A 72,089-nucleotide genomic window follows, 5' to 3' on the forward strand; every position below is an offset into this window, starting at 1 on the left:
TTATATATAAACTTAACATATATCATAGATCATACATACATATAAAGGTGCTACCATATATATCATGAGTTAGCGTACAACCATATCTTACTACTATATACATAATTAATGCTCCACACCCTGATTCATATAGAAAGCCCCTAAATTGGTGCCCGAAACTAGGCTAGCCAGTATTTACAGCTCCTAATCTCCCAGTGGATCTATCCAAAAATGTGAGACTAAACCAAAATTCCTACGCTACACTGTAGGCGCCACCCAAAACACGCTACCAACTCTTACTATCTCTGATCGATCATTGCAGCCAAAAGACGAGATCTCTATCACTTTCATATCCTTCGCTGGGTCCTCGTATGTATAGGGGTAATCTTAACTAGAGATCCTCTTTCCATCTGAAGGAGAAAGAGTAGGGATAAGAATTGGGGAGTTCTTAGTAGGGTCGGGGTGGTTAGTTAAGTCCGTTTTAATACTATACCCAATCAGCAGCAACAACCGAATCACGCATCAAGCACAATAACTAAAGAATATGCTCAAACAATCATGATGCATGTCTATCCCTAGTGCAGGTAATGAGCTCATTTGTCAGTTTCGACTCGCTCCCGACGCAACTCAGCAACCTTTGTCTGAGTTCGGTTTTCAGTACCATAATCTCTGTAAGCAACCTCTGTCTTACATGTGCGACTCTCTTGAGCAGATGTATGCAAACATAACCTCTGTAAGCAACCTCGGTCTTACGGGTGAGGCTCTCTCTAGCCAATGTATGTATTGATATCCTCTGTAAGCAACCTCTGTTTTACAGGTGCGACCATCTCCTAAATTGGCCGATGTATTTCTGGAAGCAAATCTCAGTGGACTCACCACCATATCTCTGCTCATTTTCAGCAGGTACATAATCATCTCAGCTCGTTCTCAAGGCCAAACAATACTTCTACTTATTTCTCTTTTCGTTTCGTTCTTTCTTTCGTTTCTTTTATTCCTACTCTCTGCTCTTCTGTGGCAGAAGTTCTTTAGATTCTTTTAATCTTTGTTCTCTGCTCTTCTGTGGCAAAGATTTCTTTAATATTTTCTTTCCTTTTCTTTTCTTTCTTCTTCTTCTTTTCTTTCTTATTATTGCATAATAAAATTATTTTCGCATTAATCATAATAATAATTTATTTTAATATAAATGAGTAATTTCAAAGAAGTATTTAAAATAATATTTATAATCTTTTAAAACTTAGTTTATAAAATCTTATTTTTAAAACTTTTATTAATTACTTTTTAAATCACGAACTTTTTAATATTTTATTTTCAATCTCAATATTTTATAAAATTATATTTGAACCCTTACTTATTTTTATATTTATAAATATAACCTGAACTTTTATAAAATATCCATTTTATCCCTGAACTTTACTTACTACCCAAAATACTCGAAAGCTTATATAATTATAAGTTGTACCTCGATTTTTATATATAAATACAATATTACCCTTCAAAAATAAAATGTAATTACTAATATTTCTTTTATACCAAGACTGAAACCCTTAATCCTTTTCTTTCAAAATATTACTTATATTTTAATCCGTTTTCGAGTTTTTCGATTACCGATTTTTCACAGCTTTTAGTTTAATCTCTCGGCCATCAAACCTTATCACTTTTAATCAATAATTTTCATTCACAATAGCTCTAAAATCATCAAAATAACCCCAGTTGGGCTGTTCTGCATGGCCGAACCGCAATTCATAAACAACGACAATAACTTCACAGGATTTCAACGTAAACTTAATCAAACTCAAACAGTAATCAATCAAATCAACATTCACTTATCAAATTCATATTTAATTATTATAAAGTTACCAAACCTTACCTCCGTACGAATTTAAAATCAACAAAAACTCTAGAAAAACTTTTTGATCGAGTTTCTGAAGAGGAAAACGTTAAAAATCGTCTGTGCCTCCTAGAACTCCAATTGGTCGAGCTTGAGAGAAAGAGAAGCTACATCACCGTTAACTTCTACCAGATAAAAGTAACGCTAACATGTAGAGAAGGAAGACACAAACACTTTTATCGGATTATATTTTTTATTAGAATTACGAATCGCAAAAAACCAAAGTCAGAAAATTAAAGGTTTTTACGATTCTCTCATGCAAGCCTCGGTCTCTCTCTCTTTTCTTTTCTCCTAATGCTCAGTGAATGAAATGAAAAGTGAAGTAAAGATGGTATTGGTGGTGATTAAGGTTCATGAGGTTTCAAGATTATATCATACATATACACATTAAAGCCACATTATACATATACATACATGAATCCAAGCAATTAGCTTTCTTTCTTTACTTCCTAAGGCATTCGGCCACCTTCCCCCTCCCCTTTTTTTTCTTTTTCTTTTAAATAATAATAATAAATATATAAGATTAAATATATATGTAATATAAATAACATTAGTAATTTAAGAATATAAAGTTATTTGATGGAATTTTAGTAACTCTAAGTTTATCGAAAAATACTAATAATTAATTTTATTGGTAAAAGTCAGACCTGATAATAATATTAATATTATTATTTAGACTCCATTATAATTAGAGCAAGTAAAAAAGATAAATAAGATAATAATAAAATTATATTACCATCTATTTTACTTTGGGGTTCGAAATCGACTTGTCAAAATAAAATTAATCGCTTTAAAATATTGTTTTTAAAAAAGCTCGCGTTAGTGCAAAAATTAGAGTTGTTACATCCTACCCTCTAAAAAAAATATTTTTCCCTCAAAATTTCCTTTACCTATAAACAGGTGCGAGTAATCGGTCCTTATCTTATCTTCTAGTTCTCAAGTGTGTTCTGTTTCCTCATTTCGTCCCAATTCACGTATAACAGTTAAAGAAATAAAAAAAATGCAATGCACCAGAATTGTAAAGTGTAGTTAGGAAGCGAATCTTGACACAATACTGACCTTGGGGCAAGGAGTTCGAGTACGAGCATCTTCAGAAATAATTGTAAATACTCTTTATGGTTGTTGCAGTCTAGCTGGCTCTTGAATAAACTTCTTCGGGCAATTTCTCACTATATGCCCCAGTTCACCGCAGTTGTAGTAGATATTTGATCCAAACCAACAAGGTCGATTATTATTAGTCTGAGTTATCTTACGAAATATTAGGACTCAATTGAACAAAGTGACTATTTGTAATTTTTCTTTTGCTTGTTGAATTTGATGAAGTAGTAATGAATTTGGAAGAGATTAATCTCAAATTACTATATATCTAACATTAGATTTATTTAAATTTTGCGTGCATAAGTTTATTTTTTATTTTATTTTTTATCTTATTTTATTTTTTATCTCAGTATTTTTTTTTCATTTTGAAATTTACCAGTGATCAAATTTTAGACCTCTTAGATATAAAATTTCGATATCATGTCATAAAATTATTCTTTCCAAAATTTTAAACTTGTAGAAAAAGACAACAGAATAATTATATCGTTAACATTATATTTTTTAATTTTGATAAACGTTTTGATTGAATCAATATAAACAACGGTATGTCTGCCTCCTTCATCTCACTGAATAAACAAAAATAAAATAATAATAATAATATATGAAGTAGAGAAAATTAAAATATTAAAGGAGCACAGAGTTTGGCAAATAATGTATGTAAATTTTATATTTTTTTAAGGTAAGATAGTGATTTGCAGTTTATTTTAGAGTAAATTTTTTATCCTTTTGAGTGTATATCATAGGAATTTTATAGTAAAATGATTGAGTTATGCATGTAGCTTTATTAAGACAAGTGTATCCTGTAGCTAGGAAACAAGAGATTGAGTTCTACAATTCCATTCTTTTTTCTTTCTTTCGAGTTTGGTTCAAGTTATATTTCAAACTAATTCCACCTATATTAATAATTAATAACTTTAAATAAAATAATATTTAAATTGGTACCTAATAATATTTATATGTATAAATTAGTCTTGAATAAAATCTTTTTTGACAAATTACTCTCTTTTTAAAATGTTAGATAAATTAATTTTGAATAAAATAAAAAACTAAAATAGTCTCAAATACTTTTTAAAAATTAATATATACTTAACAAAATAATATGGGACGGTAAGTTTATGTTTTTTGTAATTTTTAGTTTTAATAACCTATAATATTTTTAAAAACATTACCAAAAATAATATTCAACATAGATGTACGAAAACGTATTTTCATTCAACTATTTTTATATTTTATATAAAAATATTATTTATATACTTAAATCAGTTAATAAAATTAACATAAATATTTGTTTATAAATATATACATAACAAACTAATATATTCGTTAAGTATATATTTTTTATTGTAATTTTTCTTTCGATACCTACTAATACTTTTAAAAAAATTACAAAAAACCAAAAAACACAAACTTAAATTTTAAATTAGATAAGCCACCGCCCCTTACATCCTTATTTTTCCCCTAATACCAATAATCCTTATTGTAGCTTGCTTCGTCCAGGTTCATATCCTTCATGTCCATCTCTGTGATTTGCCAGCGTCCGTCACTGCCCGATCCCCCGGTGGTTCCTCTCTCACCCTCACTCCAGTCATCCCGCTGTAGGTAAGCACGATTAATCCTAGTTTCTCCCTTCAATATTCACAGTATCCAACTTAGGCAATGCTATTAACGACAATATGTTTAGTTTGCGTTTAGTATCTAAGGGTCCTAAAAATTCATTAGACTGAATGGAACCCCTTAGCAATCTTATCAAATTTTTGATTAAATTGATTGTCCATATAAATTCATGTTTAATTATCCAAATTTAAAGTAGGCCTACAAATGTTCCAAGCTCCAACATCAATTTTCAACTCATTGATTGCAACTTTTATGAAACTCTGTTCTATTATAACTAAGTATGATATTTTTTCAATTTGTTAAATATGCTACTCATAAGTCCCAAGCTTAAAATTAACGTCCAATAGTGCAAAATATTATTATGGTTCTAGACATTATAGAGAAATTGTGAGTACGTCAATATTTTTTTTATGCCTAACATATTTAATTTCCTTGTTAATATACTCTCTTAACTTAACTGATGTACTCATGTACTCTCGTATTTTTCAAATGCAGTTGAAAAAGATGATAATTTATATTATGATAATTATTATTACTGCACTATTTCTGGCTTACTAATTTTTTTATCTAAGCTATATTCGAGTTAATAAAAATGATACATGAATAATTATATTTAATATAAATAATTGAATAATTATATTTAACATGAAATAATTATATTTAACATGAATAATTACATTTAACATAAATTAATAATTTGATTCTAGGCATTATAGAGAAATTGTGCCTACATCAATATTTTTTTTGTCCCACATATTTGATTTCTTTGTTAACATGGTATCTTAACTCATGTACCCATGTACTCATGTACTCATGTAACTGGGATATGCCGGTATCTTTGTATCTTTTTTGCATGTTAATTTATATTATTATGTACATATTAATTATTATTACTTCGTTTTAATCCGAATGCAGTTGGAAAAGATGCCTCGGGTAGGTCGTTTCACAAAGAAAGCCCGTGAAGACACAGCATGTCAGCAGCCTCAAGTGGGAGGTCATGCGGCTTCAACTTCGCAGAGAGCGGACTGCCCAATTCTGCCGCCCAATGGCAGCAATACCCCCACATCCTCGTCTTTACGCCCCTTTCGTCCGTCCCGAACCGAACCACTGCCTGCTCCACAGGCTTCCATGAATGATGTTCAAAATTCGGAGCCGGACGCCGAAGAGGTAGACCCACAGGCAGATGAGGTAGATTCTTTTGACCAACATGTGGATAACTTTTTTGCTGCACAAGATGCTCAGAAGCACAAGGGACACAAGACCACAGAATTTTGAAATGTTAAAATAATTGGTATAAGAGAACTTATTTAATTCTACTTTTCATTGCCCTATTTTTCTATGATGTATTCGCAACTTGACTCCAATGGTAGCTAACTAAGAATTAATATGTTTTACAGAATCTGATGGCACAATCAAACAGGTCAAACTGAGTGTGAAGGAAGCTATGAAGCCACCTAACGGAAGAAAGGCCGTACTCAGGTTTAACAGTGCACTGCAACCAGTTGGGGATGAAGCAGGTCTACTGAGTGGCGTTATGGGACTGCTAGGATCTGACTACACCAAATTCCCAATCTGCGAGAGGGACTGGAGAAAGGTTCGCACCAGGGACAAGGTCTATAATGAAATAGTAAAGGTAAAATGTTATTTTTATTTCTTCGTACCATTCCAAACTCATACTTTGAACACTACTCACAGCTTAATTTTAATGTTGCAGGAAATGTTCCATTTTGAAGAAGATAGTAGAGGAATTATAAAGCGTAGAATATTCAAAATGCTAGGAAGGGCTTGGAAGGAAACGAGGAACAGATTATACCATCACTGCTATGACCCCGAACTTTCACTTGCAGCAAATATTGAAAACCGCCCAGATGGAATTACTGCAGACCATTGGAGAAAGTTTCTCGATTATCGCAATAGCGAAGAGACACAGGTAATATAGTTTTGTTTCATAACAGACAAAGTTTATTTATGCTTCATTTAGTTCGTCAGAACTAGTGTCTAGTAACTCTTAATTTGATGGCATGACAGGAGAAGTGTAAGAAAAATACCGAGAATCGATCAAAGCAACTTTACACCCACACCGGCGGATCGAAAAGCTTGGCAAGGCTCGGAGAAGAAGAGGTAATCTAATTTTGGGAATGTTTTTGAACTATCTGTTCCTCTACCTTATTCACTTTGTCATTATTATTGGTACAGTCGGAACGACAAGGGAGGATAGTTAGTAGAGGAGAGTTGTATCTCTTAACGCACAAAAGAACTAATGGCTCTTATATCCATGATGCAGCTCGCGCTATTGGAGTAAGTAATGCGTTCAATCCTATGTTTTAGTTTTTAAAATTTTATTGGAAGTCTGTGCGGTTAGCGACTAGCTAATAAATGCTCTTAATTGCTTATCTATGTGTGTAGGAAAGAATTGAGGCTATTGAGCAATGCGATGAATCTTCTAGACTGTCATCCCAGAATGATTCGCTTGCTCAAGCTCTCGGAAAAGAGCGCCTGGGTAGGGTGCGTGGCATGCGGTTGGAGCCGACTTCTAGTCAAGTCTTTGGTATGAATTCCCATCAGCCGATGGTTTTGAAAGGGAGGAGATCCAAAGGGTGCTGCTTGAACTACAAGCAGAGTTGGCAGCAGAGAAATTGAAAAGGAAGGCAGTGGAAGATGAAGTAGCAGCCGAGAAGACCAAAAGAGATGAAGTAGCAGCTGAGAAGACCAAAAGACAAGCAGTGGAGGATGAAGTAGCAGCTGGGAAGGTCAGGATGCAGGCAATGGAGAGTGCTTTGTTATGTCTACTTCAAGGGCAAGGTAGGAAGCTGCCATCAGACGTTGCCACATGGATGAGTGCGTTGGAGGGACAGAATAGAAAGTAGGTCTTAGGATTGTGGAACCTTTTCTTCTTTCAGATATACACTTTTATTTTGTTGATTATGCAACTCTTAGTAAGGAGTACACTTTGTTAATATTCGGATAATTATATTAATTAAATTAATGGTTTTGCTATTGTCGTTTACCCTACAATTTATTTTTCGGGATTTTAAATAATTTAACTTACTAATATTAAGAACGATTAAAAAAAAACGAAAAAAAATGTACATTGAAATAAAAAACAGCGTGGATTGCCAGTGTACAAAACAGTATTTTTGCAGCCATTAAACCGGAAAATAGTGGCGGTTGCGAACTAGCCGTTAGAAATTTGAAAATTCAGATAAGGAGATAGCGGCGGTTTAAAACCGCCGCCAGTTACATTTCAAAAAATATTGGCCGTTAAACCGCGACGTTTTCAAACCGCCGGTAAATGCATTAGTCTTTAAACCGTGGCCATTAAACAGTGGCGGTTTTAAACCGCCGAACATTTCGTGTTGATCACAGATTTCCAGATCGCGGCGGTTTTAAACCGCCGCTATACATTGCGACGCTAATCTTGGGTTTTGCGGCGGTTGTGCCAGCGGTTCTTGAGAACTGCCGCAAAATCATATAACCACCCCCTAATAGGCGACGCTTAACAAACCGCTGGAATCCCATTTCGCGGCGGTTTGAAACCGCTGCAAATCACTCCAAACCAACAAGGTCGGTTACCATGGTCCTTCCCACACTGACTACACACCGTATCCGTTTGGATCTGTAGAGGTCGCTTGCCAGTATTCTGCCTTGGTTTATTTCTATTTTCAACAGTAGAGCGTGCAATATTATTTCTAACTTGTTGATCCCTACGCAAGGGTACTCCAGGTGCCTTAAAATTCACCATCTGCCAAGCCGCATACCGACTAGAATTGTTAGAACTTCTCGGAGGTAAATCCTGATGATTCATTCTCTTTGCTGCCATCTTTTTCTCACATCCTCCATCAGTTGACTCTTATTGGTGAGCTCCGCAAAATTTCGTATTTTCAGTAGTACTAATGAGTGCATCAGCTCATCACGAAGTCCTCATTCAAACTTCAAACACTTCCATTCTTTGAAATTATCTGGATTTTCCTGACAGATCTTAGAGAATCGACACAAATCTTCAAATTTTTGAGTATATTCTACCACTGACATATTTCCCTGTTTCAACTGCATCAATTTCATTTCTTTATCAATACGAATAGATCTAGGAAAATATTTTTGTAAAATTCTTCCTTAAAAGCATCCCTGACAATCTCTCCCACCTCCTGTCTCAACAAGCGTTGCACTCCATGCCACCAATGTTCAGCTTCTCCCTCCAGCATATAGTTTGCAAATTTCACGTATTGTGTCCTTCTGGTATATGTTGCGCTCGCAATGACTTCTCGATACCACGGAACCGATTGTCAGCTTCAGTTGCAACAAGCGTCCCCTTAAACTTAGGCAAATTCACTTTCAGAAAAGTTGCCAGTGTCATAGGGTTATCGCTGTTTCCAGCGCCTTCATTATCATCGCGGCCTCCGTTGTGCTCATCATTACGTCCTCTCTCCTAACCAGTCAGTTGCTCGCGTTGTAGCAGTTGTCGTTTCATGCACAGCCTCAGCCATTGTGTTCATCGCAGCTATAAAAGTATCCGCACCCCTCGTCGGTTCCTCTACAGGGTTGGCACCATGCCTACCACGTCCTCGTCCCCGTGCAGCCATCAAGATCCTTTTCACACCCAACATGCAATATTAAGGTGATCAGTCTTAACATTTCAGGCAAATTTTGAATAGTCTCTAAAATGAAAACACAGCAACAGTCATGCAATCCATATCAGAAGGATATCTTGTATGCATGAAACACAACTCAGAGAATGCAATGATGCATGATTCAGTTCATTTTCCCAGGCTTTAAAGGAACGAATTGCTCTGATACCAAATTGTAACGATCCAATTCCCAGTATGTCATGATCATACTGGAAACCGAGTGTCACCAACTTGCTTACCCAAAACTTTAACTATTTACTATTAAGCCTGTAATCGAATTAGCGCACTATCAAATTTTCGGGAAAACTTTTACTTTATAAAAAGATTTGTGTGGACAGTTAATTAAACATACACAAGCCATAGTAAGGAATCAAATACAGCATACACAAGGCCAACATTATATATAAACTTAACATATATCATAGATCATATATACATATAAAGGTACTACCATATATATCATGAGTTAGCGTACAATCCTTCATATCTTGCTACTATATACATAATTAACGCTCCAGGCCCTGGTCCATATAGGAAGCTCCTAAGCTAGCGCCTGAAACTAGGCTAGCCAGTATTTACAGCTCGCAATCTCTCGGTAGATCTATCCAAAAGTGAGAGACTAAACCAAAATTTCTACGCTACACTGTAGGCACCACCCAAAACACGCTACCAACTCTTATTGTCTCTGATAGATCATTGCAGCCAAAAGACGAGATCTCTATCACCTTCATATCCTTCGCTGGGTTTTCGTATTTATAGAGGTAATCTTAACTAGAGTTCCTGTTTCCATCTATAGGGGAAAGAGAAGGGGTAAGAATTGGGGAGTTCTTAGTAGGGTCAAGGTGGTTAGTTAAGTCCGTTTTAATACTATACCAAGTCAGTAGCAACCACCGAATCACGCATCAAACACAATAACTAAAGAATATAAAGAGAAAACAAACACAACACATACACAATCACAGAAAACAGAATTTATAGAAGATATGCTCAAACAATCATGATGCATGTCTATCCCTAGTGCAGGTAATGAGCTCATCTATCAATTTTGACCTGCTCCCGACGCAACTCAGCAACCTTTGTCTGAGTTTGGTTTCTAGTACCACAACCTCTGTAAGCAACCTCTGTCTTACAGGTGCGACCATCCCCTGGATTGGCCGATGCATCTCTAGAAGCAAATCTCAGTGGACCCACCACCATATCTCTGCTCATTTTCAGTAGGTACATAATCATCTCAGCTCGTTCTCAAGGCCAAACAATACTTCTACTTATTCCCCTTTTTCGTTTCATTCTTTCTTTCGTTTCTTTTATTCCTACTCTCTACTCTCCTGTGGTAGAGGTTCTTTAGATTCTTTTAATCTTTGCTCTCTGCTCTTCTGTGGTAGAGGTGTCTTTAATATTTTTCTTTCGTTTTCTTTTCATTCTTCTTCTTCTTTTCTTTCTTATTATTCCATAATAAAATTATTTTCGTATTATTCCCTCGCCTCTCCCTAAGTGTCTTATAGAAAAGAATTATAAAGTTCTTTAATTAAGTCTGCGTTCTCTAAAGCTTTTAGGATTACTTTGCTTGCTTGCTTACTCATTAATATTACACATTATAATATTCTTATAAAATAATATATTTGATAAATATTAATTATAATAATGATTTATTTTAATATAAATGAGTAATTTTAAAGAAGTATTTAAAAGGGTTAAGTATTCTTTTTGTCCTTAACGTCTTGGGTCAAAATCAAAAATCGTCCCCGACCTTTTTTTGTTATTAAAATCATCCCCAACGTTATAAAACGTTATAAATAATCATTTTTACAAAAAATAATAATACTTTGACAATTTTACCCTTAAAATAAAAATAAAAATAATATTAAAAAAAACCCCATCCCACCCCACTCCCAGCCTCTTCGATCTCTCTCCCCCCTGCACTCCCAAAATTTTACCTTCCTCCTACTTTCAGATCTAACCAAACTCTCAGGCCCCTGACTCTCCTTTCCAAGTTTCAAATTCCTTCTTCCTCATTCTTTCGGATCGTCAGTGAGGGGGTCTTCCATGAGGGGATCGTCGGTGGTGGGAGATCCAGTGACGCCGCCGCCTCCGATGGCAGGGAAGAAGGCGACGCCGGTAACGGAGGAGGATGACGGAAGGAGCAAGTATGGGGAGATGATAGAGATGAAGATGGTGGTGCGGCATAAGGACTTGAAGGAGATCGTGAAAGCCATTAAAGAGAGATTTGACAAAGTTGCGGTGGCCAGAGATCAGGTCTCTGAGATGCTCCAGATCAGTCAGGCACAACTCGATCGCAGTTTCAAGCAATTGAGGAGTTTGTTCTCTTCTTCTTGTTTGTTTGTTTTGATAATTAGTTGATAATCAATTTTAGCTTTTTTATTTGTTTCGTTTGTATGGTTACTGAATTTTTGGGCAATTAAGGGGTTAAGTTCATTGGTTCTCCTTAACCATCACTTCTTCTCTGGACCCATTCCTCCTTTGATGAATCATTACTACTGCTACTCATCAACCTGTTTTCGTTGTTCACGTTGTTGTTAAGATGCGCTTGTTGCCTCAGTCCCACTTGGGTGGCAACAAAAACAGCATGATGATGTTGATGAGAAGGGTAGTTTGGAGGTGGTACTTGCTGCAGCATGTTCTGGAAGCTGAGAACACCTAAAGAAGACGAAGAAGAAGAGACGGGTTGTTGGAAGTTAATGGCAGTAGTTGGAGAGAAGAAAGGAAAGAGATAAGGAAGTGGGGGTGTAAGTGGAGGGGAGAGGGGTTTTTTTTATTTTTTAATATTATTTTTATTAATTGATAAGGGTAATTTGGTAAAATAAAATAAAAAAGGACGATTTTATAACGTTTTGTAACGTTGAGAATGATTTTAATAACAAAAAAGGTCGGGGACGATTTTGATTTTCACCCCAGACCTTAGGGACGATTTCATTACTTAACCCTATTTAAAATAATATTTATAATCTCCTTTTAAAACTTAGTTTATAAAACCTTATTTTTAAAATTTTTAATAATTACTTTCTAAATTACGAACTTTTTAATATTCTATTTTCAATCTCAATATTTTATAAAATTATATTTGAACCCTCACTTATTTTTATATTTATAAATATAACCTGATCTTTTATAAAATACCCATTTTATCTCTGAACTTTACTTATTACTCAAAATACCCGAAAGCTTATACAATTATAAGTTATACCTCGATAGTTATATACAAATACGATATTACCCTTCAAAAATAAAATGTAATTACTAATCTTTCTTTTATACCAAGACCGAAACCCTTAATCATTTCCTTTCAAAATATTACTTATATTTTAATTCGTTTTCGAGTTTTTCGGTTACCAATTTTTCACAAGTTTTAGTTTAATCTCTCGGCCATCAAACCTTATCACTTTTAATCAATAATTTTTATTCACAACAGTCCCAAAATCATCAAAATAACTCCAGTTGGGCTGTTCTGCGTGGCCTAACCGCAATTCATAAACAACGACAATAACTTCACAGGATTTCAACGTAAACTCAAACAGTAATCAATCAAATCAACATTCACTTATCAAAATCAACGAAAACTCTGAAAAAGCTTTTTGATCGAGCTGATGAAGAGAAAAACGTCAAAAATTATCTATGTCTCTTTGAACTCTAATTGGCCGAGCTCGAGAAAAAGAGGAGCTACGCCACCGTCAATTTCTACTGAACAAAAATAATGCTAACGTGTAGAAGAGAAAGACACAAATACTTTTATCGAATTAGATTTTCTATTAGAATTACGAATCGCAAAAAATTGAAGCCAGAAGGTTAAAAGTTTTTACAGTTCTCTCATGCAAGCCTCGGTCTCACTCTCTTTTCTTTTCTCCTAATGCTCAGTGAATGAAATGAAAAGTAAAGTAAAGATGGTATTGGTGGTGATTAAGTTTCATGAGGTGTCAAGATTATATCATACTTATACACATTAAAGCCACGTTATACATATACATACATGAATCCAAGCCATTAGCTTTCTTTCTTTACTTCCTAAGGCATTCGGCCACCTCCCCCCTCCCCTTTTCTTTTTCTTTTAAATAATAATAATAATAATAATAATATAAAGTTAAATATATACAAGTTACTAACATAAAGTAACTTAAGAATATAAATAACATTAGTAATTTAAGAATATAAAGATATTTAATAGAGTTTTAGCAACTCTAAGCTCATAAAAAAATACCAATAATTAATTTTATTGGTAAAAGTTAGACTTAATAATAATATTAATATTATTATCTAGATTCTATTATAATGAGAGCAAGTAAAATAGATAAATAAGAAAATAATAAAATTATATTACTATCTATTTTATTTCGGGATTCGAAATCGACTCGTCAAAATAAAACTAATCGTTTTAAAATATTATTTTAAAAAAATTTGCGTTAGTGCAAAAATTAGAATTGTTACAAGTAGGATGAACACTAAAGAGAGACTGAGTTGACTAAAAATTATTGGTGTAAGGGACAATACCTGTGTCTTACATAAAAAAAGAATGTTGAGTTTATTCTCACTTGTTTTTTGACTATGAATTTTTTTTGACAAGTGTAGTGAACTTAATTGATTAATTTTGGTAGGTTACGATCTGTTCCAAGTACAATATAACAACATTTTGAGAGCTAGTTGTTAGAATTTTTTGCGATCATTTGAAATATTTGTTTGAAAAAAAATAAACGGATATTAAAAAATAAAGTAGTAGGTGTTGCGATAATTGTTGATAGATTATTTTTGAACTTTAAAAAATAAAATTATGTAGATTCTTTTGTTATTGATAAAAATACCAAAGATGACAAAAGAATAATTTTATGTATTTTTTGTTTTTTTTTTATTATTTTACTTGTTTCTATTTATGCTCTTTTTTATTGTGTTAAATTTTTTATTATAAAAAAAAATAAATTCTACTTATTTTACTTCGGATATACTATATCAACTTAAATGTGTATGATATTAAGAAAAAAATAACATGTTAAACTTCCAAATATTTTTTATAAATTATGTGTGGTAAATATGTGTGGTCCTTAACTTTTTTTAATAAGTTAGTATATGAGACAGAATAATACTATTAAAAAATTAAACTCACTTTTATATTTTAAATTGGTACAAATTAAATAATTATTGCTTATTATTCATTAAACTAAATTCCTAATAATAATTATGTTAAACTTAGTGTTATAGAACATTAATTAATCAATAAATACTACAAAGAATATTAGTAATAAGCCGAAAAGACAGTATTATAATTAGGTTGTTGACCTAATTTAACATATGAGATAAAGGCTTTCTTTTAAGTTGAGTGCATAAAATAATAATAAAATATCAGAAAATCAGAAAGTAAGAACAAATGAAATAAGCGTCAATATAAAACTAAATATGTAAGTAAAATAGAATAAAAAAAGATTGATGATAAGAAGGAAAAAAGGTACTTATTGACAAGATAAAAAAATTTGACAAATATTAATTGTATATAATTAGAAGAATAATTAAGTTTATTATTTAATTTTTTCAATTTTTTTAATTATCACTAGAATAATCCAATAATAGTATATGCAATAAATATGTAATTATGAATATAATATACATAAAATTATAAATATTAAATTAAATGATATAATTTGATATTATTATCACCTTAGTATTATTGAATATTATCCAAATTTTAAACTTTTACATTGCATAATTTAATTACAAGAATTCACGGATAAGATTAATTTACTTCGTAACTTTGTTAAGAGTGAATTAAATCGATATTTATGTCATCAATTTAGTTAAGAATATTGTTTTTATGGAGTTACTTATTGGGTGTTTCACGTGTCGAATTGATTTGGGTTTGGAGTGAAATTAGAATCAAACCAACTAAATTGTAATTAGTTTGAATTTATGTTTTTTTTGTATGTATCCGAATCAAACCAAACTGATTAAGAACGAATTGATTCGGTTTGGATATTTAGATACCCGATAAAACATAAATTCATAAAAAAATTAAAAAAAACAAAATTTTATTTTAAAAATCCTATAAATATATTAACTGATAAACATGTAAAATAAAAAAAAAGTCAATAATATGTTAACAATAATAAAATATTCATAATAATTCATAAGTATAGCTAAATATTTAAAAATGGTCATAAATAATCAGTAAAAGTTATATATATATATATATATATATATATATATATATATATATATATATATATATATATATATTTTAATTTAATTAATAAAAAATTCGGGTCTATGGATTGGTTCGAGTTCCGCGCCTCCAGAACCCTTACCCGAACTAATTAATAGAGATTATCATCGGTTTGGTTCGGGTTGTACCCAGTTATCCATTAATTTCAGAACCAATATAATTAGTTTGGTTCGAGTTCGGATGAGTAATCGAGTACCGGATACACATAAACACCCTTATTACCTATTATTATTGTAAGCAGTTCTACTACATATTCAAGTTTTTTTTGCTACAGAGAACCATCATGCATCAGTAACTGAAATAACTAATTCCTAATTCTTGTGATGATTCTTGATGTACTAGTAGTTGAGGTGTTAGTTGACCATTTCTACTATTTTGGTTCTCTGTTATAGTTAGTATATATATACAATTGAAAGAAACATTACTGATATACTAAGAATTCAAAATCTTTCTTGTTGCACAAACTCATTGTTCTCTGCTTCGTCTGCATAATTCATTGCAGAATTAACTTTTCACATGGTATCAAGAGCTTGAATCTTGAATCTATAGTGCTCATTGTTCCTGCTTCTACAACCAACAACAAATATACACTCAATCCCATTATAGACAAATTGGATGACACCAATTTTATGACATGAAAACAACAAACTTCACAATTAAGGGCCAGAATTTGAAAGATCACATTGTTGAAAGAAAAGAACCTGCAAAGCATGCTTCTGATGCTGAAAAAGCTACTGGTACCATCTCAAGTACGTACACTGAATGGATGCAAAATGATTCTAATCTTTGTTCTTGATTTTTTGCATTTGTTGATGGTTTGTTCAAGAACCAAATTATACATTGCAAATCTGCTATTCAAATTTGGCACAAACTTCATCAAATATTTGCTGAATACACCAAATCAAAGATCAAGCAATTAAAAACTCAGCTCAAGAATGTCAAGAAGAACTCTCTCACCATCTTGTTGATTCTCTCACTGCTCTTGGGTATGATGTCCTGAATGAAACACATATAGAAGCCATATGTGATGGTCTTCCTGAAGATTATTCACATTGCATTACATTTGTTCAAACCAAACCTGAACTCTTTACCATTTGAGAGGTTGAAACACTCCTTATTTCTCATGAAGAAACGCTCGAAAAGTTCAAACAACTTTCCATTGGATTAGCACAAGCTCAATTAGCACAATCAAATTTTTCCAATCCAAGATTTGCTGGAAGAATCTCTGGAGGATGAAGAGGTGCTTATGGTGGAAGATTTGCATGTGGTGGAAGAAATTCATGACTAGCAACAAATCGTTTTTACTGTCAAGTGTGTAATCGTCTAGGCCTTTCTGCTTTACACTACTTCTATCGATTTGATCAAACATACAATGGATACTCTTCAAATTCAGGCAATGCTGGTTCACTGATGGTACCCTGACACTTTCAATTCAGTTCTGCCTCACTTTCACCTCTTCCGTTACTAACACTGCATGGTACCCTGACACTGGTGCAAGCCACCATCTCACACATGATTCTGCCAACCTTATTTCTTCAACTGTACTAGGCCTGATAAACTATATATAGCAAATGGATCTGGTATCTCTATCAAACACATTGCTTCTTCTTCCTTGCTTAATCCTCATAATAATAATCTTTTTGCTCTTAAAAATATTTTACAGATTCCTGAAATTGCAAAGAATCTAACCAGTGTATCAAACTTTTGTTTAGATAATAATATTTTCTTTGAATTTCACCCTTTTCATTATTTTGTCAAATCTTAGGTCAACAAGCAAACACTTTTTCAAGGAATTCTTAGACATGGACTATATTCCTTTAATAATTTGTGTGTGCCAACATCATTATATGATCATAATTCTGTTCATGCACTTTTAGCTTCTTGTAATCTCAATCCTGCTTTGTGGCATAGAAAGTTTGGACATCCTTCTAACTCTATTATAAAAAGTGTCCTCAAACAATGTAATATTCCTATTAATCAAAATTCACCCATTGATTCCTTTGTTTGTGATCATTGTTGTATGGGAAAAATGCACACTCTCCCATTTCCCGTTTCTCAAACTGAATACACTTCTCCTTTTCAACTTGTGTTTATTGACATTTGGGGTCCTGCTCCATCAGTTTCTAGATCTGTGTTTTATTATTATGTGAGCTTTGCTGATACTTTTACACACTATACTTGCTTAGATTTGATGCATTCCAAATCTCAAGTTTTCTCTATTTTCCAGTAGTATAAAGTACTGATGGAAAGGCAAAATGACCACTCTCTCATAGGCATTCAAACAGATAATGGCAAAGAATTCCTTTCTAGCATATTAAAGACATTTTTACAAGATCAGGGTATTGTTTATTGCCTCTCTTGTCCTTACACGCATTAACAATAAGGAGTTGTTGAACACAAATACAGACATAAGACTGAGATGGATATTGGAAAGATGTTTTTCTTACAATTGCTTTCCACATAAATCGGCTACCAGCCAAAGTCTTAGATTTTAAATCACCATTTGAGAAGCTTCACAACATTAAACCCAAGTATGACATGCTCAAGATTTTTGGTTATGCTTGCTACCCCAACACCAGACTTTTCAACCATCATAAACTAGATTTTGATCTCAACAATTCATCTTCCTTGGCTATGCTTCTCAATCCAAAGTCTTCAAATGTCTTACTCGTGAAGGAAAAATTCTAATTGTAAGAAATGTTATATTTGATTAAAAACTAATTCCATCTTTATTTTTCTTTTCATTTAATTCTTTTGCTACACCTGATTTTTCTTCTTTGTGTAATACCCTAATATATAGATCCTTATGCTCGAGTCATAAGTTAACGATATTACGGTGGTACGACTTAAGGTGAAATATTAGTAAGTGTATATATATATATATATATATATATATATATATATATATATATCTGTGTGTGTGTGTGTGTGTGTGTGTGTGTGTGTGTGTGTGTGTGTGTGTGTGTTTAAATGAAAGAATTAGTAAACGAGAAGCCTGAAAATGAATCAAATAAAATCACGAACGAAAGTAATGATGTGCGGAAAACGATCCGACACAAAACTCACCGGCAAGTGCACCGGGTCGCATCAAGTAATAATAACTCACGGGAGTGAGGTCGATCCCACAGGGATTGAAGGATTGAGCAATTTTAGTTTAGTGGTTGATTTAGTCAAGCGAATCAAGATTTGGTTGAGAGATTTGTGATTTGCAGAATTTAAATTGCATGGAAAATAAAGGGAATGGGAAATTTGCATGTAATCAAAGAGAACTGAAATTTAAAGTGCTGAATCTTAAAGAGCAAGAAATTAAATAGCAGAAACTTAGAACGCAAGAAATGTAAATTGCAGAATCTTAAAGTGCAAGAAATGTAAATGGCTTGAATTGTAAAGGGAATTGGGAATTGGATTTGCAGAAATTAAACAAGGAAAAGAAAAATTCAACAAACAGGAATGTAAAAGATGGATTCAATTAAACCGGATCTTAAATGAAAATGAGAATAAGCTTGGTGTGACAACGAAACAAGGAAATCGAAATTGAAAGCTATAGATCTCAGGACTCAAGAGACTAGATAGCCAAGTCTAGATCTCACTGCCTTCCTAGATCCAACAAAAGCAATTGCAAAGGAAATGAAGAAATGTAAATTGCAGAGAAAGTAGAAGAAGAAGCAATTAACAAAAACTAAAATTCAATGATGTGGAAAATTAAACAAGATCCCAAGGTGAGATTGAAACAGAATTTCTTCAATTCTCCACCCAAGATCCGAAGCAAGAAAAGTAAAGAGTATTCAAGCAAGAACAAGGAAGAAGAGAGATCAATTCTCCTCCCCAAATTCTCTTGAATTAAAACAACAATGCCAAAATGTAAAGGTGAGCTCTCTACAAAACTAACTAATCAAAACCGAAAAGAAAGCTCTCTCAAAAACTTAAATCTTAAGCTATTTATACACTTTCTTCAAATGGTCTTCAAGCCTTGAATTGGGCCTTTGCTCTTGATGGAATTGGGTTGATAGAGGCCTTGGTTGATTGCTCTTGGAGTTGGAGAGAGAACCGAAGTGAACTGGGTTGGGAATTATAAAAGCTTGAGTAAAAGTTTGAGGCAAACTTTTACTCAAACTTTTTACATCAGCAACCCCATTCTTGCTGCTACCAACGTTTGAGCTAAAGTTTGGGGTCAAACTTTTGCTCAAACGTTGGCCCCCTTATGCACACTCATGGCGCCAACGTTTGCCAAAAAGTTTGAAGCAAACGTTGGCGCAAACTTTTTGTCTCCAGGGTGTGTTGTTGATGGCGCCAACGTTTGCCAAAAAGTTTGAGGCAAACGTTGGCGCAAACTTTTGTCCTCCAGGGTGTTGATTTGTGATGCCAACGTTTGCCAAAAAGTTTGAGGCAAACGTTGGCTCAAGCTTTTCTCCCAAAAGTTTGAGCTAAAGTTTGAGGCAAACTTTTGCTCAAGCTTTTTGTTCCCTGGTGTGTTTTCACTTATTCCGAAAGTTTGAGCTAAAGTTTGAGGCAAACTTTTGCTCAAACTTTTTGTTCTCTCTTGCTCCTAGCCATTCCTTCTTACTTCAACCTTTCTCCAAACTTTCTTCACCTATCATTAATCAACCAAACATATCAAAGCTATGCTTAAAATCATGAGATTGTCATTCTTTCATAATACGTGGCAATTATAGCATAAATCCTCATGAAATTGCATTAATTCATCTATGGTTGATTAAATCAAAGGAAACATGGAAATCTACCCAATTGGCTTGCTTATGGCTCAAGAAAGTGCATAAATCAATTGAAAACAAAAGAAAAAAGCTAGTGAAACTAGGCTAAGATGACTTGTCATCAAGTAACACTCTCGTATGTAGATAACATACGATAAAGCACGTTCGAAAAGCGTTAAGAAATTAAGTCATTAAGAAAGAATAAGTAAGGACAATATATTTATATATGTATAGATATAATCATAAGTAAACTAGCCTAGTCGTGACCTGCGAAGTTTAGGCCGGCTAGGGTACAGAAAACTTAATACTAGATTGACAACAGTAATTCCTATCTCTCCCAAAGATACATCATCGCCTCTATAGGTAGGTTGCAAATTAAACATTTACATAATTCATATTGAAGGTTTTCAAAAATAAAACGGAGAGATTCTAAAAGTACAAAACAGATCCAAATAAACTTTGCTTCCTTCCAGATGAATTCAACTCACTGCTAAGTACCAGGACCTGCATCTGAAAAATAGAAAATATATACGAAATGAGAACCCCGACCCATAGGTTCTCAGTACGGTAAAGGTGCCAAATAAATATAATGCACTATAACATAAATTCACTAAGCATCTCAAACTTCTTATATGGTCATATCCATCCTAAGTTTTCACTAATCCATAACTTGGCAAACATCATAGGGGATTCTAATTCGAACCCAATATCCTTCGTACCTTCACTATCTTCCAACCAAATAATCCAAGGCTCGAACCATCCCTCAAGTAACTCAACTTTATTTAAACATAAACAATACATACAAGTAATGCACAAGTAAGGCAAGTAAGACAATTAGCACATAATCATGAAACATGTACAATTAGGCAAATGAAGGCAATTAGGCAAACCCAAACAAACCAAGCATATGCAAGATGATGTATGTCTATCCTATTAGCGGATGAGTCTCATCTATCGGTTATCAAGCTAATCCGACGTGTTTGGTAGCTAAACCGAGCACAGTCTTTCTGTTGCGCCTTAATACCATTAGAGGAGAACCGTGCCCTGTCACCATTAGAGGGTATATGTGCCCTATCACCATTAGAGGGTAACTGTGCCCTGTCACCATTAGAGGGTATCTGTACCCTGTCACCCTTACAACCATAGAGAAAATACAAGCATAATCACATCTAACATTTTTAATCAAGATTCATTTACCACATTCATTAACTTTCATATGCATCTCCTGCCATACTCGCAACATATCATACTTCCTTAGTTAATCATAAAAATTAATTTACCAATCTCACTTCAATAATAATACTTCATTCATGTCTTTCTTCACCAACAAGTTACCTTAATTACCTAACTTCATCTCACTACTAGGCCCACAACTAAGATCTAAGTTTAAAAGAGTGAAAATAGAGGTTTAGAGGTTCAAAATTATGTTGAAAACACAAAAATCACTTTTGCTGAAAAATAGGGGTATGCGTACGCAAGGTGCCAATCAGAATCGACCCTTCGCGTATGAAGGGTATGCATACGCATGCAAGGGGTTTTATCAAAAAAAATTAGCTAAGTCTGAAAACCAGCAGAATTTTAGTTTTAAACCCCAAACTTCCGACGTGCATAACCTTTTTGTTTCAAAACATTTTCCATCCGTTCTTCAAATGGCATAAACTTCACGGACTCAATTTTCATATGAAACAAGTTTGAAACTATTTGAGGGTCCGAAAGCCAAGTTATGGGCTGACCGAAATTCGGCCAAAAATCATATTTCCACCAAAGTCTCCAAACCTCTATTTTCATCAAATCTCAACTCAAAACCAACTCTCTACACTTATAAACAATACCAAAACATACCATATCACATCAACACAGCCCTACATCCTACCACAACTAATCATACCTCAATTTCTAAACAATCTCATACAAATCCATCAAGCTCAACTTCAATAATCAACAAGACCTCATGTTCAAACATTTACATACTACTATCATTCATTCAATTCATCATCTCATCAAATCTCATCACTTACCGTTCTTACCTCTTTCCGGCCCCCGGTCCAAATTCATGGCCTCTGGCCCAATATTTCATCAAATAAACTCATAACCACATAATTCACTATCTAATACCAACATCAATCTTTATCCATACATCCATTACACATATAATACTAATCAATCGTACCATTCAACCTTAATCATAGGGGCACCTAACCTAGGAATTCACATCATATCACACGGTACTTAAATGAAACTTAAACCGTACCTTAGCCAATTCCTCGTAAAACCCAAAGTCACCTTAAGGGGAATGTTCCTCAAGAGTCCACAGCCCCAAAGCCTCCCCGAACCGAATCTCAGTCACCAAGGTCCAACAATCAAGCTCCCAACATCATCAATGTACTCCGAATCAACAATATTCAATCTAATCCCATAACATAACATTATAATCAACATTCAAGCTTTCTAATTTATTAATCAATAAGAGATTTGAAATTTTTACCTTACTCATGCCTCAATTGAACAATATCCGTTAATTTCTGCAAGCTAATTCATACCTAAGACACCAAAATAATATAAATTCTCAATTCTAACACCCCTTAAATTCGAAACTGAGAAGGGAAGATTTGAGTAAGAAAAAGTGAATTTCTTACCAAATCAGTTTATGGGCTTTGTAGAGAATTCCGAGATGAACGCGTGGCCGCTGACAGCTCGTTAATCGGAGCTCTGGATTAAAAGTTATGATCATTGGAAGTATGAGAGGAATAGTAACATGAGGGTTTTGTTTCTCCTCCCCCAAATCAGCGTGGAACTCTAATGAATGGGGTTAGAGTAACTGAGTTCATGTTATATATGGTGGGCCTTGGGTGCATTTTGGGCCCGGTTTGTTTGGTCTGGCCCATTCGACCCAATCTTAGGTCAAATTCTTTGAAATTAGTGTCAAAATTCATATTTGAATTAGCTCTATTTTATTAAACTATAAACTTCTATTTTCTAATTTCTTTAAATAATAATTAATTTATTAGTTAATTATTTACTAATTTTGTGAATTTTATATCCTACCCACCTAATTAAAAATTTTGCCTTCAAAATTTGTTCTCAAGTCTTCATATACGCCCTCTCAATACCAACCAACCTCATCATTCATTCTACTATTCTGCATACTCACATTACCTAATCGTTCAAAACCTATAATATCAGTTGCCTAGCAATTAATCATTCTCCAATTCCTACACAAGTGTTTAATTCCACCAATTTTCATTCCAATTCAAATCCAAACTATACCAATGCCAATTACAAGTCCCCCTCTACTCTAAATCATCAGGTCCCAATCAATTCAAGCCTGATTAAAAAAATCATCTAATCAACTTTTCACCTCCAAGTATTTCACTCAACAATTCAAAACCAACTCACTGATCTCACATATACCATTGTCAAGATTCCTATCTCGACATTCTCTCATCGTTTCGTTTCAGGGAATTCCTCCCTGAGAACCCCGCTCATGTCCATGAGACGCTATTTGGGTCCTGTCCACACCAAACAAGCGATATCAAGGTGATCAGACCCAATATCTCAAGTTAAGTGCTTCAAATTACCAAAGGTACACTCATGAACTTCATACTAGACGTATCAACTAGATACCCTAACTAGCGCAGGCACAGACTCAAAGTACACATTGAAGCATAAGCAGTCCATCCCTCAGGCTCACGAGGATGAACTGCTCTGATACCATAATGTAACACCCTAATATACAGATCCTTATACTTGAGTCATAAGTCAACGATATTACGATGGTACGACTTAAGGTGGAATATTAGTAAACAAGAATCCTGAATATTTGTATTACATAATGAAGTGCCATATGATTACTTGCATCCTACATATGTTGTGTTTCGATAGGTACGGCCACAAGTGAAAAAGGTAAATGTTACAACCTTAGAGCTGATCTTCCACGTCGGAGTGCGAATCGGTATACACCATCCGCTTTTAACAGGATTGCCAAGAAGTGTAAAAAGTTATACAAAGATATGAAGTGGGCAGCGAGAAAATAAAGTGTTTGATGTTGTCATTTAAGTTGCATGGATTGTTTGTGTTAACTAAGTTCTTGTAACTCTTTTGTAATGGACTATGTTAATTAAGTTGTTATTACTATTTAATAATTAAGTTGTAAATATTTTGTTAACTAGGTTGTTATTACTATTTAATTATTGAGTATGTTAATTAGGTTTGAAATGAATACAAGTACGAAAAGGTAAATTCAAATGTCAATGTCGTACATTAATGTAAATTCAAATAAAATGTAACAAAAGTAACTACTACTCTTTGGCTGGACCTGCACTTGGACCAGCTCTTTGACGACATCTACTACGACTATGGTCCTCGGCACCGCATTGCTTGCATCGCCTAGGACGACGCAACATACGAGTGTCCATCTCATTCAAGAAGCGGGTCATCTTAGGCCGACCTTTGGCTACCCGTCTGAGGAACGGGTTGCCAACGAATCGAGGTCCATAATAAGTAGGCTACGTTGCAGGATTTTCCAGTGGTCTAAACCTAGCCCTGTATACTCATTAAACTTCGTCCATCTTGTATACATCATGAACGTACACTTGCCAATCCAACCGCTGATTTGCACAACAAGCAAACACTTGTCGACACGAAATTCGGTCAACCTGGAATTTACCACAGTCGCACCGATATTGGCGTAGGTTAACTGCATACTCAACCCCACTAGGCATCTCATGTACTTCAAAGACTTCATTTTCTCTATCAAAACAGCTAATTTGTATGTTTTTCGATGCTCGTTGATTTGCATGCAGCTTGGAGGTCACCATCTCAGAAAACACAAGTCCAGCATTAATTCGAGCCTCAGCCTCAACTCTTTTCCTAGTGAACAACTCATTCAGTCTGTAAAAAATGTAGCCTTAACAAGCGCAATGACCGGGAGATTGCATGCACCCTTTAAGACAGAGTTGATGCACTCCACAAGATTGGTGGTCATATGACCCCATAGGTATCCACCATCAAATGCCAAAGCATACTGCTCACGTGGGATCCGATCAAGCCAGTTGGTGTAAGCTTCACCCCGTTCTTTTAATCGTTCATAGCGCATCTGGTACTCCCTAATCGTCCTCGAATATCCTATGAAAAAGAAACAATCAACTATGAACACCATTCTATTCAATCGTACTTACAATAAATTCAAAGTTCATTGTATTCAAACTTACCAATATTGACAATAAGCTTCTGCAAGTAAGGTGCCTCGAACTTCCTCAAGAAGTTCGACTCAATATGCCGGATACAAAACATATGGAAAGCTCTAGGAGGAGACCAAGTCCCATTACTCCAATCAATAGCTGACCTAATAGAATCGTGTCGATCAGAGATAAATCCCACACCATCACGTGTCACCACATGTTGACGCAAGTTACTTAGAAAAAAGTACCATGCATCAGAAGTCTCTCCCTCCACTATAGCAAATGCAATAGGCACGATGTTGTTATTACCATCTTGTGAGACTGCAACCAATAAACAACCCTTGTATTTTTCATACAAATGAGTCCCGTCCACCTGCACCACTGGCTTGCAGTGTCTGAAGGCCCTTATACAAAGGTAATAACTCCAGAAGACTCTATGTAGTACACGTATATCAGGAACCAAATCATCCCCCTTGTACGCAGGCATTGTTTCAAAGTGAACCACTGGTGATGGCTCCTTGTGACACATGGCCTCAAACCATATGGGCAAAGCTTCATATGATGCTTTCCAACCTCCGAAAATTGATTCCACCGCCTTCTGCTTTGCTAACCAAGTCTTACGATAACTGATGGTGTAGTTAAATTCTGACTGGACTTCAGCAATGACTGATTTCACCTTTATAGACGGGTCAACCTCTACGAACGGCTTAATTGCTTCTGCAACTGTCTTGGAATCCAACTTCGAATGGTCTTGAGAAATAGTAGACCTGGTACAAGTGTGATTACCATTGTACCTCCTTATCTCCCAACAATACTTCTTCTGCATTTTGGTAACCCTGATCAGCCAACATTTAGCATAGAATGTCGTCGGTTCTGACTCATATACCCGATAGTCTACACCTCTATGGATGGTATAATCTTTCATTGCCTTGATTACTGCCTCCCTTGAACTGAATTCCATCCCCACCGTGAACTCACCATCCGCCACAACAGGAAGCGTTGCATACATCATAAATAATAAATCATTTATTATGTAATCATTAATAAATCATTTATTACAACTCACAATTGATAAACACATTTTACCATGTATGATCATAATAGTCTTTTTTTTTCGCTATTCTATTTATGTAAAAAACAACTAAATATAATTCATATTAAAGAATTATTAACTAATAAAGTAATCAAATGCTATGGTCACAAATTACTATCCACATAACACATATATTACTCATCTGACCTTATTAATCTCCTACTTCAGAGTATCACAAAACTATATTTCTTTACATACCTGCATTCATATATTAAGAAAATTCTGGTGCATGCATAGCCTCCAAATCCAACGACTGCATGAAAGAAGACTCCTGAAACGGATGCGGGTTTACTGGTGCATTTGTAACTTCTGCCACATCTGCGTTCATGGCGCCATCAGCTTCATCTTCGTCTTCACCTGAACCAACGATCTCATAGTTACTTTCAAATTCCTCCTCGCTTTCACTGTTATAATCTTCCAATTCAATATTACGGTCCGCTTCAGATTGCTCGAACTCAATATACAACTCAATGCACGATATTCGGTGGCGATTTTCCATATACATTGAAAACATTTCATGCATACTCGTTTCATCCGTCACGTATTTGGTCTGAAATTGAACGAACCCACCAAACACAGATAAAGGATACCTGTACAAAATAAACGATATTCTCCTAGATATTTGAGAATCTACCTTCTCACAAATCGCACATTTCAATTCCTCAAATGACAATGTGAACGGAATAATAACATATAATAGATTTTCACACACAAATTGAACTCCCTCATATGTTTGTAATAAAATCTGCCCGTAACAATAAATTTTCAACACAACTCTATCATCCATAACACTATACGTACTTAACTACTCTCAATCTCACTAAAATTTATTCTGCAAGAATGAAGGAGAAGAATGAGAGAAGAGGAAGAACATGAGTTGAGACACACGATGAAGAAATGGGGTTTCTGTGATTTTTTTTGGGTTTATGTATGCACTTACAAACAAATCGGATGGACTGATCGCGTCCTATCATTTCAAATTTTTTGCGCATCACAAATCGTTGGGTCCAATTGGTGCACTCCTGGATTAAAAAAAAATTTTCCCCAGAAATCAATATGTCCGATTAGTGCACTCTTGGATTTAAAAAATTGGACAACCAAAAATCGGTGGATCCAATTTCATGCAAATCAAATATCTGCCTCACACAAATCGGACCGTCCGATTTGTGAACCGTCCGATTTGTGTTTCTTTTCCTCTGCATGAAATCGGACGGTCCAATCCCCTCCCCCCCCCCAAAGATTCCTGAAAATAACGCCATCATAACAGTGTAATTCACCCCTAATCATCATAACCCAGGATAACTCACAATACTAAATTATATAAAAAAAATCAACCACCTAGCATAACCCAAAAAAAAAAAAAATAGGCTTATATAGTCGGAAATTATTATTCTTATGGAAAAGGTGTTGGTGTATTGGGAGAATATTGGGGGATGGGGGGATTTACCCGATGGTGGAAGTGGTGGTCAACACGCAGGGGCGTGGTGACCAAGCCAGGATTCAACGTGTCTCACCACGCAGGGGCGAGATGACGGGGCCGGAATCCGTCGTGGCACACCACGCGGGGGCGTGCTGAGGTGGCCGACATGCAGCGACTGGCACCACGCAGGGGCGTGGTGGAGCTGGCGTGGCAGAGTCCCGATGCACCACGGGGGGGCGTGCTGAAGCTGCTGGCATGCAGGGGACATGTATCACCCCGGTAAACAGCATGCAGCAGAGGTTGGAGAGCTTGAAGCTCTATATAAACGAAGAAGGAAGCTAGCCTTATGCATTTTATGGAGAGTGGGCAGGAGAGCTTAATGTTTCTCCATATAAGCAGCTGAGAAGTGTTCTTCCAAGGAGGGCTGTGTTGTTGTTGCTCACCGTTCCCAGCTGGAAAAAAAGGGAAAAGGGAAGAAAAAAAAATATTATTTTATTTTTATTTTAAAGAATGGTTCGTGATTATAAAGCTCCAGAGGAACATATTGTAAATTATTTGGATCATCCAATCTATGTAAGTTGCTAAATTATAAGCTCGGAAGGGTTGTGTATTTTTATTTTTATTTCTGTTTTTTATGTTATTTATTTAGTTTGTTTTTGTTAATTTTAAATTATTCTGCTGTTATAAAAATAAAAAAAAAAATTAATTTGCTGTTATTTAATTTAATTTTAAATATAATCTTTTTTTGTGTATAATTAGTTAATTGTTATACAATATTTTTTTATAATACGACAAATTTAAAATTTTTAAAAAAAAAAATTTTTTTTACGGCAAAAATATAAAAATAATACCATATATAGTAAAATAAATAAATAATATAAATGTTGACCAAATTCAAAAGTTTAATACATTGTTAAAGTAATAAATAAATAAATATCAGAAAAAAAAATATATAGCTTGTTTGTAATGAAGTAAATAAATATGTAAATATTATTATTAATATTTGTTTATTAATAATACATGCATATTTATAGGTAATATAACAAATATAATTTTATTGATGCAGCCGAACAGAAATTTGTTGGTGCGTAAATTGGATCCGCCACAGAGTTGGAACCCGAGGGTTGAAAACTACTTACGTGTCACCGGATTCTACCACGTATCTAGGATTGGGATGATAAGAGGATCTCACCCGTTGTTAGCTGCTCTGGTTGAAAGGTGGAGGCCGGAGACTCACACTTTTGTGTTGCCGGTGGGTGAGGTTATGGTGACATTGGAGGATGTCGCACATATATTTGGCTTACCAATTGATGGAGAGCCCGTGAGTGGATGGACTGACAGTAGTAGTGATTTCGTTCAGAGTCACAGCATGGAAATATTCGGTCGTCAACCGGTTCTCAGTCGTAATTCAAAATCCTATATAAAGCTCGGTTGGGTTCGAAGTGTCAGAGATGCGGAGCTGTTGGACACTGAAGAGTCCATAAGGAGATACGTGAGATGTCAGATTTTCTGTCTGTTAGGGTCGACTCTATTCACAGATAAGTCGACCGCATATGCCCATGCGAAGTATCTACCATTGCTTCGCGATTTCGAGCGGATCCATACTTATAGTTGGGGTTCAGCATGTCTGGCTCATCTTTACCGAGCACTATGCCGTGCATCACGATATGATACGAAGGAGATGGATGGTCCTCTTAACCTGTTGTTTGTTTGGGCATGGGAGCGAATGCCGTGTATTTCACCCGCACCGAGGCATATCCTTCCACCTGCTGAGATACCAGTTGCCATGAGGTAAATATTTATGGTTCTTGTCGGACAATATATTCATTATGCATGTTTCAGTTACGGTTACTGACATAGATTTTTTCATTGTATCATGTTTCAGGTGGAGTCATGCGGATCGGAGTACAGCGTGGTTGGAGAAGACTGTTGTGACATTTAGGGTTGATATAGATTACATGCAGGAGGTAACTATTTATGGTTTTAATGAATGCTAGATCCAAAGATTAATGTTATGGTTCTGACATTCGAATTATCTGTGGCAGTTTGAGTGGCGGCCGTACCAGGGAATGAACATTCCCGTCGAGTTACACAGACATCTTGATGTGTGTGATATCGTTGCTCCGTTGTTGTCGTTTGAGTGTATCGAGTGGCACCCTGCGGATCGAGTGATGCGTCAGTTTGGGTTCTTACAGCCCCCACCGCGAGCACCTAGGGACATTCCACTAGAGCAGCATTGCATGGCTCTTCGCGGAGTGCAGCTTTATGACTGGACAGTTTTGCTTGGGGATTGGATAGTGGAGTGGGGCAACAGGCGAAACACTCGTATGCGGGATCTACACCCCCTTCCGACATGGGACTTCATACCGACCCCGGAGTATCGGGATTGGTACGTGCGCTCATTCGGACATCTGCTGAGATTGTCGGCATATGTTCCTCATGCACCTGCACCTCAGCCACCTCAGCCACCTCAGCATGCAGTGTTTGAGCCGGTTCCTTATTATGTACCACAGCCACCTCAGCCACAGGACCATAGTGCATCCAGCCACCACTCTCAGCCACAGGACCAAAGTGCATCCAGCCACCATTCGCAGCACTCTCAGCCGGTACTGACGATTCCAGCCGGTACTGATGATTGGTTCGACTTTTCCATCGGCGGTCACGGAGATCAACAACTACAGAATTGGGCCAATGATAGTTTGGGTGGTTGGTCAGATTTTAGTGCTCTGCATTTACCGTCGGGTACAGCTGATCCACGTGGGGCATCAGTTGGTATGAGCCATGGTTTGGAGCATCCTGCTTCCGACCACACGTCGGAAGGTGCATCGTGTGATAGTGGATTCCTTCGGCGAACATACACACTTGTTGACGAGTACAACCCCGGTGCATCTGCTCCAGCAGAGGCAGGTGGATCGGCACATCCAGGAGAGGCGGGTGGGTCAGCAGATCCAGCAGGGGCGGGTGGGTCGGCACCTCGGGTAGAGACAGGTATGGGTGACCCAGTTGCAGGTCACCCATATGACCTTCGGACGGAGCGACATCCACCTGATAGGTATACTCCGTCAAAGCCAGGTCTTAGCATGATGGATAAGGCATTGCACTGGATGGGTCGTAAGAAGTGAGCATCGGGTTGGGTTTTTAAGATTTGATAGTATGTTTCACTGTATTTTAATGTTCTGTATGTTGGTCGATGTTATTTCATACTATGTTTCAATGTATTTTAATGTTCTGTATGTTGGTCGATGTTATCTGTAGTTAAAATATGTATGTTTCTTTCAGTAAGGCAGTAAATGTTATTTCATACTATGTTTCAATGTATTGTAATGTTCTGTGTTTATCATGTTCTTAACCATCAACGGATAATATCAAATTTAAAAATTCAAACACGACTTAGACAAGAAAGAAAATTTATTATAAAAGTGCAAATTCAAAAATACAAATACAATGAAAATAAAAGTCATTCCCCCCCACCACTCGATCCGGCACGCTGAGGACATCGACTCCGACTATGTCCCTGGGCACCACAGAGACGGCATATCCGAGGACCACGCATGTCGCGTGAGTCCATTTCGTTCAAGTATCTGGTCAATTTTGGTCGACCTTTTGACGTTCGCCTCAAGTCGGGATTAGCGACCAATGTGGGTCCCTCATACGGAGGCCATGTCTCGGCATCACCTAACGGTGAGAACTCAAATTTATATACCTTACGAACTTCTGACATCCTGTACACGTCATGCACATACACGTGCTAATCGATTCGCTGGTTAGCACAGCAAGCAATAACATGACGACATGGTATTCGTTCTACCTGAAAGTGCCCACAGTCACACGTACGTCGTGCAAGATCAACGACTAACACCTTTCCACTAGTCATTTCGCGCACCTCAAATACTTCATTCCGTCTGTCAAAACGGTGCACGACTATATTCCCAGCCTGTTGCATACTTGCCTCTATCCGCTGCTGTGCAAATACGGAGTAAGTATGTCCCGCACGTTTGCGTTCGTAAGACTCAACACTCTTCCGCACAAAAAGTTCATTTAACCGATAATATGTTGCTCGAACTAGTGCCAACACAGGTAGATTACGGGCACCCTTCAACACTGAGTTAATGCACTCGACAAGGTTCGTCGTCATATGGCCCCAACGATGTCCCTCGTCGAATGCCAATACCCAATGTCTAAGCCCAATGGCATCGCACCACCTGGCATATGCCTCACCTCGCTCTTCCAACCTCTTATAGTTGATGTTATACTCCTCCACCGTTCTTGAATACCCAATATTGACCACAAGCTTCTGCAAGTGAGGGACTTTGAATGCGCGTAGGAAGTTGCTGCCGATGTGCCTTATACAAAACATCCACCATGCTCTTGGAGGTTGCCAGTCACTTCCGGAACGATTTACCGCTGCCCGAATTGACTCATGCCGGTCCGAGATCATACCCACACCATCTTTTCTAACAACATGCATTCGCAGATTCCTTAGAAAGAAGTGCCACGCATCAGCTGTCTCCCCCTCCACTAAAGCAAAAGCAATAGGCACAATGTTCTGGTTCCCATCTTGTGCAACAGCTACCAGAAGTGTACCTTTGTACTTTCCATATAGGTGTGTTCCGTCAACCTGTACTAGGGGTTTGCAATGCCTGAATGCCCTAACGCATGGATTGAAACTCCAAAATACGCGATGAAGTATTTTTACCCCTTGAGCCTCTTCATTCCCATTGTAGAGTGGGCGTGTTTCTATCTGCACAACTGACCCAGGAATCTTCTGAACCATAACCGAGAGCCACCACGGCAAGGCTTGGTAACTCTCCTCCCAATCACCGAAAACATTCGCTATGGACTTCTGTTTTGCCAACCAAGCCTTTCGGTAACTGATGGTATAGTTGAACCTTGACTGGACTTCGGCTATTATAGTTTTCACCTTTATGGACGGGTCAGTCTCGACCAATGGCCTTATAGCCTCAGCAACTGTGTCCGAGTCCAACTTGGAATGATCCTGTGAAATCACTCCAGTTGTGCACGTGTGCCTACCGTTGTATCTGCGTATCTCCCAACAACCTTTTTTCCGTATCAAGCTGGCTCGAATAAGCCAGTCGCACCCACGCCCGTACATCTTGCACTTTGCATAGAACGTTTGTGGCTCAGACTCATACACTTCGTAGTCAACTCCTCTAGCGATAGTGTAACTTCTAATTGCTGCCACGACCGACTTTCTAGAACTGTATTCCACTCCAATCCGGAACTCTCCGTCCTCGGGATCAGGAACGCCTACAGAAAGTGCCCATCATCGTTTACTAATCAATCCAAAGTATATATTAAAGATAACATATTATTTGGTCATCACGTACCTATGTTTGAATATTCCGGAAACTCCGGTGCATGCATGGCGTCGAGATCCAACTCACGCATAAAAGGTGGCACGTTCATCGGTTGACTAATCGATGGGTGAACCACTACATTATGAGCTGCTTTCTCAACTCCCACATCACCATCCTCGTCTTCGTCGCCGGCTTCATAAGTAGCTTCGAAGTCCTCTTCGCTGTCACTATTCATTCCCTCGTACACTGCTGCTCTATCATCCTCCACCTCTAATTCATTTTGAATCCCTTCCGCCTCTACGGTTTCAAACTCAACATACAGCTCAATATGTGGCTGTCGCATCTGCGTCTGCCGGTGAATTTGAAACATATTATGCATAGTCACTTCGTCAGTAATTGGCATGGTATCAAACTGTATTAGACCACCAAAAACTACAACCGGATTCCGGTACAGAATTCTGCTCACTCTCATTAACGTTCCGTTCTCCATGCTTTGGCAGAGACCATTCTGAAGTTCCATAAACGTCATGGTGCATGGAACCACAAACGAAAACGGATTCTGGCTCACAAACCTCACTCCCTCATGAGTATTACGTATTATCTCACCGTCGCGATACACTACCAAGTTTGTAGTACCCTCCATTACACCAAAAACACACTCAAAGAACACTCACACACTTCCTCAGAATGAAAATGAAGCTGTGCACTGCCTTATATAGAGGGTAGCATTCACTACGCCCCCACGTTTTGATTGCCTCAGGCGAATCACGTACTGCCACGTGTCATCACGCCCCCACGTGCCACGTCATCACGCCCCCACGTGATGCACCCCACCACGCCCCCACGTGCTTGCGTGGCCAAATCCTGGTGCGCCACATCATCATCACGCCCCCACGTGATGCCAGCGTGGCTAGTTCTTCCTCCGCCTCATCATCATCACGCCCCCACGTGATGAGGTAGCACGCCTCTGCGTTTTGCCACCGTGTCTCACTCATCCGGCGCCACGTCATCTCACCTGCCACTCCACGCAGCCACCACGCCCCTGCGTGTTAAAGATAGGTCCACCATCGCGTAAATCACACTATTCCTCCATTACTAAGCAAAACACTAATCTAATTCCCATATACAAATTATTGAGCCTTATATAGTAACTAAATTGAATTGAATTTATCGATAGTAAAATAAAGTTGAAAAGTTGTGTTACCGGGGCCTGTGCTTGATATAGACTAATATATTTATTTTTACGTCCCTGCTACACGTGACGCTGTCAAGTCTGAAGTCTCATTCTATTCTTTTCTTTTTACCCTTTCTCTCTTCCCTCCCCTTCACTCATCAATAGCCATAACCAGATCTCATCTCACTATTCATGAATCCCCACCTCCATGTCTCCTCCATTTCCGTCTTCTACTTTTTCTTCTTCTTCAGCTTCTTCTGCACACCAACAACTTCCCACACGGCTTGCTCATCCACAAAAACACCATGCCCTCCATTCGCTCCCACCCTACCCTTACCCTTCCCATTCTCCTCTTCCCCAGGCTGCGGCCACCCTTCCTTCCAACTCCACTGCTCCACCCCCCACTCCTTCATCTCCATCAACAACCTAACCTTCTCCATCCTCACCTACAAACCCAACACTTCCTCCATTATCCTCTCCCCTCACAACAACAATACATCATGCCCTTCAACCCACTTCCTCTCCATTCCCAACCAACCCATTAACCTTTCCGCCTCTCCTTTCAGAGTCCCAGACGCTTCATGTGCCCGCCTATTCTTTCTCCACCCATGTTCCCCTCCAACAAACTGTAACCGCTGCTCCTGGCAATGCAACCTCATCAAAAACCCGAACCTGCTCCTCCCTGACTGCGGATCCATGCATCGCTCAGCTTCGGACTCCGAACCTACCTGCCAAACCGACCCCTTAGGATACCTCGACAAGATGCTATCTTTCTCCGGGATCGAACTCCAATGGGACCAATCTCAAGACCCTTACTTCACCAGCTGCAAACAATGCCGAGGCTTCTGCGGATTCAATACTTCCGACCCCAACAAGAACTTCATCTGCTTCCATTCTGAGTCCACCATCTCGCCGCCGTGGATCCCCAAGGGCAAGTTCATCAAGGCCAACAGAACCGCTGTGTTGACCCTCGCTGTTGCGTTGACCACACTGTTAATCGTTGTGTCAATTGTTGCGTTTATCAAGAGGAATGCTGGTGCGTGGAAACAGCCATTCTCAGAGGAAGATCCAACCGCCGTGTTTCTCCGCAACAACCGCAGCCTCCTCCCTCCGGTATTCACCTACGAGGAGCTCGAGTCCTCCACGAATGGATTTGACCCCAAGCGCAAGATCGGCGACGGCGGGTTCGGCTCCGTCTACCTCGGCCAACTCCGCGACGGGAGATTCGTCGCCGTGAAACACCTCCACCAACACCACAATGCCGCTGCCGGAAAAGCGTTCTCCTCCAAGTCCTTCTGCAACGAGATCCTCATCCTCTCTAGCATAAACCACCCCAACCTCGTGAAGCTCCATGGCTACTGCAGTGACCCGAAAGGGTTGCTTCTGGTCTACGACTACGTCCCTAACGGCACCCTCGCCGACCATCTCCATGGCCGTAATAACAGAAAAGTACATCTAAAATGGCAGGTAATATAAGATGAGATTTTGCGTTATAATTGCAGCATAAGAAATTTCTATGCATTATGACCGGGATTTTGTGTTACAGGTAAGGTTGGAGATGGCGCTGCAAATTGCAATGGCAATGGAGTACCTTCACTTTGCGGTGATGCCACCGGTGGTTCATAGGGATATAACTACTTCCAATATCTTTGTGGAGAAGGATATGAGGGTAAAGGTCGGTGACTTTGGTCTCTCGAGGCTTCTGGTGTTGCAAGATAAAACGGCGTCGTCGGCGGGCTCAACGACAACGACCGGGAACAACGGGTGCGTGTGGACGGGGCCGCAAGGTACGCCAGGGTATTTGGACCCGGACTACCACCGGTCCTTCCGGTTAACCGAGAAGAGTGACGTGTACAGTTTTGGCGTTGTGCTTCTTGAACTGATTTCGGGGCTGAAGGCGGTGGATGCAAAGAGGGACAAGAGAGAGATGGCGCTAGCAGACATGGTGGTTTCGAGGATCCAGATGGGACAGCTTGACGAGGTGGTGGACCCCGTTCTTGCGGCGGATAAGAAGGCCGTGGGTGACGCTGTTGCCGCCGTGGCGGAGCTGGCGTTCCGATGCGTGGCCGCGGAGAAGGATGACCGGCCCGATTCGAAGGAGGTTGTGCAGGAGCTAAGAAGAGTGAGAGGCCGTGCTGACGTGGCAAGGGAGTGAGTGGGGACTTGTGGTTGTGGGCACATGTGGAAGCTTTGACTCTTTTGTTGGAAGGTGACCGTTTTTGAATGGCTATGATGATATGAACATTATTAAATTATTAATTTTAATTGTTGCCACGTCATAGTTGGACTCATAAGTCACACGCACGAGGGTCTTGTTTGACCTTGTTTAATATGACGCTTCCATTGCTTGTGGTAAGTGGTAACGTATGGGGGAAATGTCAGAATCACTCCGTACGGGTACGGCTAGGGTTTTGGTTTGGGGATTTAAGATTTAGAGTTGGTAAAGGTTAGTTGGAGTTATTGGACTGAAGAACGAGTGGCGCACATCACTTAGTCTTAGGCTTATATTCATGGTAAATATACTCATTAGCTTGTACTAATGTATAACTCGCAATACTTGTAGATCAATCTTCTTTTCTTTCTTGAATGAAGTAATGAACTATATTTATAGGATAATTTTTGTGTTCTTATGCGAATTACTTATAATCTTGGCTATCTTTAGGGAAGGTTATGCTTTTCTGTTGATAAAGACTGGCAGGATATTGACATGTAGGTTAATTTTGCAAACAGCATCTTTTTTTTCCTTTAAGGTTTTAGGTTGTTGCTGTGGGAACTCCGAACTCGTAACACTTCGAGAAGACATTGCCATTGAGGTGGAGTTTCTATATTGGTGGGTCGGAGTTAAAAGCTATTAGTCTTGTTTCCAAGCTTTTCACGTCAACTTAAATGGACTTGTTTTAATCTTTTTCCGTGATTAGCGGTTTCAATTCCTCACTAGAAATTAGACAGTTGAACTCCCACTTTCCTTATCTCTGTCCTTTGTTTTTTGTTTGTTTCATTTTTTGTAGTTATCCCCTCCAACTTTGTCAAGCAAAGTCAATGTGAAATGGCACGAGCCACCAAAGTAGCATCCAAATTAGCAGAGATAGTCTAAAAAGCAAACGCATTTATTGAAAGCGCCCGAAGAAAGCAAGAAGCTAAAATAAATCATCCATGATTAGTTACATTCATTTATTTACTTATTTTAATGCAGCCTAGCCTTGCGGAACATTAAGATGCAATTGAATGGGAAATTTCGCATTGGTGGGGATCAAACCCCACCGCAAGCCTGTATCCCTTTTGTCATAAGTTACATTTATTTCATAGAGAATGTTATGATATACAACTTGGTGTATCATGCCTTTAAGGTAATCCAGTGGTGTAAATTTGGTGTATGATATATGATAATGCATCATGTAAATTTATACCATTAAATCACTTCGACATGATACACCAAGTTTAACCTGATGGATCTAACTAACACATTGCCTTATTTTACATACTTGGTTACCACTACAAGCTACAAAACAACTTGTAGCATTAGTGCAAGAAACGGATACGATATTAATTGTTTCTTGCTCCTTTAGTTGAAATAAAATTCCTCCAATGCCTTGGCCTTCGCCTTTGCATGTTCAGCTTCTGGCCTGTTTGCGAGTTTGTACGCTCTCTCCTGAATAAACGAAACAGAAAACAATAGCAGCAGTTTAAGAATTCTGCAAGAGAAGATTTTGTATGCACTGTTCTCAAGAACCACGAACAAAAAGGATCAAGGACAAGGGTTAGACATGCCAGCATTCGCCAATATAAGGGGATGCCTTCCCTCTTCTTGATTTGCTTTTCGATTGCTTCAATGGCTGTGTTAAAATAAGATCAGAGTTAGAATAGCTGATGTGTTTGAACAATTCGAGAAGCTTCAGATTTTTACCCTTCATTGCTTCTCCAGCATTCAGCAACATGCTAAACCAAACATCATTGAATACATCAACTTGTTCATCAGATGCCCCAATTATCTTCACAGGTGTAAGTGCATTTGTTATCAATAATTTCACAATAAGCAAAAGGGAAAGCCACTATTCAGATAGAGGTTTGATCTGTACAACCTTATAATCCAAGGCATCAAAATCTGGACCTAGTAATTCCACTCCATGTTTGTCATTACCTGTTCCATACGCATAAACTGCTTCTGCAAGCTAAGTTAAACAAAGAAATGGAGAGAAAATTTATCATAAGCAAACAATAGCGTTAACAAATTTTGCAGTTTATGTAGGTGTTTTAGCCACATACATATCAATTTTGTAATGCTTTGTAAACAATCAATCAAATATGTGGAGATGTAAATAGTTAAAACTGCTGCACTTAACTTTTCTATTACTCACAAAAGTCATCAAAGCAGGACAAAGCTATACATGGGCTTATTAGAAATTCAAATCCAACAATCATTAACTCTTCTGTCTTCCCATTTTTAGAGTAATTGAGAACCAAAGAATTACAATCAAAGTATAGGAAATATTAATATGCTCTTAGAGCCATATCTAATGAGTACTTCAAAACATTTACACCGCTTATTTATAATTTTTTATATAGTACTTACCCTGCTTTTAATTAACTGTCCACTTGAAATTTTATTTTTCCACAAAAAAATTGTCCACATAGGCATAGCAAAATTGTCCACATTTATACCCCTTAAGAAATGAACGAAAGAAATAAGTTGGTAAAATAACTAGAGTAGTTAAGAGGATTCCGGATAATTTTCTAAATTAGTTTTTAACACCAATACATTTCAATTATTTTTGTTAATTCAAGTGAACATTTAAAAGTAGACAGTTTATTAGTAAAACACAGGGTTTAACTTTTTAAAGTATTTTAAATAAAAATGAGGGGTTATATATGTTTTGGAGCATGCATTAAATGTCCTCCTAGAACTTTTTCAATAGTACCCAACTAATTGTTCAAGGAAAAAATATAAATGTGAGCTGAAGGGCTGATAACCCCACACCTAAAACGGGATAAGAAAAAAGAAAATTGAGATGTGAACGGGGCATACTATATAGATTTTGATAATTCATGGAAGCAGCAACCGGAGCATACCCTCATTGCTCTCTGCATTGATTGTTGCTTCTTTATATTCATCCTTGAAACCCTAACAATAAGAAGATAACATGCCATTTTTATCTCATATCCTATTGTAGTGTCTCAAGTATTTTTTGGGAAAAATAAAACATTTCCACCTGTCTTTCAAACCCTTAAGGAGATCTGCTGCTTCAGAAAATTTTCCAGATTTTGCCAAAGCCCACACTGTCAATACATCAAGGTGCCACTCTAGATACCAGTTTGCCTGAAAACATTTAGCATAAAGCCATAAATATGTAAATTGCTCAACAAAAGATTTTCAATTGATTACCTTAAATGGAAGAATAAACTTTCTCTAACATGATATTCAAAGCCTATGAAGCACAAATATTAATATAATATGGACACAATGCAACACAATTACAGGAATACTAATACGAGATGACAACATAATAGGACATGATCACATTTACATCAATGTTCAGAAATTACAAGATATGATGCAACTTTAGTATAACAAAAAATTGGTAAAATAGTTGACATGAAACACCAAATTTTAACCAAAAGAGAGGAATACTAATCTTAGGATTAATATATTTTTTTTATTTCTCACGGTATCTCCCAACTCGGAAGGACAAGGATTAATCAGTCACGAATTTGAGCTCCATTTAAGGATTTGTCACTGACCAATTGGTTGTTGCATATACAAGGCGGGATTCGAACTCCCGACACTTGCTTAAGCGGACAAGTGAGCTAACCACTCTATCAACCCAAGTTGGTTATCCTAGGATTAATATAAATTAATAAGCACAATAAACTATAATTATTTGATTGATTATTATGTAACATCTACTCATTTATTGACGGAAGGTCTGAAAAATCAGTATGAAAAATACTAAACTATTACTAGAAGTACCTAAAATATCTACAAAGTATCCAACACTACACATCAACAACACGGACACAGTGACTTGTTTGAATTATGAAGTATGTGAATCATAGCATGAAGCTTATACAGAAGCTATACCAGAACCAGAACATCTACCATGGATTATCATTTCCAGTTGCACATCATTACATCATACGCATCATAATTCCAATTCCTTCACTGATATAATATGCACTTACTTGATCAGTTAGGCATTCAGCAAGCACCTTGAGACGATTATCAGTGAGATCCGATTCACCTCGTACATACAACCGCAAAAGCAAACCCACGGCATTCAAGTAAACCTATGATCAGACAATTAAAATCCACGTCAACAGAGAGAAAATGAGATGCATTTAATAGTTATAAGCAGAAAAAAATCACATACCTCTGCGCCATGGGCATCAGTTTTGTCTAACTCCTTCCATATATGATTGTCATATACTTCAAGCACTCTTTGGTTTGGTGCACTACCTTCTAAGTAACAAAGGGCTACATGCCACCAATTGTGGGTTAACCTGGAAGAGTGGTGATTCTTTATATGAGTAACAATATGGGAGATAAAGCCTTTGTCAAAATGAATCAAACCAAATTCTTACATAAAAGATGAAAGAGAACTCCATGATGGTGAACATTTTTCCATGAAGTTCACAGCTTCTTTAAAACGGCACTCGTATTGAAGAACATGGCAAAGCTACACAACAGAATTCAAGTATCATACTACTTACCCCATAATTTATGAAAAAGTACTTGTTAAAACATATTTGACTGCAACATATATTAATAAATATTATTGTCTAAATCTGAAACTGGAAGTCCATGGTAATTGATTGACCTTTCTCTAAAATTCTGTTGCTGCTTTCATTTATTTGACTCATCAAATATATTGCTGGGTGGGGGGATGGGGATTTCTGAGACATTACCCTAGATGGATGGAAACAAATCCAAAATCTCAATGATTAACTAGACAACTTGAAAGAGCACATGATTTGTTTGATGGTGTTCCCTTACATGATATACCAAGGGATTGGCTCCTTAAAGAACTTATTTGTTACTTTCATATCTTTGTGAGGATGACTTATCATCTTTTGTATTATGCAATATTCTCAAAAGATATTATTATGCAGTAATACTAGTTGCAATGCATATTCCAACATTTAATAAATACGTTGACCTACAGCATGCTGTGACCAGCTGTCTTCCTCATTGATGTTGAGTCCCTTTTTTGCAGCTTCCTCAGCATCTCTCATTTTTCCAAGCTCCAATAAAGGAAAAGCAAGCATGCCATATAAGTAGTTTTCTCCTTCATTTTGGGGCAGAACCTGTAAAATAATAAGCTACTCAAGCATTCCTTCAATAGGCAATAATAAGAGTAAAATTCAGATGAGAAGAATACAATGTTCCCAATCCTTATGTCTGGTATAACACTGAAGTTTGGATAACATATTGATGATGAATAAAAAATAGAAGTTAAATGAGGCATCTTTTTAATATTTTGATTGAGGCATTTGTGCTGATTCTAAATTCCCACTTCCAAGTGGTATTTGAATATAGGTGGCAAAATATTTCTCAAATTTAAAAACTCTCATCTTACAGCAATTTCAACATAGAAAGCAAAAATACGGAAATCATGTTGTGTAACACTATACTTTTCTGCACTGCAATTTAATGGTTATTATAGTTATATCATTTTAGTCCTCCATTATATACATTTAATATTTAAGCAAAAAAATCTTACATTAACTTTTTAATTTTTCAACTTTCTGCAAATAATCTTTTTTTTTGGTTGGATTTTTGCAAATAATCTAGAAGACAAAAATGTATTACAAACAAAACAGTATCTTTCTATGGCAAAGAAAAGATCTGTTTGTACATCATAGCAGATATTAACAGAAATATTCTCTGATATGAAAGGAACCTGATTAACAAGTGACAAAGACAGATCAGGCCGACCCATATAGAAGCACAAGATTTGTGCTCTCTTTAGAGTAACTAGATCCTTTGGGAACTCTTTTAGAACCTTCAAAAAAAAGGTTGCATTAATCATTTGAATAGCTATACAGATGAATCTCAAAGCAGCGCGAAAGTAATTCGAGTGGCAAAAACAACTAAGGCATTCAATATGCAACATGCATTATGCTCCCTATTGCCCATTTTAGGGAGAGAATTTTAGCAATAGCCAAATACCAAGCATCCTGCTTCAATACCAAACTTTTAAAAGCTACTCATCTATTTATTTTCACCTTAGCCTAATCCCTTCTCAGATTAGTTTGTGGTTTGCATCCTTTCCTATACTCACTATGCAGGTCACACAGTTGTCACCAAAATAATCAGCTGTGTTAAACTCTTATGTATCAACTGTAGTTCCTATTTTTGACATTGCATCCACAATTCCATAGCATGAACCAAATGATTGTATGAAAACCTAGATTCTATATGATCCAATTTTTGGAGCGAAGAATAAAATTCATTTAATGAATCTCACAAATACCTGATATTAGATGTAATACATAAATAAGTAGCAAGTAACTAATTCAAGGGAACCTAAGTGTTACCTTAGAATGCAGTTGAAGAGCCACATCATCATCTCTCTCTTCAGATATCAAGTAATTAATGGATTCAAAAACTAGTTTCTCATAGAATGTAGCATTTTCCTGCCACAAGCAGAATTCCAATTCCAACTATTGAGATAAATAAAAAAGAAAGGAATTGAAGAAAAAGAAGGAGAAGAGAGATTACAACTTACAAGGTGCAATTTGGCGGAGAGAAGACAAGAGGAAGCTCGAAAAGGGTCAACGGATAGAAGGAAATGAGCGGCTAAGATGTTAGCCAGGACACAGTTGTTATCATGGTCCAGCGCTTCAAGAATCACACACCTATCTCTGCCATAGCTCATCACCTGATGGTAGTAGGAGTTGATGGCGGAGATGCAGGGCTCAGATGAAGTTCGAACCTCGTAACCCCATCTGGCCAATTTCAGACCGTCTCCTTCCATGTATGTTTCTTCCACTCACCCGCTTTGGAAATCTAATCTGATATATGAAGAATTTGGAGTTTAATCAGGGAACACAAGAGCATCACTCTCACAACGACAGGAAGCAAGCAATTCTCGTGCGTGGACTTTCATACTTCGCCTCAGGATTCAGGAATCAATGTAAACATTTATATGAAATCAGAAAATTTGGTAAAATGAAAAGGAGAATTGAACTAGGTACTATTTGATTTGGTTTGTGGTGATTTAAATGTATCTAAAAAAAAAAACAGTCATTTAATATTTTTAAATGGAAAATTAGTAGCTAATTAGGACTTTTTTTTAATCAATAAAAAGATATTTTTTAAAACAAAAAAATCACTTTTTTTTTTGTAAAGACAAAGGAAAAATCTCACTTTATTTATCCACATATGTAATATTTTTAGGAGTAAAATTTAAATTCGGTCAATTTTCATTTTATTGAAGAACAAGTCGATCCTTGTAAAAAAAAGTAGTATGTCCGGGTCCTTGTCCCCGATCGTGAGACATGGCTGTCCTTCTATCATCTCCAGCCTTAAAACCTAATGGAATTTACTTACGTGTCACTTAATGATGATAATGTGGCCGTTAAATGCCATACTAGACATTAAAAAGTTGGACAGGGATCAATTTATCTATTTTTTGTGGAACTAAAACATTGCCGTTTTGCAAAGAATTTGGAGTTATATGATATGGTACTCAAGACTTGAAATCTTCCACTCTTTTCTTAATACTAGTATGTAAACCCTAAAAAATCATGACTGAAAGTGGTGAGCGTTTGTCACTCTCCAAACAGCAAAGTGGTAGAGATGCAACTGACTCTAAAAATTGGAGTCTGAATTTTAGCACAAGCTTGGGATCAAGAAAGAAGAAGTGGGTTATCCCAGAATGTAACTGCGGTACTTATGTCGTTCTCTTTATATCAAGAATGGAGTTAAACCCGACTAGGTTATTTTTTGGCTGCCCATATTTCAAGGTAGTTTATCTTTTTTTTTTTTTTACGTTCATCTAGATTCCGATTGAAGGTTTAAAATCTTTTTCCCATCTTGCAGATTTCAGCACCTCATTGCAAGTATTTTGCATGGCTTGATGAGTATGTTTCATCCTTTAATGAGGACGCTAGCAAGAATCTTCATTTTGGTGGGTTGAAGTAGAATGAGGATCATTTTAAAGGCCATTCTCATGGTGCTCCTGACAAAGCGAAGGAATTTGAGAAAAGATTGGCTGGGTTAGAAGTTAAGTTATACAAATTAAGGGTGAATAAGATTTAAATTAGGTGCAGTGGTATTAGATGTATTGTTATAGCATTTGTTACAGGTGTAGTTATTGCAAACCTCCTAAGGGCTTTTGAGTGGGAAGGAGCAATAGTTCGATGATTTATCTTGTAGCAATATCATCATGGTTGTAGTAGTGTAAAATAAGAAACATATTTTGTGCATAAATGAAGATGAATTTTTATAGTTTGATACATGGATGTGTTTAGTTATTTAGCCGCTTCACACGGTATAACTAGTATATATAATGACCAAACTATAAAGTCATAATATAGAAGCAACAACGATACTGAAATACTATAAAGTAGCAATTTATATATTAAGCAAATCAGTTTTTGCCACATATAGATATAGAATGATGTATCATTCCAGCTGTTCCAACATAAAATAAGGTCATAGTTATGCCAAATAAAACAACCTTAACAGTAGAAAATATTACAAAAAGATCCTAACAAAACAATGAAGACGAAGTCAAGTTTTTTCAAAATATACTTATCTATACTAAACTCCAAAAAAAAAAATTCACAAAGACACCAATCCATAACTGAGTCAACCCTAAACACAGACAACTATTCTTTTGTTGTTGTTTAATTTTGATTAAGTGGTCTCATTTCTGGAGTGGGGATGAACTTTAAAATCCTTGAGGCTAGGGGTGTGCATGGTTCAGTTTTTCCATAAACTGAACTGAAACTGCACTAAACCATTTTAAATGGTTTAGAAACTGAACCAAACTGCTTTGTCACATAAGAAACTGGTTTTAAACCAGTTTACAATACAGTGCACCAGTTTAAACCAGTTCATAAAAATAAAACCAGTTTTAATTAAAAAAACCAGTTTAAACTGGTTCATAAGGTAAAACTAGTTTTAATATATAAAAAAAATAGTTTTTACATTATGTCTCCCTCCCTCTCTCTCTCTCTCTCTCTCTCTCTCTCCTTCTCTCCCTCTCTCCTATCTCCTCCTCCTTCTCCTCTCTCTCCCTTCTCTCTCTCTCTCTCTCTCTCTCTCTCTCTCTCTCCCCCTTTTCCTTCTTCGCTTTTCTCTCTTATTCCCCTATTCCTCTCTCTCTTCTCTCCCTCTCTCTCCTTCCTCTCTCTCTCTCTCTCTCTCTCTCTCTTTCTCCTTCTCTCCCCTCCTCTCTCTCTCTCTCTCTCTCTCTCTCTCCCTTTTCTCTCTCTCTCCTTCCCTTTTTTCTCCCCCTCCACTTTATTTCTCTCTCCCTTCTCTCTCTATCCTTCTCTCCCTCTCTCTCCACATGCCCTCTCTCTCCTTCCCCTCATCCTCTCTCTCCTGCTCCCCTCTCTTTCTCTCTTTTTCTCTCCCTTTTCTCTCTTTCTCTCTCTCTCTCTCTCTCTCTCTCTCTCTCTTTTCCCATGCTCTCTCTCTTTCTCCTTCTCTCCATTTTCCCTCTCCGCTTCTCTCTCTCCTTCCCCTATTCCTCTCTCTCTTCTCTCCCTCTCTCTCCCTCCTCTCTCTCTCTCTCCCATCTCTCCCTTTTTTCTCTCTCTCTCCTTCCCTTCTTTCTCCCATTCCTCTTTATTTCTCTCTATCCTTCTCTCCCTCTCTTTCCCCATGCTCTCTCTCTTTCTCCTTCCCTTCTTCCTCTCTTTCTCTCTCTCTCTCTCTCTCTCTCTCTCTCTCTCTCTCTCTCCTTCTCTCTATTTGTCTTTCTCTCCTTCTCTCTCCCTCATCTCTCTTCCTCTCTCTCCTTTTTCTCCTCATCTCTCCCTTTTCCATCTCTCTCATTTTCTCCCAAAGTCTTTGCTTCTACTATAAACCTCTTTATTCTCAAAACCTTTGTCACATATACCACCGCCATACTTTGTCACAAACACAAATACACTCTCTGTTCTCTCTCTCCTCTTGTCCTTCTCTCCCATATCTCTCTCTTCTTTTCCTCTCTTCCCTCCTCTATCTCATCATCTCTTTCTTTCGTCTCTCTCCTCTTCCTTTCTCTCACTTTAGAGTGAAGAGGCAAAAAGAGAGAGAGAGGAGGAAGAGATAGAGGAGGGGAGAGTGAAAAAAAGAAGAGGTGAAGAGAGAGAAAGGGAGGAGGAGAGATAAAGAGAGATGGGGAAAGAGAAGAGGGAGAGAGAGGAGAAGGGAGAGAGAGAAAGAAGGAAGGGGAAGAGAGAGGAGCGTGAGAGAGAAAGAGAGAAAAGGAAAAAAAGGAGAGAGAGAGAGAGAGAAAGAGAAGGGAGAGGAGAGAGAGAGAGAGAGAGAGAGGAGGAGGGATGGGAGAGAGAGAGAGGATGGAAGAGAGAGAGAGGATGGAAGGGAGGGAGAGAGAGTGGGAGAGGTGAGAGAGAGAAGGGGAGAGAGAGCGATGGGAGAGAAAGAGAGGGGGAAGGAGAGAGAAGGGGAAAGAAGGAAAGGAGAGAGAGGAAAATGGGAGAGAAAGAGAGGGAGAAAGGAGAGAGAAGGAAAGAAAGGAAAGGGAGAGAGAGATGAGGGGGAGAAAGAGGGGAAGGAGAGAGAAATAAGGGAGAAAGGAGAGAGAGAGAGAGAGAGAGAGAGAGAGAGAGAGAGAGGACGGGGAGAAAGAGGGAAAGGAGAGAGAGAGAGAGAGAGAGAGAGGAGGGGGAGAAAGAGGAGAGAGAGAAGAATAGAGAGAAGGGAGGGAGAGAGAGAGAGAGAGAGGAAGGGGGAGAGAGAGAAAGAGTATGAAAAAACTAATTTTGGAGTTTGAATAAAACCAGTTTTAATTTGGTTTAAAACTAAACTGAACCATAAAAACTGGTTTTTTAATAAACTGGTTTTCATAAAAACTATGGTTTCAGTTTAGTGTTTTATTTGAAAAAACTGGTTTATTTAAAACAGTTTCAGTTCAGTTTCAATTCAGTTCAGTGAAACCAGTTTTTTTGCACACCCCTACTTGAGGCAGTGCCAGAACTTACTACTACAACTATCTCTACTAAAACAATGTTGTTTGGAGTGGAATTTTTGGACTGCCAGAACTTCAAGTTTCTTTGGAATTCTTTGGACTGTCAGTTCTCTCTCCTCGCGCTTTAACAGTAGCACTGTTAGAGGTCCACTTAGCAATGCAACCACGTACACCATTGTAGATTTGCCTTTTGGAGGGAGAAAAGGAAAGGATTCCAGGGCTTCCTATAAATACAGGTTAGGAATTAGGGGTTATATGGGAAGAAACTCAACGAACTATTTTTTTGGTTACAAAACAGCAATATTTTGGACTTTTTAATACGGACAAATAAATCCCTATCCATCTTTGACTTGCCACCGTGGCATTTAACAGACAACTCATTGACACATCATCATCGTTAAGTGATACATAAGTAAATTCCATTAGGTTTTGATGCTGGAAATGATGGAAAGACCGCCATGTCTCATGGCTATCGGGGACAAGGACTGAGGTGTACCACTATTTCTGATAAAGATCAACTTGTCCTTCGATAAAATGGACAGGAACTGGGTTGGAACTTTACTCTATCTCTAGCAAGGAAGGTAAGGTCCGATTTGTATCACTTCAGAATTTCTTGTTTTGATCTGCATAAATAACTCACTGATGTCTCACTAATACACAAACCAATACAAATTGAGAAACACTTCCTCTCCTATTAATTATAAAAATCGGGATAAAATTAGTAAAATAATTTTGATTAGAAGTTGATTGTGAAAACATTTAAGGCTAAATTTTTTGGATATTATAAAGTTAAACATGTATTACGTTGATATTATACAAATTTGGTGTAATATATTGATACGGGGGTTAATTACTCTCACAACAAATCGTCACTAACGAATTTAAATAGTGACAAAAATATTCCGAAAACGTGAGTAATGATTTAAGATAGGACAAAATTTTTCCACTTTGAAATTGGCACTGCCGATTTATGAGTAAAATCTCTGACAAAATGAAATCGGCACTACTAATTTCATTTTGCACAATTCCAAATTTTTTAAATTTGTAAACGTAAGTAACGATTTGTGAATTTTTTTTCTATGTAAAGAAGATTTGTGACTATAATGTCTTTGAGTGTCTTGTTTTCTCTCTTCTTGTTTTTTTTTTGTCGGGTTGTCTTGTTGTCTCCTAAATTGTCTCTTAACCTGGATAGTTGGGCACCACTTGATACACTCAAAGAAAACGAGTGGAGACGGTGCTAACCACATGCACGCATCCTCATGGATATTATGTAGCATGAAATCGGATCTGAGATTCTGTTAACTGTATGAGTCCGATACAAACTATGTCAACAGAAAATATACAATTAGGCAACATCATAATAACAATAATCACATATAGTATATATAACATGAGGAATTCATATATGTAAAATCCGATCAAACCGTAATTAAGTAATTAATTGAATATGGGCGAAAATGGTTAGAAAATTTAGCAATAAGAATTTGACAATTTAAATATGATATTTAGACTCAGTGAATTTTTCTGAGTTAGAAAACATAGTTTTCTGTGTAAAAATGCGAAACAAAAATTTGACCGGTAGTACCGGCTGAGATCTGTCCGATACTGCAACTGAGAAAATTAATTTTTAGTTAGAAAGGTTAAAAAGTTAAAATGCATAATTGAGATGGTAAAAATAATTAAAATGCACATTAAAATGCTAATCTTAAAGGTTTTGACCCAAAGTTGCACCAAACGGACCATATATATGAACTGGGCCCAAGTTGGGTCCGAGCCCAGCATATATAAGTGGTGCGGATTTAGAAAAACACAACTGAACTAGCAAGTACACCGGGTCGTATCAAATAATACCTCAGGCGAGTGAGGGTCGATCCCACGAGGATTGATGGACCAAGCAATAATAGTTGAGTGATTTACTTAGTCAGACAAGCAAACAGGAGTGTTTCGAGTTCAATTGCATTAAACAATAATTCAAAAGATTTAAGAAAGCAAACAGTAAATGGTTTATGAAAAGTATGTGAGAAATCAATTAAGGTTTCAGAGATATTTATTTTTTCGGGTTAACAATTTTTACCAACTATCTTAATCATGCAAGATTCAATTCATGGCAAGCTTTAATTGATTAAACCCTAATTCTTTAGTGATTTAATCTCCTCTAACCTAATCAACCGCCAATTTTTTTGTCACTTAATTTAGCTTAAAGATTAAGTCCAATTTTAGTTTATTAGCCACACAAACTCTAACTACTCAAAGATGAGGTGATTATATGTCACGTATCACGTTAAGTCCAAGCAATTAGAGAGTTACGAGGAATTACTTTTAAGATGTTATTCACATGAGTTATCTTTTCCAAGATTCAACAAGAATTCAAGTAGAAAAAGAGTTATCTTCCAATATACTCCAATTCCTAAGATGAAAAACAAAAGTGATCATTGAATTTAAATCAATACATTAATCAAAGTAGAATGATAATAGTGTTAATCCATCAAAATAAACAGAACTCCTAACCTTAACAGAGGATGTTTAGTTGCTTATGGCTCAGAGAAAACTAGAGTTCCAAAATTGTGTAAAGTGCGGAATGAAAAAGAGAGAAGAGAAGAGAGCCCGAATGACTGAATCTTTTCTCTTTTTATATCTAACTTAATTTGATTTTAAAATAAAATAAAGTAATAATATCTAAAACCTAAAAGATCATGTTTTGTTTTAATAATAATGAAAATAAAATAAAATAAAATAATTATTAACTAAAACTAAACTAACAAATCCCTTCCTTGGAATCCATATACGTGCTACTGGCGCTAAACGGCAGGCTCGGTGTTTAGCGCCACTAGCGTGTGGCTCTGGCACGTTTTACAAAGCACCTAGTGCTAAACGCCAGGTCGTGGCATTTAGCGCCAACCCAACAGAAGGCTTGCACGCAGCACGAGGTGCCTGGCGTTTAGCGCCAGCTCAACAGATTCAAATTTTTTCCTTTTTCTTCTGCACGAACTCTGTCAAACTCGCCTGAATTTTTTCTAAAATAAATAAAACCACAATGCGCCTCAAAGTAGCATCCAAATAGGTTTCAAACACTAAAATCTCAATAAAAATCAATAAATTCATATCTAAAATAATAAGAAAATATAGAAAAGATGCTCACGCATTAATAAGCCATAACTAATGGCCATTTCAACCACCACACACTCATTTCCCCTTTTAATGCTGAAAATGTGAAGAAGAGAGGTGAGAGGAGAAAAATCCTAACTTCCAAAAGTTTAAATCACCGTAACTTTCTCTATGAAGTTCCAATCGATGAGCCGTTTACGGCCACGCGTCGCTCTCGACGAGCTCTTCAAGTTTATCTAGATATTGTGGTAAGAAATTTTGAAACTCATTGCCAGTTTTCGTTTCTCCCCTTAATTTCGAGTTTGGCTTTGAGTTTTGAGAAATTTAGTGGTTTTGGTTGTTTAGGGGTGCTCTAGTATGAGCCATTGGTGAATTTCATCATCTAATTTTGTGGGTTAAGATAATAAATCCTCAAACCCTTATGATTCATGAATTTTATAAACCCTAAGTTGAAATATGTGTGAAATTGTGTGTATTAGATTGTTGGGTACCCTTTTGGAACTTGGATATTGCTTGTGGGAGTGTTGACTTGAGCTTAGAGTTGAGATTTAGTGAAACTCCATAAGTTGAGAGCTTGATTTTGACTTCCAAGAGGTATAATTTTAGTTTTATTTAAGTACCGTATAATGTAGTATAAAATCCTAGGCTAGATGCCCCTTGGATTAGGTTTGGATTGTGAAATTGGTTGGTACTGATATGTATAGTTGATATGTTGTGGAAATTAATGATTGGGTTGAGATTTTGTGAATTTGCATGTTTGGTGTGTTGAAAAATTTGATGAATTGGATAATGATTATTGGTTTGTGAAATATGTATTGAAATTGTGAATTTAGGCCAGAGGCCGTGAATTTTGAGCCAGAGACCGGAAAAAGGTAAGTATTGTAAGTGATGATTGGATTGCATGATAATGTACGAAATTGAATGAAGAATTGGTATGGAATGTATGAGAATCTAATTGAATGATAGAATAGTAGAAAATGAGGTTTTTGAAATGTTGAATGGATGTATATGAGTTGGAATGTATAGATGGAGTAAGTTTGGAATTGGTTGAGTGTGAATATATGAATTGAGTTGTTTTGGGTTCATTGTGTTGGTTGGAAATAACTAAGACTTGTAGATTTTTGAAAAAATAGTAAATGTATGCTTTTGGTAAAAGCAGATTTTTGGCCAACTTCGGCAGGCCATAACTCGTTCTTCGGAGTTGGAAAACTTTAAAAATTAGATTTTTATAAAAAATCATTTATCGGTCTTCCACAAATTCTCTTTGCACTTGTCTTCAATGCTTGGTTCCTCCTTGTTCTTTTGCTTCTCTTTTCCTAACATTTTCCTACAAAAATAATGAAACCAAGAAAATCAAAGAACTAATAGCATAGCCTTGAAAATCATATAATTATCAAGCAAAAGTCATTAATTCTCTATAAGAAGTGCCAATGAAAAGTGATTAAGATGCTCACGCATCACAACACCAAACTTAAGCTCTTGCTTGTCTTCAAGCAAGCAAAGAATCATGATTTAGTCATCAAACTTTTCAATCTTAAAATTTAAGGGTGAATGGTTGCAATTCAAATGAACTTGGTTAGCCGTTTTCACTTATGCACACTTCAATACAATTGGTTATAATTTTTCAAGTCATCTGTCCATAATAAATTATAAAATCCTTCCTTAAATCATCACCTTAAAAGCAAGCTTATTTACTTTTCTTCCACAACTTATTTTTTTAGGTGCTTTGCACTTTGAGCCTAGTCGTGACTCTAAATATTTTGTCTCAAGCTTTGTTCAACACAGAAACACCACAAGCACATGATTGGGGAGCTCTTTGAGCTTACCATGTTCTCTTAGCATTCCCCATCATTGGTGCTCAGAGTCTTTAGTTTTCTCCTCTTTTAGGGGGTACTTTGCACCTTGAGTCTAGCCGTGACTCTAAATGCTTTATTTTCAAGCTTTTGCTTGATACATAAGCACCGCAATCACTTGACTAGGATGCTCTTTGAGCTTATTTTTCTTTCAATTTTCTTAGTCAGTGGTACTCAGAGACTTTGGTTTTTTTTTTTCAACCCCTTTTTCTTTTTTTTTTCTTTTTTTCATTATATGTTGCTCATTCAAAGCTTTGTCAAGTGTAAAAATTTCATAATAGTCCTCTAGACTAAGGCCTCAAGCAATTTGGCTCAGCTTGTGTTGAACATTCTTAGTTAGTTTGGCCTTCCAAACTCACATTGTCATTCTCTTTATGATGATTTCTTTCTCTTTTTGTTCTTTCTTGGCACATGATCCTTGTCCACATTTAGGAGCAAACACAATTATAATTGTGGGTTGTGATGAACAAGTAATAATATGCACTTGACTAACAAGACTCATAAATGTATTGTATAGGATAGAACAAGATAACATATGCATATAATTAAAAATGAAGGAAACAAATAGAAGTCAACAACCTTAGTTCTTATTGCCATCATCTTCCTCATCTTCCTTTTCATTATCCTTTTAGGCTATGTAGAACATAGCCTCTAACACCAAACTTAGAATGATTGCTTGTCCTCAAGCAACAAAGAAAAATAGTGGTGATGAAAATAAGAATAATCATGATTGTTTAGTGGATATAAGGAAGCAAAGTGGAAGCTCATTCAAATAAAACAAACAAAATTAAAAATAAAACGAAAGAAAAGACAAAATAAAGCAAAATAAACATATTGCTAATGTATTGGCACGGGCGGAGTAGACCTTGCATGGGTGAAGTATGGCAACACCAAACTTGGTGTGAGAACACCAAACTTAGTGTGCTACAATCAATGAGAGGTTGAGCCAAGTACCCAGTGAAGTGCAAGTGTCATATTGGTGTAGCAACACCAAACTTAATCCATGGAATACATATGCAACATGAAGCAAAGCAAAAAAAAAAACAAAAAAGAAAAAGAAAAAACCTAACATTGGGTTGCCTCACAACAAGCGCTTCATTAACGTTACTAGCTTGATGGTTGCTTCTTGAAGTTTCTTCCTCTTCTTCTAGTTGGTTAAGAAAAATGACTTCAGTGGACATGAGGAGAAAAATGATACCCACTAAAAATCAGTCCCATACAACTCTCTGATTTACTAGGACCAAAGAAAGTATATTCAAGTGTTGGAGGAGAAGACCTCAATTCAAATGTGGGTGGTGCATTCAGATTTTTTCTCCCAAAAGCTTGCATGCATAGATATAAAAGGATTTGTATGGTTTCCTCCTTAATTATTGGAATGTGCAAGTATGGAGTGTAGTCCTTGCTATGAATAAGGAGATGGTGGTTCTTGATATGAATAATTGGAGGATGGTTCCTGATATGAATAAGGAGATAATGGCTCTTGGTATGAATAAAGAGATGATGGTTCTTGGTATGAGTAAGGAGATGATGGTTCTTGATAGATGGAATATGGAGCACTGTAGTTTTCTTGGCCTTGACTTTTCCAACTAAAATTCGGATAGTTCCTCCATCTACAATAATATGAATCATTCCTTGACTATAAATAGTAACCCATGTGATCTCTCTCCATTATTTTTCTTAGCACAAAATATCAAATAGAATTAAACACACCATGTGGTAAAAAGAAAAGAAAAGATGAGAGAATGGAAATGAAACTTTTTTTTTCCATTTTTTATGAAGAGAAAAAAAGTGTCTAATCTAGGTAATCAACCAATTGGTAGATGTTAATCACAATTATTCCTCGGCAACGGCGCCAAAAACTTGGTGCGGTATTTCAAGCCACAACTTACCAACAAGTGCACCGGGTCATACCAAGTAATAGCTCACGGTGAGTGAGTATCAATCCCACAAGGATTAATGGACTAAACAAGTAATGGTTGATTAGCTATTCAAGTTAGATAAATTGAAATGAGATTTTTGATTATCAAATAGCATAAAAAGTAATAAACTAAGGAAAGTGAATGATGAATGGTTGAGAAAACGATGTGAGAATGGAATTAAGGCTTTGGAAATGTTTAAATGTCTGGATTAATATTTAATGTCAACTATCTTGATCATGCAATGATTATGTTTATGACAAACCCCGAGTGATTAAATTTCTATTCCTAGGCAATCCAATCTTCTTTAATCTCACCGATTGTCAATGCTTTGATCACTCAATTACATTAGAGGGTTAAGTCTAATTTCTGATTTAAAGCCACACAAACTCTAAGAACCCAAAAGCATGATGCAGTTATATGTCACATACCACATTAAGTGAATTGTGAGAGATTGGTTTCAATTTGTAATTATAATGATATAACTTTTCTAAGACTCAAATAGAATTCAAGCAAGATTAGAGTTATTTTCCAATAATTACTAATCCTTAGGATAAAGAACGAAACAAATTCTTAAACCAAAATCAAAGCATTAATTAAGAGTAGAATAACATATAATTATCAATCCATCAAAGTAAACAGAGCTTCTAACCTTAACAATGGAGAGTTAGTTGCCTATAGTACAGAAAATTAAAATCCTAATCTAATGTGCAAAACCTAAAACTAATGAATGAAAGACGAAAGAGAATGAGTTCCTCCCATTAGAAATGGCGCTGCTTCTTTTATAATAGCGTGAAATTGCGCTCTAGGCCTTGTTGCTGGCGTTTAGCGCCTCTTGGCACTAAATGCCTCTTCTGGTGCAATTCTGATGCTACTTTTTATAGGTATGGCGCTAAACGCCGAAGGAGTGGCATTTAGCGCTGGGAGTCCCGGTGAAGAATTGAAGCTAGACGCGGTTTCGCGATAAACGCCAATGTCGTAGCATTTAGAGCCATGATGCCAGAGAGAAAGCATAAACTATTATATATCATTAGAAAGTGATGCACCACTATTTCGTGGTACATTTTATGCTTAATTGAGTAGATTTTATCCACTAAACTCACACTTATTCATATAATTCGCATGTTTTACATTTTCCTTCCTAATTTTGTGCTATGATTGAAAACATGCTTCTTTGGCCTTAAATTACTAATTTTGATCCTCTCTTATTACTATTTGATGCCTTGATATGTGTGTTAAGTGATTTCAGGGTTTATAGGGCAGGAATGGCTTAGAGGATGGAAAGGAAGCATGCAAAAGTGGAAGGAATACAAGAAATTGAAGGAATTGCTAAAGCTGTCAAGCCTGACCTCTTGGTACTAAATCGACCATAACATGAGCTACAGAGGTCCAAATGAGACGGTTCCAGTTGTGTTGGAAAGCTAACCTCCAGGGCTTTGAAATGATATATAATTTGCCATAGTTACCTGATGAATGGATTTTTGACGGTTTAGAATTTCACAAATGAATTCTCGTTGCAAATATAGTTTCTAAACCATTCACTAATCCTTTCATACAAAAAAGTTGTTTGTCACTAGTACAAACCCCTAAAATTTATAAACCGAAGTATTGGACCTCGGGTCGTTCTCCCTAGGAATTACAATAAAGTGTCTTGTTATTGGTTATGAGTTATTTTGGGGTTTTGGATAAGAAGCATGAAAAGTAAATGGCAATGAAAATAAACTAACAACCATAAAAGGCTCTTGGCAAGGTATGAGAACTAGAAGTCCTATCCTAGTTATCCTTCTCAATTGTGATGAGAATTGTTCATTGCTACCACTTAGTTAACCCTTACTAATTAAAGGAAAGTCAAGTGGATGAATTAACTTGAGCTACAAGTTCTAGCCAACTCCCAAGGAAAGACTAGCTTTGGTGCACTTCAAACCAATTAGCAATTTCTCCAATTATCAATCAACAAAGGAATTAGATAACTCAAGTTTCACTAATTACTCTACCTAGGCCAAGAGGAACAAAATCTATACTAAAATCCAACCAAGCATTTCATCAAACACTTGGAAAGCACAAAAGAAAAGTATAGTCAATCACAACAAGAATGAATTCTAACTACAATTGAATACAAAGGATCAACAACAACAACCAAGGAAATCACAATTATCATGAATTACCTCAAATTGCATTATTAAAAGGAATTAAAGAGAACAAGAGTATCTCAATTACAAAACCTAGAAACAAAATAAGAGAAATTACAACAAGAGAATAGGGATAGAGAGAAGAACCAAAGAGTAGCAATTATCAATTGAAGGTAGAAGTAGAAGGAGACTTGAATTAAACCTAGAACTATGAGATCCTAATCTAACCCTAATTCCTAATCCTAATTCTAGAGAGAAGAGAGATCTTCTCTCTCTAAAACTCTAAACTAAAAGTGATTATTGGTTAAAAGGTGATGATTCCCCCCTTCCCCTTAATCCTTCATCCTTTTATTCCTTTCCCTTAGCAATTTGGCGCCAAAAATGGGTTCAGAAACCCTCTCAAATCGCCAGGCACGTGTTGCATTAGTGAGGTCATGTGCCCTCATCGACGCGTGCGCGCACGGTACGCGTGCGCGTCCCTGGCTAATTCTTCGATGTGCGCGCGAGCGCCTTATGCGCGTGCGCGTGCATGACTGACTTTGCTTCTTTTTGACTTTTTATGCTTCTCTCCACTTGTATGCTTCCTTCCTTGCTTCCTTTGATCCATGCCTAGCCTATTTCAATCCTGGAATTACTAGCAAACACATCAAGGCATCTTTATGAAATCAAAGAAGAATTAGAATTCATCAAAATAAGGCTTAGAAAGCATGTTTTTACACTTAAGCACAAATATGGGAGAGATAACAAAATCATGCTAATTCCTAGGCTAAATGTGACAAAAGGTTATCAAAATACTCTAAATTCAATGCAAAACAAACCGTCAAATTGGGGTTTGTCAACCTCCCCACACTTAAGCCTTAGCATGTCCGCATGCTAAAATAAGAAGGAACTAAGGGTTATGGCATTTATTGAATGCAACTAAACTATATGAGTCCTATCTAAATGCAATTATCTAAAGCAATTGGAAATGCTCAGTTCAAACAAATCAATCCCCAAGAGAGCATGTGTAAGCACAAGAGCTAGGCAATAAGGACTAAGTCCAAACCACAATTGTATTGAATTGTCAAAAAGGAGTTCAAACTTGCAAGAATATAGATAATATGGGTGAACACATGTGATTGAACTTTTGAACCCTCACCGGATGTGTATCCGCTCTATTCACTCAAGTGTTTAAGGGTTAATTCACTCAATTCTCTTCTAATCATGTTTTCCAAAATTTGATTTTCTTCTAACAATCAACACTTATTCAATGCATGCATACATTCATTATGAGGTCTTTCATTTAGGTTGTAATGGGGTTAGGGTCAAGGTAGGATCATTTATGGTCAAGTGGACTAGGATTTGAATCTTTGATTAGCATAAACTTTCCCACCTAACCTATTTAATGACCTATACAAATGCGAGCTATTCTAACTACCCATTTTTCACTTTTTCTTACATACTCATGCATTTTTTTTTTATTTGATTCACAACACCTATGCATTGATTCCTTTTTATTGACTTCACTTTGGGGCATTTTATCCCCTTTTATTATTATTTTTTTTCTCTTTTTTTTTCTTTTCGTCATTTTTTTTCTTTCCTTTATATATATCTTTTTTTCTTTTTCTTCTTTCAAACTAAATACAGGAACATCAATGCATAAGGTCTCTACATTTGATCAATACATGAATATGTGCCCAATTCCTAAACATAAAAGTGTATTGCCCCTTTTTATCCCATCCAATGTTCCCAAGCCTCACCAACTTGAATAATACACACTCTCACTAGCCTAGGCTAATCAAAGATCCAAACAAGGACTTTTCATTGGTTTTCCGCCTTGGGCTTGTAATGAGCTAAAATAAGAATGAGTTGGTTAAGCATAGGCTCAAAATTGGCTAGCAACGGAGAGTAAAAGGTTGGCTATTTGGGTAAGTGGCAAATGAAATAATGGCCTCAATCATATAAATGCATGAATACAAGAAATAAACGGATATATAGAATCAAGCAAATCAAGGATCACAATCATGGAAAGAGAACAATTTCACACAAGAATGGAAAATAAGTGGTTATAAAATGTAACCACATCAATAGGCTCAAGTCTCACAAGCTTGTGTTCTCAATTCAATACATGCTTCACAAGGTATGAAATTCAAGCAAGTTTCAAAAAAATTTTTCTTTCAATCAATTGGGTTAATGCCCTATATTTAAACTTCTTGAAAAATCTCAATGTTTGACTAAGCATTGTTGTGATTGAAAAGTTCAAAAAAAATTCTTAGTTCACCCTTTCCTTTTTTTCACTTAGAACCAATATATTATGCAAAAAGGGTGACTAAATATTTGCAATCCAAAGTATGATTTCTAATCACAACTACAAACTAAAAACAAAGATAAACAAAATGTATAAAGAAGAATCCAACTAAAAGTACGGAATCTATCATCCAAAACATCTAAAAATATCCAAAAGCATCAAAATATCTAAAATCCAAAATAAGCAATAAAAGTATCCAAAGCAAACTAGGAATGCATCAAAATATATACAAAGATGTGCAAAATAGGATAACTAGGCTGAAAAGTTCACCGGTTCCCAAATAATACTACCGGTGCCCTCCCCACACTTAAAACCAAGCATCGTCCTCGATGCTAAACCGGAGGATCAGTGGGAGGTACAACGATAGGCTCAGGCTCTGACTGTGGCTGTGGGACCGGCTCCTCCTGAGTCTGTGGCGGCTCTGTAGTGTCAGGGACATCCTGCTGAACCGTTGCCTCCGCGTCCTCCTCCTGATGATCCTGCTCATCAGAGGTCGGGGAGTCTGGAAGCGGAGGTAACTCAGCGCCCAGAGAGATAAGTGCCTGGTCCATCCGATCCAAACGGCGTCTGACATGGCGTCGCTCTCGCTCTAAGAACCGGAAGAGACGCTGGACCAGGAGATAGGTAGGCTCAGGTGCTGCTGGAGGGCCTGTAGATGGTGAAGGAGCTGCGGGTGTAGAAGAGGATGGGCCAGCTGCAGGGGAAGGTGGTGAAGGTGTCCCTATGACAGCTCTAGCCCGAGAGCGGCGTCTAGCAGGTGGCTTCTCGTGCACCCAAACACCCCAGGGGATAGTAACCTCCCTGTCATCTGCATCAGCTGGTGGTGGTCGCACATCATCATCTGACCACGGGACATCAGCTAAGGCTGCCATACTCGTGACCAATGTAGGAAATGGAAGTAGGCCACGAATATGTGCCCGCCACATGCACTGTCGGATAAGTCTAGGGAAGGAGACATCCTTCCCCTCCATAACACACCCGATCAGCAGAAGCATCTCCATGGGGACCTCAGAAAAGTGGGTGGTAGGCAGGACGTAGTGGGCGAAGATCATCTGCCAAGTCCTGGCCTCCCTAGTCAAATGAGTGAATAACATCCCTTTTGGCTTGGTGTTGCCTGCGTCCATAACCCATGAAGCATCTGGTGTCCCAATCATACGCCGAAGCGCCTCATAATCAAAAGTCATGGTATGGATGGCTATCTCAGCCTGATGATGGGCACACAGGTCATGCGGAATGTGTCGGCAATGTAATGCCTCCCCAATGGCGGTCTCAGTGACCATAATCTCTCTACCCCGCACCTGAACTGAGTCCAAAGTCGGACGGAAGAAGTTGCAGTAGAATTCCTTTACCCAAGATATATTTATGTCACCCAAATCCCGGTCAACAAAGTCAATACCTAACTCAAGGATCCGACCGGTAATGCGTCGTCTCACATCATTAGGTAGGAGCAACTTCTTCTCAATATTTAGCTTCGTTGTTCGATATTTAGAGAACCGAAGCTCACAGTAGAGATTGGGGAATTTGTCTGGATTGGTAGAAGGCAACTGCTGATTCTCTTTATCCTCGTCATGCAATGGATTCTTAGCATAGTTCTTGTAGATGGAAGGAATGGAGGGGGTAGAGTATTTTCTCTTCTTAGAGGCGGTGGCTATGGCTTTGCCTTTATCCAACATCCTGAAAAATGTGATAAAATATATAAAACATTTAGCATGTAGCAAAAAACATGGTTAGGTCATAAATGACAAAGAACAATCATGATATTGCAGTGAATATGCAAAAGTGAACAAGTAAACCAAAAAATGCAAGCTTCATTAAAGTCAACAACTCATATTCACAAGGCAATAATATCATCATATAGGTGAAGGAATTTGTTAAAGATGGTTAAAGGTGAGTGGAAGTGGAATGGTTAAAGAAGTTAGTAAGTTAGAAAAGTAGGTTAGTGATATGATTATATTTATGCGTAACGAAAAGAAAAGTTGTGGTTTATGTTCACCATGAATGTGCAAATCCGGGAAGTCAAAAAGGAAACGGAAATCTGCCCAAAACTGAAATAAAGATCAAGATGAAACTAATTTCCTTGAAAATCGGGCAGCATTCTGGCTTAAAATTGGACGTTCCCGGATAGCAACATAGCATGAGCAGTAAGAAGACAATATCAATGAAGCACAGCAGCAGTGAAATACAACCCAGCAACACAAATGGCATACGCAGCAGAATAGAGCAGTTTCATATAGCAACATAGAGTCAAACAATGCCTAAATCCACTACTCAGCCCAGATTCGCTAACCACCTAAATCAAACTAAGCTAACTAACTAATCTAATTCTAACTACACTAACGGAATTAACAAAAAAAAAAAAACAGCGAAACAAAGTAAAACAGAGGAGAGGAGGAACCTAGGTGCAGAGATTGAACCGAGGAAAAGGAGGGAAGAAAAATGAAGTGAGGCGGTGGGAGAACTGGCCAGAGCAGCGCGGCTGTGGGGTTGCACTGGCGGCGATGGTGGTCGCGGCGGTTGGGACAAAGGCCGAGAGGGACGGAGACAGAGAGGAGGTCAGAGGAGGAAGAGAGAAGGTTAGGGAGAAGAGGGGAGGGCAGTGATGGCGGCGGCGGCGATGGTGGTCGGGGCGCTCGCCGGAGGTCGGTCGGTCAGGAGAGGAGGAAGGTGAAGAATGGTGGGAGGGGAAAATGGAACGTTAGAGAGAAAGGGGGTTGGGGTGCGCGACTGCGCAGTGTGCTTCGCGAGCTAGGGTTATCCCTATTTTTGAATCGGCGCGCGCGCGCACCTTGCGCGTCCGCGTCTATTGAGAGAACGTGGGCCCTACGCGTGCGCGTACAACGCGCTTAAGCGGGGATGAGCAAAATAGGGAAGGACGCGTGCGCGTACCGTGCGCGCACGCGTGCATGGAGTTGGGCTAGGGGCTTAAAGTTGGCCCAACTCAGGCCTAACTCTCTGGAAAATGGCCTGGGAGTCGCGCCACTAGATTTGCGCGCACGCGGCAAGTACGCGTCCGCGTGCATTGAGGGGAATGGAGAACCACGCGTGAGCGTACAGTGCGCGCTAACGTGGGGTGGCATATTAGGCAGGGGCGCGTGCGCATACCTTGCGCGCACGCGTACATGAGATTGGGCCTGAGGCTTAGAATGGGCTTGAGGCACGCCCAACTCTCTGGTCCATGGCCTAGTTTGGTGGCACCACGCAAGGACGCGCGCGCGGCAAGTGCGCATCCGCGTACATTGACGAATTGTGAAATGGCGCGCTTGCGCGATGCATGCGCTCGCGCAGATCGGGTTGGGCCTGGGGCCTAGAGCTAGCCCAGAAATGGCGTAACTCTCTGGGGTTTGGCCCAATCATTTGCAGCAGCAAATCGGCGTGGACGCGGCAGGTGCGCGTCCGCGCGAACTTCCATGTTCTAATAGGTGGCGCGCCCGCATGTAGTGCGCGTCTGCGTGGGTCAGGTTGGGCTCAAGGCATAATGTTTGCCCAAGAGAGGCCCAACTCTCGGGAGTGTGGCTCGTGGTGCATCCGCACTGGGACGCGTACGCGTACGATGTGCGCGCGCGTCCACGCCCCTTCTTCCTCTTCTCTTTTTTTTTTTTCCAGAAAAAAAACTTGCTGGGTGCTCCCCTTAGTGTTCACAACTCTTATTCACTCAACCATCATACAATTCACAAAATGCAATTTTTTGGTATTATTCATCTACTACTAAACACAACATGCATGTGACTAAGCTAACAATTAAATTGTACAAACAAATTTGTATGAAACATCTACCTACAATGGTAACTCAAATCACTTATTAGGTAAATTTAAAAGAGAATGGAAAGAGTTTACCATGGTGGGGTGTCTCCCACCTAGCACTTTTAGTTTAAGTCCTTAAGTTGGACATTTTGAGAAGCTTATTGTCATGGTGGCTTATGTTTGTACTCATCCTTGAATCTCCAAGGATCCTTGCTTCTCAATTGGTTGACAGAATTTCCAACCATATTCATCAAGCTTGGGCACAGTTCTACCCAAGATATGAGTCCCCATAGTTGGTCTTCATATTGCGAACCGGGATCCCATATCTTATCTTCACACCCATCTTCGATTTGATCTTCATACTTTTTCTTTCCAGGTGGTTGACATATAGAATTCTCTTTAACATACCAAACCTTCTGTTGAGACCCATGCAATGTGATATTCTTCCAATCATTGTTCCTATGCCTTGAAACGTTGACCTTAATGAGCCTAATTCCTAACTTGCAACCACTACCCAATTCTCTTTTTCCTTTAAGTCCACAAAGAGCTCTAAGTTGTCCATCCGTTTCAATCAAACCGTATTCAAGAGAGAAAGTGAAGCTTATGGATAAGAATTGTACCCACTTGAATGTTGTGTTGGATGGTGACTCGGGAAGGGAGACCTCCCCACACTTAGACAATGCAAGGTCTACTTCCTTGTGCTCTTCTTTAGTTGTTTCCACCTCTTTGCGAGCTTCCTTGATTTCAACCTTTACCTTTTTATCACATAGCTTGGTGTTGTCTTCAAGAACTTTGATTTCTTGCCTAATGGGAGGTGGTTCAGTTTTGGATAGAAATTCATCGATGAATAAATCCATTTCTTGGTCAACCTCTTCATATTCTTCAATTTCGATATACACCATGCCAACGTCTTCCTCTTGGTAGCTCTCTTTCTCATTGCTCACCAAGGGTATGGGAGGTTGTGCACACTCTTTTATACTTTCATCCATTGTAGAGAGAAATTCATCCATGATTGAATCCATCTCTTGATAAACCTCTTCCAAGTCTCCAACGATGATATGTCTTGGAGATTGCGCACCTTCCTTAACATCAATATCAAGCTTCTTGGAAGAGTTCTCCATGATGCTACATTCCCATGGACTTTCGACATCTCCGAGATCTTCAACCACTTCTCCCCTTTCTTCAATGATTATAGGTTCCTCTAGTTGCTCCAACACAAAACTTGACTTCTCCTTTTTCACCGAATTTTCCAATCTCTCCTTCATGCTTTGCTCTTCTTTTGACTTTTCCCATGTGGTCGCGGAAGTACCTTGAGTATTCAAGCATTGGTGGGCTAAAGTGTGCACCACCTTGGTCAAATTGGTCACAAACTCAAGTGTATCCCGCTTCATGGCTTCTTGTCCTTGGAGTAACAAAGTGAGAGGATTGTCTATTGGGGCTTGGGGTGAATAGGAAGGTTCATTATTTTGGAGGGAGGGTTCATAGTAGGAAGGTGGTTCTTCTTGGTAAGGGTATGGAGATGGTGATGGTTGAGGTGGTTCATGGTAGTAATTTTGATAGGGTTGTGGTGGTTCTAAAGGTTCTTGCTCATAATGATCACAAGGATGTGGTATGGGTGATTGGTTATATGATGGATATGGATCATAGGGTGGTGCTTGGTGATGAAAGGCTTGTGAGAATGGGTGAGGTTCATGTTGAGGATGAGATTCATAGGCATATGATGGTGGTTGTTGAGTGTCACAAAAAGAATCATCATAGCCGCTAAGTTGGCATGCATTAGGATGGAAATTATACCTATAAGTGTCCGGTGGTTGATGCCAATAGGAGTGATCAATTCCTTGAGGCTCTTCCCATCTTTGTTGGTTCCATCCATGGTACATGTTGCCATTAAGGTCCACATTTCCTACAACGCACTTAGAACCAAACTCAAAGCCAAAGTGGTGAGAATTCATAATGAGAGAACAAAATAAAACTAACAAAAATTAAGAAACAACAAAAGATAAACCTATTCACAATATTCACATATGTACAATAACCAATAACACAACACCATTGCAAATCCCCGGCAACGGCGCCATTTTGATGAATGGATTTTTGACGGTTTAGAATTTCACAAATGAATTCTCGTTGCAAGTATAGTTTCTAAACCAATCACTAATCCTTTCATACAAAAAAGTTGTTTGTCACTAGTACAAACCCCTAAAATTTATAAACCGAAGTATTGGACCTCGGGTCGTTCTCCCTAGGAATTACAATAAAGTGTCTTGTTATTGGTTATGAGTTATTTTGGGGTTTTGGATAAGAAGCATGAAAAGTAAATGGCAATGAAAATAAACTAACAACTATAAAAGGCTCTTGGTAAGGTGTGAGAACTAGAAGTCCTATCCTAGTTATCCTTCTCAATTGTGATGAGAATTGTTCATTGCTACCACTTAGTTAACCCTTACTAATTAAAGGAAAGTCAAGTGGATGAATTGACTTGAGCCACAAGTCCTAGCCAACTCCCAAGGAAAGACTAGCTTTAGTGCACTCCAAACCAATTAGCAATCTCTCCAATTATCGATCAACAAAGGAATTAGATAACTCAAGTTTCACTAATTACTCTACCTAGGCCAAGAGGAACAAAATCTATACTAAAATCCAACCAAGCATTTCATCAAACACTTGGAAAGCACAAAAGAAAAGTATAGTCAATCACAACAAGAATGAATTCTAACTACAATTGAATACAAAGGATCAACAACAACAACCAAGGAAATCACAATTATCATGAATTACCTCAAATTGCATTATTAAAAGGAATTAAAGAGAACAAGAGTATCTCAATTACAAAACCTAGAAACAAAATAAGAGAAATTACAACAAGAGAATAGGGATAGAGAGAAGAACCAAAGAGTAGCAATTATCAATTGAAGGTAGAAGTAGAAGGAGACTTGAATTAAACCTAGAACTATGAGATCCTAATCTAACCCTAATTCCTAATCCTAATTCTAGAGAGAAGAGAGAGCTTCTCTCTCTAAAACTCTAAACTAAAAGTGATTATTGGTTAAAAGGTGATGATTCCCCCCTTCCCCTTAATCCTTCATCCTTTTATTCCTTTCCCTTAGCAATTTGGCGCCAAAAATGGGTTCAGAAACCCTCTCAAATCGCCAGGCACGTGTTGCATTAGTGAGGTCATGTGCCCTCATCGACGCGTGCGCGCACGGTACGCGTGCGCGTCCCTGGCTAATTCTTCGATGTGCGCGTGAGCGCCTTGTGCGCGTGCGCGTACATGGCTGACTTTGCTTCTTTTTGACTTTTTATGCTTCTCTCCACTTGTATGCTTCCTTCCTTGCTTCCTTTGATCCATGCCTAGCCTATTTCAATCCTGGAATTACTAGCAAACACATCAAGGCATCTTTATGAAATCAAAGAAGATTTAGAATTCATCAAAATAAGGCTTAGAAAGCATGTTTTTACACTTAAGCACAAATATGGGAGAGATAACAAAATCATGCTAATTCCTAGGCTAAATGTGACAAAAGGTTATCAAAATACTCTAAATTCAATGCAAAACAAACCGTCAAATTGGGGTTTGTCATTACCATGTTGTTAGGCGACACGCACTCGTGGATCACGCGTATGCGTGACCTGGCGAAAGTTCAATCCAGGCGTATGCGTGGACGCGTACGCGTGGACGACGCATACGCGTGACAGAACCACATTTTCTGGGCTGTTTTTGACCCAATTTTTGGCCCAAAAAATATAGATTAGAGGCTACAGAGTGGGAAGATTCATTTATTCATTCATCAATTACACTCAATTTAGGTCTTTGATGTAGTTTCTAAAGAGAGAGGCTCTCTCCTCTTTCTAGGTTTTAGAATTTCTCTTAATTTTAAGTTTATTTCTTCTCAATTCCAGGTTCAATGTTCCTTTAATTTAGTTTCTCTTCTATTTCTATTTGTTCTAGTACTTTGGTTTATCTATTCCTCTTGTTGATTCTCTTCTTTTCCAATTTGGTTTATGAACCCTTTATGTTAGACTTGATTTTCTATTTAATGCAATTTGAGGTATTTCAGACTTATTGTTTCTTCCTTTAATTGTTATCATTGATGCTTTTAATTGGTTGTTTGGATTGTACATTCCCTATTACTTTTCTATGTTTCTATGTTATGCCTTCCAAGTGTTTGACAAAATGCTTGGGAGGGTTTTAAGTTAGATTTTCATATTCTTGGCTTTGGTTGAGTAATTGGAGACACTTGAGTTATCAAACTCCTTTATTGATTGATAATTAGAAGTTGCTGGTTGATTTGGATCCCTCTAAAGCTAGTCTTTCCTTAGGAGTTGACTAGGACTTGAGGAATAAAACCGATTAGTCTACTTGACTTTCCTTTATTTAGTAAGGGTTAACTAAGTGGGAGCAACGAACAATTCTCATCACAATTGATAAAGATAGCTGGGATAGGACGTCTAGTTCTCCTACCTTGCCAAGAGTCTTTTCTAGTTATTAATTTACTTTCTAGTCATTTTATTTCCTTATTCCTTATTTCAAAAACCCAAAAAGATACTTTTTCATAACCAATAATAACTCATACTTCCCTGCAATTCCTTAAGAGACGACCCGAGGTTTAAATACTTCGGTTATTATTTTTATTGGCTTTGCTTAAGTGACAAACAAGTTTTTGTACGAAAGGACTCTTTGTTGGTTTAGAAACTATACTTACAACGTGATTACCTTTGTGAATTCTTTACTAGCAAAAATCTGTTCGTCAGAAAGCTCTGAAAGTTGGCTTTCTAATGCCGCTAGAACAGCATTATTTAGATCTCTACAACTCAAGTTATGCCCATTAGAGTGTGAGGAGGTCAGAGTTGACAACATCCACAAATTCTCATTCCACTTGTCTTCAATTCTTGGTTCCTCCTTGTTCTTTTGTTTCTCTTTTTCTAATATTTTCCTACAAGAATCATGAAACCAAGAAAATCAAAATACTAATAGAATAGCCTTGAAAATCATATAATTATCAAGCATAAGTTATTAATTCTCTATAAGAAATGCTAATAAAAAGTGCTTAAGATGCTCACGCATCAGTGTCAAAAAACGCAACGTTTAACTAAAATATCTTACCGTCAAATTTTTCTGACGATAAATCCCACGATAAAGTTTGCGCCTATTCCATCCCTTTTTCCTCCAAGTATTACCCACGAATTTACCGTCGGATAAGTGAATCCGCGGGTAACAATTTGACGTAACAAATTCTATAACAAAACCCTCCATAAATCCGTCAATAAATTCGATTCTAACGCGAGACTCTAAATCTGATGGCAAAACCGATAGTACTTTGCATTCTTTTTGTAGTGATACCACAATTGCAATGAATTCCAAAGAAGTTTGGAAAATCAAAGAAAAAAATGATAAAGCAAAAAAAAATCAAATTACCAAAATCTGAAACCGATAACACATTGCTAAATCATTGAGCGAAGAAAACCATCAAAATTTTGATTCTAAATCACTCAATTACGAGTTCAACATGCAATAAGTGCATTAGAACACAAATTGATAAGAGTTATGGGAAAAGGATGCAATAGAACACAAATTGAGAGCACAAGAATCAGAATTAAGGGAGAATTAACAAACTCATACCTGATTACTAAAGCGCGATTGAGATTTCAATCGAAATCAGCACAAGCTTGTTCGAGAAAAAAATTCATAGCGCGATTAAGATTGAGATGAAAACTGTAAAGAGATTTGAGCGATGAAGAACATGGAATGATGGAGATGTGAGAGAACAATTGGTGTGTGGTTATCACTTTTCAGAGAGAATAAGGCACTGAGAGTCTGATGTTTCTGCATTTCACAGTTTAGACTTTTTTTTGTTATTTTTAAAATTTTTATCTTTTTTTTAGTGGCAATAGCTAAAATGGCCATTATAATCTATAATATTAATGACAAATATATAATTGTCACTAAAAAATGGTTTTAGGAAGAGAAATTGCGGTAATAATATTATTGCCGCTAAAAATTTATCGCTAAGAATCTTTTTTCTTGTAGTGAGAAGACGAAAAAGATGAAAAGGTAGCGGGGGTAGGTGAGAGCAAATCAGGACTGAGAATGGAGGAGGTGGTTGTTTTGGGGCTTGTGAGGTAGGTGGTAATACATTTAGTTCGTGTATTAGAGTGGGAGCGGAATTAATTTTTAAATTTTTTGGAGATTATGTATGTATAATATATAAAACTATGGTGATTAATTTTGATAGTTAATTTTAGTGTATACCTAACATAACTGATAATTTATTCTTTTCCAATTTGTATATAGTTCAACATAATATGAATTTCACTAATGCTCGAGTACCATAACGCTGTATACAAGATCATATCCCATAATAAATAAATAGATAAAAAAGAAGCCATCATAGAAATATAATATTCAAACCAAGGAGAAAAGAAAACTCTATGGTCTCATGATATCATTTCATAACATTTTACTTGGCAGTAGCTTTAGCAGTAACCCATTTTTGTCGAAGATCCATACAAAACAAAGCAAGCTTGTCAATCTCTGGAAGAATTCTAGTCACAGCTGAATTCACAATAAAATTCGTAGCCCAATTCACCAACCCTGGAAACTTGTCATTGGCAAGGACCTTCTTTCCATTCATCTCTTCTAACACACGTAGAGAAGGCAAGAAGCTCCCAAAGGCAATGTCAGTGAGTCCAACCTTGCTCCCTCCAAAGAAGGGCTTTTCTTCACTGCATTTTCCGAATGCCTCTTCCAACTTCACAAGTATTTCTTCCTCCAATTGCTCGAAATGTGGCTTCGTTTCCTCTTAATCTTCAAAAGCCATTAGAATGTTCCTCATGCAAAGTAATAACTACGTACACCCAAATTTAAATACAAAAATAAATTGATGATTGAGAACCAAAGTTAAAAAAAAAAGTAATGTGAGAAAGACAAAAAAAACAGTTAGAACTTTATACATAGTACTTTACACATAGTACTTTACACATTTTTTAATAAAATAATTAGCCATTAGAATAATATAAATGTCATAGTTTAATATTACAATCAAACATGTCATGCATAAGTAAATAATCTAACATTTTTACAAGCGTGTAATTAAATGTTTTCACGAACACAAAACAACCATTGTATCGTAACAATCATCTTTCATGTAATACACCAATCAACCGCTGTATAGGAATGCATTCTTTATGTTCATGAAAAAAAGTTAACTATATGGTGCGTCAAAACATTTGATTATTCTATTATAATAATGTTTGATTATCGATCTTATGTGAGACTTTTAATTATTCCAGTAATTAATTATTTGTTAAAAAATATATAAAATAACATATACAAACATATATATTATAACTTATGTTTTATGTGTATTTATATTTTTTAATTACAAAGAGATTTCTATTTTTTACTGGTCTTCTATATATTTAACCTTTTTTAGTAACTTTTTTTTTTCTTTTAGAATTTTAATTTGAAACAACTTCTTTCTATGTATACAATTAAAAATGCAAATCGATAGGCCTTTAGAAAAAGAATTTTACTAGAAAATTAACTAGGAGTGAAATCAACTTCAACCTAATTAACTAGTTGAATAAGTGAAAAATAAATTTGTTATATATAAAAAAAATAACCCCTCATTATCATAGTTTTTCAAATTTTAAAATAAAAAATAAAAAGAATTAATTTAGTTCGTTTAATTTATAGTTGGCTTTTTAGACTTTTTCTTAAAAGAATACTTACAAAAATTTAAAATCACACATGAATAGTCTTAGAACAATAAGAATCACATTTAACCAAAAGGACATTTCATATTATAAATCCTTTATATAAAGAAAGAGATATATAAAGCACCTTATCATCAATGTATGAAACCCAGAATCTAGCAATTGCTCTGTCATATGCATCTGGAGGAAGGATAGAAGGAGCATTGGACCAAACCTCATCAATATATTGAAGTATGATTGAGGATTCACATATGGGTTTGTCACCGTGGATTAGAACTGGGATTTTCTTGTGCACAGGATTGGAACGAAGAAGAAGATCACTTTTGGAATTCAAATCCTCTTCAATGTTCTCATATTCCAATCCTTTAATGTTAAGTGCAATCTTCACCCTTGTGACAAACGGACTGAACCATCCACCCAAAAGCTTCAAGTCACTACTTTTTGCTTCCATCACTATTATTATTGAAAGGGTAAATTATTGAAACTCTGTTATCTATTAGGTTACCGCTCATCAAGCAAAGCGTAAGTGTGTGTGTCTATATATAATTAAAACAAAAATAAAGAAAATATAAATAAAAAATATATAAAATAATAGAAATATAATTACGGCAGTCAAAATGTTATGGATAAGTTAGACTTCAAACATTAAGGAAAAAATAAAATAAATAAGCAAAAAATAATGTAAATGAAATGAATCTAAAATAAATTAAATGTTACTTTAATACTAAAAGTAATATAAGATTGAAAGCAAATTAAAGAAAAAGATGAATAGAAATGTTTAGTAACAAAAAAAAATTAACTAAAAATAGTTATAATTTATCTTATTTAATCTTTATTAATTATTATAACAATTAATAAATATTAAATAAAATAAATTCTGGCCTTTTTTTTTGTTTCTCTAATATTACTGAAAATAAAAGTACGGGACATTTGTGGTCCGGAGTTGGGACATGTGAATTAGAAATGATGTTTGCAATATATTTTGTGTACTTTTTTTAATTTCTTTTATGGTATAAAGATAATTTTTTTTTATTTTCTCCACTTCTTACCAGTTAGTTTTAATACTAAAAAGTGAAAAATATATTAGAGAGGTGTATATAAAACAAGATTTATATAATATTTCTCTCAATTTTATTTTTATTTTTATTTGGTGCAGATAGAGAATTTTCAATATTTTTATTTTACTCTCCAATTTTTAAATGATAAATCATACGGTTTTTTTAATTTTAAAAGTAACATTTTATTTATTTAGGTTCATTTCATTTACATTAATTAACTTTTGCTTATTTATTTTATTTTTTTCCTTAATTTTTGAAGTCAAACTTATCCATAACATTTTGACTATATTAATTATATTTTTTCTCTAATTGTTTTCTTTCAAATGTTTCCATCCTCTTTATATTTAAAGAAGGATATACATAAAAAATATACAAAAATGATATAAATATGTACTATTTCTCTAAAATAAATAAATAATATCCCAAAGCAAACATATATCTCTTAAAATGTAAAGATAATGAAAGGAATTTATCTTTGAAGTTTGAACTAAGTGACGGCCATTGAGAAATGATGGAGTAAAGCTCTAAACTAGTCTTTAATTAAGATTGACATGGTACATTAAAATCGTTTTTAAAATTTAAATTATATTAATTATATCTCTAAAATTGATAAAAGTACATTATATTAATTTATAACCTATTTTTTATTAACGATCTGTTGATGTGATTTTATAATATACATCATTAGTGACATATGATTATATTTAATGCGACACATGTCCTTAAATGGTCCACAGTATCAAGTCATCTCATCACAATACACAATTAACAGAAAATAATTAGAGACCAACGTGATCCAATTTCACGAATTTTAAGGACAT

The 72,089-nt window shown here is 36.8% G+C and overlaps 4 protein-coding genes and 1 pseudogene across 5 annotated transcripts; 1 reads left to right on the forward strand and 4 right to left on the reverse strand.

Annotated features, from left to right (window-relative positions):
- Positions 1 to 24,686: 24,686 nt before the first annotated feature.
- Positions 24,687 to 26,322, reverse strand: LOC112748292 (uncharacterized). The gene is made up of 3 exons (XM_025796516.1): positions 25,344 to 26,322; positions 25,098 to 25,257; positions 24,687 to 25,023 (listed from the first exon to the last, which is right to left on the reverse strand). Exons 1-3 carry the CDS (start codon positions 26,320 to 26,322, stop codon positions 24,687 to 24,689), a joined length of 1,476 nt encoding a protein of 491 aa, XP_025652301.1.
- Positions 26,323 to 31,222: 4,900 nt separating this feature from the next.
- On the reverse strand, positions 31,223 to 33,925 carry LOC112750161 (uncharacterized). The gene is made up of 2 exons (XM_025798737.3): positions 33,175 to 33,925; positions 31,223 to 33,094 (listed from the first exon to the last, which is right to left on the reverse strand). The coding sequence occupies exons 1-2, from the start codon at positions 33,785 to 33,787 to the stop codon at positions 31,575 to 31,577; spliced, it is 2,133 nt and encodes a 710-aa protein (XP_025654522.1). The 5' UTR covers positions 33,788 to 33,925; the 3' UTR covers positions 31,223 to 31,574.
- A 464-nt stretch (positions 33,926 to 34,389) lies between these two features.
- Positions 34,390 to 36,934, forward strand: LOC112750162 (LEAF RUST 10 DISEASE-RESISTANCE LOCUS RECEPTOR-LIKE PROTEIN KINASE-like 1.5). Its single transcript, XM_025798738.3, has 2 exons — positions 34,390 to 35,785; positions 35,865 to 36,934. Exons 1-2 carry the CDS (start codon positions 34,511 to 34,513, stop codon positions 36,471 to 36,473), a joined length of 1,884 nt encoding a protein of 627 aa, XP_025654523.1. The 5' UTR covers positions 34,390 to 34,510; the 3' UTR covers positions 36,474 to 36,934.
- A 490-nt stretch (positions 36,935 to 37,424) lies between these two features.
- Positions 37,425 to 43,550, reverse strand: LOC112750163 (uncharacterized). Of its 2 annotated transcripts, none has more exons than XR_011873370.1 (13): positions 43,042 to 43,550; positions 42,851 to 42,949; positions 42,214 to 42,315; positions 41,474 to 41,617; positions 40,895 to 40,989; positions 40,684 to 40,813; positions 40,496 to 40,600; positions 39,526 to 39,632; positions 39,342 to 39,437; positions 38,398 to 38,487; positions 38,223 to 38,307; positions 38,087 to 38,151; positions 37,425 to 37,967 (listed from the first exon to the last, which is right to left on the reverse strand). XR_011873370.1 is itself a non-coding variant. In XM_025798739.3 (13 exons), the coding sequence occupies exons 1-13, from the start codon at positions 43,288 to 43,290 to the stop codon at positions 37,881 to 37,883; spliced, it is 1,410 nt and encodes a 469-aa protein (XP_025654524.1). In that variant the 5' UTR covers positions 43,291 to 43,550; the 3' UTR covers positions 37,425 to 37,880. The 2 variants fall into 2 exon arrangements, 1 of the variants encoding a protein (XP_025654524.1); XM_025798739.3 differs by having other exon boundaries at positions 39,386 to 39,437.
- Positions 43,551 to 68,952: 25,402 nt separating this feature from the next.
- On the reverse strand, positions 68,953 to 70,885 carry LOC112748293 (glutathione S-transferase U17-like; annotated as a pseudogene).
- Positions 70,886 to 72,089: the final 1,204 nt, after the last annotated feature.

This window comes from Arachis hypogaea, chromosome 15, assembly GCF_003086295.3.
Source record: "Arachis hypogaea cultivar Tifrunner chromosome 15, arahy.Tifrunner.gnm2.J5K5, whole genome shotgun sequence".
Taxonomy (NCBI): Eukaryota; Viridiplantae; Streptophyta; class Magnoliopsida; order Fabales; family Fabaceae; genus Arachis; species Arachis hypogaea.

Bases quoted from the DNA above. Each gene is read 5' to 3' on its own strand.
- LOC112748292 (XM_025796516.1), bottom strand. From the start codon at position 26,322: ATGTATGCAACGCTTCCTGTTGTGGCGGATGGTGAGTTCACGGTGGGG. The intron at 25,258-25,343 runs GTAAGTTTGAAT...TCTTTTTCATAG, and splicing joins GAAGCTTATTGTCAATATTG to GATATTCGAGGACGATTAGG. The intron at 25,024-25,097 runs GTGCATCAACTC...CATTTTTTACAG, and splicing joins ATGACCACCAATCTTGTGGA to ACTGAATGAGTTGTTCACTA.
- LOC112750163 (XM_025798739.3), bottom strand. From the start codon at position 43,290: ATGGAAGGAGACGGTCTGAAATTGGCCAGATGGGGTTACGAGGTTCGA. The intron at 38,308-38,397 runs GTTGTACAGATC...ACACCTGTGAAG, and splicing joins TTGATGCCTTGGATTATAAG to ATAATTGGGGCATCTGATGA. The intron at 37,968-38,086 runs GCATGTCTAACC...TCGTTTATTCAG, and splicing joins CCTTATATTGGCGAATGCTG to GAGAGAGCGTACAAACTCGC.
- LOC112750162 (XM_025798738.3), top strand. From the start codon at position 34,511: ATGAATCCCCACCTCCATGTCTCCTCCATTTCCGTCTTCTACTTTTTC. The intron at 35,786-35,864 runs GTAATATAAGAT...TTTGTGTTACAG, and splicing joins AAGTACATCTAAAATGGCAG to GTAAGGTTGGAGATGGCGCT.
- LOC112750161 (XM_025798737.3), bottom strand. From the start codon at position 33,787: ATGGAGGGTACTACAAACTTGGTAGTGTATCGCGACGGTGAGATAATA. The intron at 33,095-33,174 runs GTACGTGATGAC...CACTTTCTGTAG, and splicing joins TCCGGAATATTCAAACATAG to GCGTTCCTGATCCCGAGGAC.